The sequence below is a fragment of the Hirundo rustica genome, chromosome 2 (genome assembly GCF_015227805.2).
Source record: "Hirundo rustica isolate bHirRus1 chromosome 2, bHirRus1.pri.v3, whole genome shotgun sequence".
Taxonomy (NCBI): domain Eukaryota; kingdom Metazoa; phylum Chordata; class Aves; order Passeriformes; family Hirundinidae; genus Hirundo; species Hirundo rustica.
In genome coordinates this window covers 41,186,298-41,258,386 of record NC_053451.1, presented here as the reverse complement: position 1 = coordinate 41,258,386, position 72,089 = coordinate 41,186,298, and the positions used below count along the sequence as shown (strand labels likewise).

At 37.0% G+C, this 72,089-nt stretch overlaps 2 protein-coding genes across 2 annotated transcripts; one reads left to right on the top strand and one right to left on the bottom strand.

Moving 5' to 3' along the window:
* Positions 1-15,380: 15,380 nt before the first annotated feature.
* On the bottom strand, positions 15,381-53,614 carry CEP126 (centrosomal protein 126). The gene is made up of 11 exons (XM_040055226.1): positions 53,520-53,614; positions 52,560-52,685; positions 43,703-43,848; positions 42,187-42,292; positions 38,512-38,710; positions 26,151-28,257; positions 22,160-22,284; positions 21,784-21,871; positions 21,050-21,253; positions 18,563-18,626; positions 15,381-15,490 (listed from the first exon to the last, which is right to left on the bottom strand). Coding segments are annotated over exons 1-11 (3,261 nt in total). The 3' UTR covers positions 15,381-15,489.
* Positions 53,615-57,302: 3,688 nt separating this feature from the next.
* On the top strand, positions 57,303-69,577 carry ANGPTL5 (angiopoietin like 5). The gene is made up of 8 exons (XM_040056178.2): positions 57,303-57,417; positions 59,150-59,297; positions 60,288-60,391; positions 60,764-60,857; positions 61,617-61,717; positions 65,980-66,100; positions 67,117-67,302; positions 68,401-69,577. The coding sequence occupies exons 1-8, from the start codon at positions 57,316-57,318 to the stop codon at positions 68,718-68,720; spliced, it is 1,176 nt and encodes a 391-aa protein (XP_039912112.1). The 5' UTR covers positions 57,303-57,315; the 3' UTR covers positions 68,721-69,577.
* The last annotated feature ends 2,512 nt before the right edge of the window (positions 69,578-72,089 follow it).

Sequence of the window (72,089 nt, the reverse complement as noted above, 5' to 3'; positions counted from 1 at the left end):
TGTGTCCCCTCTAAACCCCTCGTGCACCCTGAGCATCCTCATTGGTGGAATGGGGTGAGGAGCAGAAAAGGCCTTGACTCCATAAGCCCTTCTCAGCTATAATGAAAACATCTCTATATTATCAACAGACTTTTCAGCATAAATCCAAAGCACAGCCCCATTCAAGCCACTATGAAAAAAAGCAACTTTACCTCAGCCAAAACCAGCACAATGACCTTTAAAGGTCATTTGCAACCCAAACTATTCTATGAATCTGTAAAAGAAATTTGATTACACTGAAGGCCATCATATATATGTAAGGTGGCCCCTGCATAGAAGTATTCAGATGTTAACAGGAAAACTTCAAAGTCTTTGGCATCAAGTTCCCTAAGGTAATTGAAAACATAGTCAGAATTAGCTTATTCCTGTTCATTATTTGGTTAGCAACCAACTTAAAAGGCTGGCAAGCTGCACCTCTTCCTCTCTGGGCAGAAATAAAGTGAATGCTCTTCCTAGGATCATGTTTATTTTTAGTGTCTTCCTTTATTCCAGACATTTATTTTAGCAAAATCAACATGTTGACTATGTCCTAGTGAAGCCTCGATAGTAAATGTGAACACTCTCTGCAACATTATCAGAACAGACAGATTTCTCAGACTGTCATCCTGTCATTGGACAAAAGCCCTCAGCTAGACAATACAACTGCTTGATTTGTGGGAAAGGCAATGTTAAGAGCCATAAATTGGCATTAAATGGAATCAGAATTGTTTGCTCTTTTTCATCTCATTGAACATACAGACTGTTTGGCTGTGTTTATACTGCTGAGTTGATTCAAGCCTTGAAGCTGAATAGCAGTGACTGGCTTGTGTCCACACTCCACAGGGTCAGCTCCCTCTAAACTGGCTTCTCTCAGTGGCAGCTGAAGGGCTCCAAAACAGAGTCAAGGAGAGCAGTAAGAATTAAGCAGTGTGACAAAGCAGTGTGAATGCCTGAGCTCATTATCTGGTCCCCTTTGGTTTGGTGGTATCGATATTCCCTGAAGAAAAAAAAAAAAAATCCAGTTGCTGTGAAAACTTACAAACAAGTGACTGGAGCAACAGTAATAATGCATCCATCCAACCAACTCCTTATCCTGCACAGGACCGTTCCCAGGAATCCCACCATATGCCTGAGAGCATTGTCCAAATGCTTCGTGAACTCTGTCAGGCTTGGTGCTGTGACCACTTCTCTGGAGAGCCTATAGGGGTATATGTCACAGCCCAGAAAGAAAGCTCCTCCTGGAGACTTTCAGGGATATTCATGTCTGGGGAGGCAAAGCAGAGACCTTCTCAAGATCGTGGCCACAGTAATCAGGAATCATGAAGAATTCTGTTGAAAGCTGGGCTTACAAGGATCACACGTTTGTTGGTGTAGCCTAGGCAGCTAAGCCTGCCTGCACCCAAGGGTTGGTTATCCCTCCTGCACGTATGTAACACACACACAGCTGGGAGACAAAGTTCATATGCACATACATGGACATACAGATCGATCTATGAAATAAAACTAGCACTACTCCTCTTTGTATAAAACCAGATTGTGCTATGACACTCAGTATAATAAAATGCTGCTAAGAAATCTTCCCAACAATAGAGACATTGATTTGACTGTGGTCCTTTTAAGATGTTGCCCTGGGCTGCTGTTGGGAAGCTGCTTTGCAGGCTGCCAGATATGTCTTTTTGTTGTGTAACACCAAGGGTGGCTTAGGACATGAGGCCATCTGAAATACTGGTTAGTCTGGGAGAAGCCAAACCCGACATGAGTCACACTCACACTGTATCTTCGTGCAGTGTGGGGGAGGGACACTGGCACACACTATCTCCTGCTCTCTGCCCAGTTCTTTCCAGCCCATAAACAACTAACCTTTCCCCAGAATTAAACTTGAGGGTGAACTAACACTCAAGTAGTGTGAACAATCAGGAGATAACAGGCACAAAAATCCAGCAGACACCAGCAAGATAGTATAGACATAATTTGTGTCTACTAAATTCAAAATAACATTTTTCCTTTGTGTTGAATTTTTCATCTAGAGTAACTCAAACTTTTGTAGTAGAGTTGGTTAGGTTAGATTGGTAAAAATTATTTATGTAATATTGATAATTCTGCCCTGAAAGCTTGAGTACAGAGACTTAGGAAGGTGTAATATTAAACTCCACTAACAGTAAATACTGAACATGCTACCACAATGTATTGATTTCCCTTGATATGCTCACAACGTGACATGATATTGAAAACATGGCCAATTGTCCCTTACTGATGGCCAGATTATCTTTGTGGAGGTTAAACCATGTCCCAGGCACACAGACATATGATCTGGTTGATTGATGGAAACTGTAATCCACATTCACTGGGCAGAATGTCTGAGCCTGTGTGTTTTATTAGACTCTTAAACTGCCACTATAGCTACCCTGGAAATGTGGAATTAGGAGAGAATGTGTTTAGGCACTGACCTATTGATGGTCTGTACACTTTAACTGGTGGCACAGTCCTGGAACTCTTCCCAATGCAACATTAATAAAGCCACCTGCTCTAGGTGAAAGGAGAGTTTAGCTGTGTGGTTGTGAGCTGTAGTGTGTCACTTGCTTTTGAGGCCAGAGAATAGGCTCTGATCCATTTTATTTACTCACAAATACAGCCAAACTGATCCATGCAGAGCCAGCTTAACTTCTGAACGCTCAGGGTGCCAGTTGCACTGGACACATCAGGAATTAGGATGCAGTTATCTCAAATTTTCTCATTTTTAGGTTTGGCAACACAGTTTCTCGTTTACTGAGTTACTTGGATGAAGGAGAATTGGCTGCAAGTGAACAAAGTTTTGTCCACAGGAAGATGTTCAGCACAAGATACGTCACAGGTGCATATAAATTGATGATCATCAAGTTTGCATGTTATATGTCCTTTTATAACCAACTTTGGTCATCTCAGCTTAAGAAGTAGTTTTTTAAAAAACAGCACAATATGCCAAAAGAGAAGTAAAGAGAAGTCAGTAATCTCTTCCGAGTCTTGCCTCTGATGGCATGCGTGTTACCTAACTTCTACACAGTGCTTATGGCTGAGCTCATCTGTAACCTCTCTTTCGAGTCATTAGAAACAAATATTTTTAAGGACTGATTCATCTGCCCTATTTCAGATCTATAAGAACAGGGGATCATACCTTAAAATTACCTGTTTCTCTCCAGTTGTTATAAAGGAAACACTTGGCAATATTCTCATACATAATTTCTTCACATTTACAGGAGATCTACATAGCTTCTAATTCCTCAGTCTACAATGGTGCTGTACAGTTATTTGTTACATTTTCTTCATCCTTTCTGAATAAATCCATACACAGTAGAAGTAGTCTATCAAGGCATAGCTTTTGCTCATGTGCAGTCCTCCCAATGGGTGGCCAGGCAGTGAAGGGTAGGAGTGCAGACCTCAGTGGGGTGTAGGTGACACGTGGTGGCCTGGGGAAGGGGGGCAGCTTGGGGGCCCTCCTCAGCACACAGCAAACACAGTGGCCATGGACCTGGTGGGACCTGGGATCTGCTACAGCTGCAGATTTACAGTGTGGTAAATCTCCGGCTTCTCAGCTGCCAAAGGAAACACGAGCGGCCACAGGAGTCGTGTTCTTTATAAGAAATGAATAAGCACAAAAGGGTCATCTGATACCCCACAGGCTAATGTGTGAGCACTGTCTTACTAAGGACAAAAGAGATCTGAGGAATTGGCAGAAATGTCAAATTTAGTACACTTAGTACTTTTTAAAATATATTAATAACTCTGTCTTCTCTAACCCTTCAGATTTTTGCTTCTCCAGAAGAAAAAAAACCCCAGTAACTTTTAGACTCATTCAGTTTAATATATCTTGCATTTTATAGTACCAGAAGGATTTTAAAATGCTGTATTAATTATGGGCCAGATGTTGTATGCAGGACCAAGCTAAATTGATAGGACTATTCAGCACTGCCACAAAGCTCTGTGTTTGTTGTCAGCTCTCAGGAGTAGGGTAATGTGGCTGACAGCTATGTATCACTAAACAAGAATTTTGACTGAGAAAATCTGCATGGTTTTGAGAGTTATATTGTCTTTTAAAGTGTTTTCTGCAAAATTTCCATAAAGGATTTATACTTTGGTATTCAGGAATGGAACTAAACATTGCCATTGCATAATTGGATTCACCTCAGTTTGCTGCAATGTGCTCTGTGCATTTATTGTTCTTTTTGAGTGTCATTCAAATGCTTTTGGGCTTAGTTAATAAACCATACCTGAAATTTTAAAGTCTTACCAAAAAATGTAGACACATAATTTCCATTAAAATGAGTGGGAACTTTGAACCCTGTCCCCCTTGGACTATTATCATGTTGTACAAACAATTTTTCATCTCAGTATATTGAATACTTTATTTTACCCTCTCTCCTTTCAAAATAAAAAAAAATAGAATTAAAAAAAGTACTTCAGGTAAGCATTTAATTGCAACATATTTGTTTTGAATTTGGATTTTTATCAACAGCACAAAATCCGAATTAAAGTATTTTGCAGAGAATTGTGCCATTTTCAGAATCATCTTGCTTCTACATTCAAAAGAAAAGTAGTGTCCTATATTTTCCATACTCCTAGTTCCATACAGAAAGTCACAAAACTCAAACTTTTCCTTGGCTTACCACATTGCAGAAGACCCCGTATAAATGTGCAATGATGTTTTTAGCAACATATAATAATAGATATATACAATTTAGTACATATACACTATATTATTTTGTATATGTATACACTATGTACAATTTAGTATATAGACACTATTATTATATACTTTGATATAATAATATAAGAATATTGAAAAGTAGCTTTTATAATGCTCCCCTCCATGTGGTACGCACCCACAGCATTTAAGAAACCTATGAGAAACACATTCTAAGCTGATGGCCTGCTGAATTAGTAGGGACATCTGACTCCTCCAATGGTGTCTGATCTATTTTACCTGACTGTTTTAGAATATAATCATACTTACACAGATTGGATATAGTGTCTCATCATAATCTCCTTCATCAAATCTTTAAATTGAGAGATTTTTTCTTGTATATAATTTCAGTTAGCAACCTTTGGTATGACCATTAGGAAACTTGAAATATGTTTTGCTAGAGCTGCCTGTTCGTGCAAATCCTAGTAGCCAACAAAGGCCACTTGAAAAGATAGATGAAAGAATTTTAGTATTTACTTCTCTTGGAAAAACTGAGCCCAGATGACAGGACCTCAGAAAATGGAGCCATTAGGTGTTCTGCAGGAAGATGGTACTGACTTTCTTCATGCTGTGCTGGTGTTGGGTTGAAAGTGTATTTTTCTTTTGTGTGAGGTCTCTGTTCCTCAATTAATGGCTGATTCAGAACAACTTAGAGCTGGTCTCAACATTTTTTTATATTGGATGAGGAATGGAAATGAGCCACTCTCAAAACAATTCCAGCACAGTTTTCTGTATGATATTTGGGCAAAGCTTGTCCTGATGATGATGTTCTCATCATTTGGGTGGCTATAATGCAAAACTATGGAGACTTACAAGCTGTCTGGAGAGGAAATTTTCACAAGGCTATTCAGCCATGGGCAGCCATAAGAAAAAAAGAAATGGCCTTAAGCTGAAGGAGTGCAACATTTAGATTAAATCTTTGCACCTTGCTGCAGGGTCTTCTGGCAATGGTAATGCCACAGTTGGCTGAGTTTGAAACTCCTTTCCCTTTCCTCTTCTCCTCTGCAACCTGCCAAAACTTGAATCCAGAAGCTTCTGGCCTGGCAACCATTTTCCTTAGGTATTGATATGGCAGTGGATTTAACAGCATAAACAGAGGAAAAAAAAAAAATAAAGTAGGCCTAAACTGAGAAAAAAGCAGGAATACTTTAGTATTTTAGGTGCAATCATAAATCCTGGAGATATGTGTAGCCAGCATTCATGGATCTGTGTAGCCACTGTCTGACATGCAGTGCCAGGAGCAGTTTCCTTGTTGGAAATGGTGCCTGTGTAGTGTTTGTTTTTATAGCACCATTTCCTCTCCTTTCCTGTCATGCACTCATGGCCAGAAGAGCACAAAACATCTACCAGATCCCTGAAAACAGGAGAAGGTGGGTAGGTACTGAGAGCATACAGGGGTTCTTTCTTTTGCAATATGTATTTTCTAACCAATTATTTCTTTAAATGTACCCTATGTAACAGCCCTTGAGGATAGCCTGGAAAACACTTGTTTTACTTCCAGTGCTGTCCATGATAAGGCTACTCAGAGCCCTGAGTTGTCTCAGGTCCCAGCCCTGGGTGTTCATTAACATGTTTTGGGACTGTGAAGTGCAGCTGAGCCATGGGGATGGAAATCTACAGAGAAGAGGAGGATGGACAGATCGGGTCTGTGACACCTGAAGTGGCTCAATGGTTTGACTCAGTAATCCTAAGGGGGTTTTGTTTGTTTGTTTGTGTGTTTGTTTAACCTAAATGACCCTGTGATTTTATCATGAGCCATCAGAGCTTGTGAACAAGGGACCTAATAGGGGTTCAATGGCACTGAGATCGGACGAGGTGGCTGTACGATTGCAAAAGCAGGAGACAGAGTCAGGACACAGATATGCATTTATAAGAGTAGAATGTAACCTCAATAGGGTTATAGAAGTCTTTTATATTCCTCTTGTCTCTCCTAATTAATTGAGATAATGAGGTAGCACAACTGCTATGACTATTGGTCTATCTATTGATCTATTTTAGAGTGGCTAGAAGCCAGGACTAATGATTTGGTTCTCCAAAGGGCATTAGCCTCTGGAAGTTTCAGAATGATGTGCATGTATCTTCAGAGGATACATAAGGTCAGGACACAGGCCCAGTACCTAATCCATACCCAAAGTTTGGTACTCACCCATGAACAGAAACGCTACTACCTTGGGTTAACAGACTACCTGGACATCAGCCATTGGTCCAAGGCATTTGAGACTCCAAATCTACTTGTCCCTGAGTGCTCTGAAAAATGAGGTACCCACAGACTACACGTAACAAACACAGCTAATGTGGAACACATATATCAGAGCAAGGCAGAGGCGTGGAGGAGCTGGCCCTGGTAGCCTGTTGTGCAGGGGTCTAATCTTTACATACCGAGTTTGCCATAATCGTTTGGCTGTACCAATAGGACCATTTCTTTCTAGTTTACCTTTTTTCAAAATCAAAGTATAGGGATCTAATAACATGGCTCTTTTCATATTGACTGTGTGAACATAAAAATATGATTTGAGAAGACACATTGTGGAACTTGTTTCCAAAGCTGAGGACAGAATCTTTCTCCTAGAGTTCTACTGCTTGACCTCAGCCTTGCTTTTCTTTCTCTGGAGGAGGTCCTCAGAGACATGGAAAGGACAGTTTTTAGAGGGGAGGCTGGGTGATCCTGCTATGACCACTGCACTGGGTGTGAATGGTGATGAGAACAAAAAGGTAAACACAGAAGGCAATTGAAAACTTGTTGTTGTTGTTGTGAAGATTTAACATAGGATTAATTGCTTTAAGCACTGCCTTGTCAGATTATTGCCCTTTGACAGGGCTTTAAGAACTGGGATAAAACAAATTGTCGGGATTGTCTCTCCAGCTCTTCATAATAAAGGAAGCATAAGTGCTAGAAATCAATTGCACTTGGATAGGAAACTTGTAAAGGAGAACTTTATTGATAGAAAATAAGATTTATGGGAAGTGTGGCTTTTGTGGGAGATAAAGAATAGTTATAACATTTGGAGAAAGAAAAAAGAAGGAAAAGTTCACCTTTTTCTATCACTTAACACCAAATATTCAGCCAAAGGAAAAAAGGTATGGATTAAGCAGAAGACTGCCAAAGTTAAAGATTATCATTCACATATTGCCTAGAAAATGTCATTCATTCCTATCCTAATTATTCCATATTTGGCCAGTCGGACATTCAGTGACAAGCCATTAGCAAGATAGACAAGCTGCTATTGCAGCACAGTCTGAACTCCTCTGGAAAAACTTGCAAAACATTGAAGGGCACAGAAAAAGTGAGCAATATGTTCCTATTTCCCCAGGCTTACCAGAGAGCAAAGGAAGCTAAGATAACCTGAATCCATTTCAAAATGTGTTGGAAAAATTAAAGTAAAAAATTCTCTGCAACTCTTCTGTAACACTGAGGTCAGGAGTTGGTGAGAGGATGTTGTATAATTTCTTTTAAACTCTACTGGGAGTTCAGGCAGAGGAGACCAAACAGAAGGTCTAGCTACAATTCCACCATGGGATTTAGGGATGACTTTTGCTGTTCTTTCAACATGCAAAGACTCAGCTGTTGTGCTTTTACTGGGTCCTATGGTCACAGTACAAACTGAACACACCAAAGGTGTGCTGTCAATCTGTACAACATCCACTGTCCTCTGTGCCTCTGTACTGCAAAGCATTTCTCTATGTGCAGTCTGGCCAATCCATGTTCTTTGCAACAGGAGATGCTATTTAGCATCAGTTTTCTGTGATGTGGAGCTACCTACCATCTAAAGGTTTGCCTGACATGTTTCTGCTGCCCTGTCTCCTCATCTACTCTCAGGTGCTTAATATGTGGAAACTGGCCATCAAATCTGGGGAGGCCTCTCATCTGACGTGCATCAGCTGTCTGGGAGAACACAGCTTACGAGAGTATTACTACAGCACTTCATATTTGGCAGGACCTTGAATAACAAGCTAATAGTGCTGTGTGCTTATTTATACCAGCAGCAGCACAGTAATCAGTGCAGGTGAAATTGGGAAGTCACATGCCGTGATAATGATAAGCTGACCATGTTTCACATGAGTTTGAGAAAGTGGTGATGACAGCTGTGTGGCACTTTAAAGCCAGATGCCTCCTGTATTCCAGATACAGTGCCCTTTAGTCTCCTAAGAGCCATGCTGGATTTTGCTGTGCTCTGCATGACTTCATGTGTCACTGTGACATTCTGAGACAGCCTCCTGCTGAGGTTCTCTGAGCGGAATTGGTCTGCAGGCTTCAGAGATGCATTGTGATCTCACATGGACAGGCCAGTCTATTTTTCTAGCACAGTAAGTGTGGAAAATAACCTCCATTTTCTTTCTACTGGTGATCAGGCTAAATTGCCTGGCAGGATTACTGAAATATTAATTACTTTGCTGTACATCTTCTGGATACACAATGACTCCTCGGCTGTCGACAAACAGCAGTTCTCAGCACAGAGGCTCTGCGGCAGCAGGAGGGAGAGTAGCTCTCAAGATGTTATTAGTGCTTCTGTTGGTTCTTCTGCACTGGAAGAACATTCTTTTGGTGATTATGGATGATCTGCAAATATTAAGCTATTTTAAAGTGACTCAACCATGAACAAACATAAATACGTGAAAAGGCATTTTAAGCTACGTCTCCAGAAATCTTTACATGTAATAAGCTTGAGTATGATGTTTCATCTTGTGATCATTCTGAGACTTATTAAGGCCAGAAACACAAGCCTTATCTAAGTGCGGATTTACTCCGTACTTCATACTCATTCACTCTGTATGTGACTAGTTATTTTCCTGAGAACTTTCTGACCTAAGTGTGTGACAGAAGCTTTCTTTTTTAAACAACCTTATGAATGTTTGCTGGCATGGCAAAGCAAAAGAACAAGATACAATAGCCTCTTGGTATAAATCTCTGTTAATGAGATCAGGACTAGAAACCTCATTGTTCAACTCACATTCTGTCTGAACACAATCTGCTTCTCAAATTATAAATCAGGGGCAAGACACTGTACCATTGTGTAACCCTACACTCCGGCTCTGGAATGTTTCCTAGTCATAAGAGGATTCTCATCATTTCATTTATGAGAGAACTATCAAACAGGCCTGGGCCATATTTGGTCTACAACCCCCCCTTGAAAGAAGACAAATACCCCCACTTGCAGCAGGGTATTTTTTCAGCAACAACACAGAAGCATGCATTATAGTGTGCCACATCCTGGAATCTAAAAACAAAAGAAAAAAGCACTGTCAGAACCAGTGCTCATTATTAAGGAAAACTAATTTGTTTATGCATACCCTATGTATCTGTATCCCTCTATAAAACAAACACACATATGTGTAATAAGATCATGGAGTTGGAAGGTTTAGCTCTGTCTGCAAAGGCACATTGTGTGCATGAAGCCTCTGCCATCCCAGGAGACCTTACAGCACATTCTGCTTCAGAAAGAATGATCCCCCTCTGACAATCTCAGATGGACAGAGGGAGGGACTTAGGCACAGGGTGTGGATGGTACAGTCATTTGAAGAGCTCAAAAGGACATTAATTGCTTTCACATTTTCATCCAGCTTTCTAACAATCCAAGAAAATGAGGAAAGACTTATTAATTTATTACTGGCTTAGGAGCTGTCTAGGAAATCCCAAGCTCATTCGTCAGCTGCATCAAATATAGGTTGTTAAACACTTAACCTAAATGCACAACCTGCCAGGCAAGTCACCTCTTGTCTTTGGTAAGACTCACTCTACAGGAAGGGAAAGAGGTTCACCTTTAGCACCCTGTGTTCTGTCTCCCTAGTTCTGCCTGTTTTTAAGAGCGATATCATGAAAGATCTGTGTAAGTATCTTTCTGCCCCCTATATCCCCACACAGCTCTGTTCTTCAAAGGGAGACCATGGGCATGGGCTGACTGGACAACACAGAAATCAGTGCTGCAATGTGAATAACAAGAGAATAACGCCAAAACTCTGACCAAACAACCTCTGAAGTCTGTTCCCCAGTGCCAAACCCTTTGCCTACAACTGAGAACAGAGTTCAGACCGCTTGAATAGATTGTGTAAGTTTTGCTTTTTATTAGATGGTCAAACTGAGAAATCAGAAAGGGAAATAATTTCCACGAGCAAGAAAGTACCAAATGTTTCAGTGGACCTGAAAAAACCCAAACATTTCACATAGCTTTTGATTAATCTTACTAAGTTAGTCTCAAAACCTTATCTTGAAGTGAAAAGTCAAACAGAAATATTTGAACTTTAGTGGTTTTTTTCCTTTGATGAAGACTCTGAATATGAATTATTTCAGCAGCATTTCCATTTTTAGAAATATATGTTTTCACTGTTTCAGTTTGCTTAATGGCACAACACTTCAATGATCATTCAATAACAGACAGTAGTCCATTCTACTGGCATTTTTCCCTAACTGCAGGATGGCACAACCTTCAAGAGGTTCAGCACTTCTTAGAGCCTCATTATGGTACAAGTAAGAAGATTAAAAAAAAAAAAAAAAAAAAAAAGCACTGCTGAAAATTAAATAAAAAGCATAGGAAAGTGGTCTTTCCTCTTCCGTTCCTTTCCCTTCCCTTCCCTTCCCTTCCCTTCCCTTCCCTTCCCTTCCCTTCCCTTCCCTTCCCTTCCCTTCCCTTCCCTATTTAAAAAATTTTCTTTCTTCTTTCCTTTTTTCTTTCCATCTTTTTATCTTTTTTGTTTGTCTGAAAGAGCATAAACTACTGGATACAGACTAAATAAAAATGTTAAACAATTGCTTCCTCCTCAAAAAAAGAACAAAATTAATATATACAATAATAGAAACTTTATATGTAGATTCATCGCCCACAGACATGTCACCCTGGATCACTGCCACCATTGTTGCTGGTTTGGGATTTATATTCAATACTGAAGGAATTGTGTGCCTATGATTTGAAGTACAATTCCAAAAATATTGTAGTCATCTCTAGTTATAGGGGGTCAAATTCAGTTTGGGTGAATTCTTTCTTATAAAAGCAATAGTATTACAGCAAGAATCATTATGAGCCAGATGATTATGAATATTACGACGAGGATGAAGAAGGGATATGACACCTGTCTACTTGATGAAGCAGATGTGTTCTAGTGTATTTGGTGAGAAGTAAGTCTGGTCATTCCCACACACCACCAGCCATGTTTCAGATGGCACTCTGCCTGTGGGTTTCTGGTTTCTTTTGTACTGTGCATTGTCATTCCCGTTGTGTCTGCAGAATTTGACAGTATCAATCAGGTTCTCCTCTCAGCTTTACCAAAGATGCTGCCACACAACTCAAGACTTGTATATATTGGCCTAACACAGGCAAATGCATATTTTGAAGTAGCCCTTTGGTCTCAAATGCTTTGGTGCACCCTCCTAGCATCCTGTGGTTGCATAGCACAGTAGTGTTCACTGCTGCAATTTTACATACATGCTGTCTGCCCTCAAACGCTGTCGTAAGGCTTTACTTGTGCCTGTTTTGGCTGCAAAACAGAGCATTCAGAATGCTTGAAACATCATTTGCAGGTGTCAGTTGTGGTTCTGCAAAGGCCTTCCGCCTTCACAGAGCTGTAGTTCTTTCAGCTTGTGAATCTGGTAGCTAAAGAAAATACTCTTTCCCCCCATGAAAGCAAATTGACCAGGAGTAGTGGCTGGAGGAGGAGGGTCTCTGACTTCTCACAATCCCCCTCTTCCCACCCATTACTGCTGCAGCTCTTACCACCACCAAGATCTTATCAGTGAGCATAGGCAAGGAGCCTGCTGTCTAATGACTCTGGCTGGAAAAAAGTTCCAGAAGAGAAAGGAGAACCAGAGTCTCGTTCAGAACTCCTGGGCTGCTGCGGCAGCTCCAGCTGCAGCCCAGACAATCTCTGTCTTGCAGCCTGACCCTGTCAGTGTGACAGCGTGTTAATTTGGTCTATACTGTGTTTCATTTTTATATTGGGGTTTGTAATGTTTTCTTCCCAGTTCCTCTTGGAAACTGTATCACGTGGTCTGTCCGTGCTCAGCAGTGCCCATCCCCCACACTGGAATGTAACCCAACTCTGTTCCACTCCCACTTTATCCCTGATTGGGAAGTGGCTTGCCCCTGCCTCTGGGCCCTTCCCGCTGGGAAAAAGCCCTGGGATGGGCGGGGCCTCAGGCTCTCCAGCATTGGCGGGGACAAGGAAGGAGCTAAGTATGAGCTCTGGCCGGCGGGGGCAGGACCCCAGAATAAAGCCGTGATATCCCCCCAGAGAGAGAGAAGGCTCTGTGCTTTTTGCCATCAGCGGTCGTCTGGGTCTCTCAAAAGAACCACCACATGTCAGCACTGAGGACTTGTCACAGTCCCCATGAGTCTGTAGCTGCACCTATCCCTCACATCCACTGCCATGCCTGTCACTTCTGCCTCCAAGGCCAATAGCAGGCCTAAGGTACATTGGCTTCTGCCTGCCTAAAGCCTAGCTGCAGGTGCTGGAGTGGATGTGGCTATTGGCTGTGGTGCCCTCCCAGATACTGAGGTAGACAATTTTCTTCCAGGCAGCACTGGAGGCTGCCACAGAGGTGATGGAGGAATGGTGAACCCTGGTAGGGGTGCTTTCACACCTTGTAAAGCCCTGATGGGGCATAAAGGTTGTGTTAACATGAGACTGTTTCTTCTAAGCCTGGCTTTCTCCTGACCACATCTATGCTTGGGAGGCTGCTTGTCAATGACACCCTCATGAGACTCTGCTCTGGCTTTTCACAACTGCTCAGAATCCAGCTGCTGCCCCTGGGCCCATTCTCTTAGTGCACATGCCTGATGCCCAAGGGTCACCCTGTTTTTTACCTAAACAAAAATTATACTTCTCTAAGGTCATAAGACCCAAAGTGACCTCAGAAACAAGGTTATTACCTTTGAGTTGAAGCCTAAATCAAGAAACTAATTTGAAATTATTTTCCTGGATATGTAAATGCAGGCACCTGCTTTTGAAAGAAGGTCTTCATGTAATTGAGGAAGTTGACTCATGGGTTTTACTTTTGGCTCCTAAACTGATTAACAAGAGTAGAAACCTGGTTAAGCTGCTGCTTTGGCTTGCTGACTAGCCACTACTATGGCCTCTGGTATTTGGATTATTTGTTTCCCCTCTCTTAATCTCTGTGGGGAAACCTTCCCCCACTATTTAAATTTGAAATCCTCACCACACTGGAATGTCACAGGGAACTGCTGACAAACAGAGATGTAAGGGCTCAGTATTTCAGGGCAAGCCAATTTTGAGTTCCAATTCAAAATGCTCCTTGTTAATTTGTTTTGTGCCTTTTGCTGGGAATTCTGCGTTTATTTGAGCACCAACAACCAAGTATGTACTAACACACATCAAAATCCTTTAGGCATGTGGACCGCAGCTATTGTTTCCCTTTTCTGGCAGAACTGTCAGAACAAATGGCAACATTGTTCATAAGAAACCAAGTTTCTACAATTTTGATGTTTAAATACAGTTTATCTTAACAGGCTCCTGACTGAAGCCAGCCCCTTTAAGCCAGAGTTTTCCTCCAAAGATGTTGTAATGCCTAGCTAGAGGAGAAAGGTTATTTATTATTCATTCTTCAAAATATTTCCTTGAAAAAAAAAAAATTCAATCTTTTCCTAAACTCCTTTGTAAAATTTAAGCTGATATGTAGTTCACCACAGTCTTGGCTGACACAATGCACCAGCAGGTAGCTCTAAATCCTGATAAACTGTCCATTGTTATGATGGGCACATTTTCCTCTTTTTTCTTACAGGCTGCTTCCTTCCTAAACAGTGCTAGCACTTTTTAAAGACAATAATATGATGATCTTGGTATGATGCGGAACAACAAATGATCATTTAAGAGCTTCTTTCGGGAAGATGCATTCCATTTATAGAATACCAGTGTCTAAATGGGCAGACATGTTCCTGTGGTTGCACTGTTACGGCACTGAGTCCACTCCTGAAATAAGGCTCTGCCAAGCTTCCACACACTTTGTTTCAAAGGCTCGCAGTAACACTGTGTGGGAATGAGGCACAGCTTTGGTGGAAGTAAGGGAGTGCTTAATCCCCCAGACAAACCCTACAATTGTTATTGTGTAGGTATGAACAGAAAATCGGGCATCTAATGTGGAGTTACAAATTGAGAGATTTTATAAGTTGTTTTTATTGCTTCTTGCAGCTAATTACAGCTTAAATTTGTTGACTGATTCTGCTCATTTTAAAGTAAAAGAGACATGGAGGCGGCACTGGGTACTTGGTTTAGTGTTAAAAACAGCAGTTGTCAGGTTGAACTCAATGATCTTCCAACTGAAATGATTCTGTGATTTTATGATTCTGTGAGTGCTTATCTACTTTTTGTTTAAACAGCAGAGGAAGGGAAAAAGAAGAAGTTAAAAAGTCACCATTTCTTAGCAATTAACTAACTTCACAGCTTCAGGTTTCATGCTGGTTAACAAAGCACCTTTAATCCAGAACTGTCATAACAATTGAGATGGGTTTTTTAAAATTTGTTTTACAATAAAGTGCAGAATAAAATAGATTTAGTTATCCTAAAAATGCTTATTAGCCAATTGACATTCATTATTTGAGTTTCTGCTTTCTTCTTAATTTTGTTGCTAATTTTGTAGTGTCAAACAGTATACACACTGCATATAAAGTACGTAAAACCACAAGATCTTGTAGCAGATAATGTCAGTGTTTCCTGTACAATTGCAGTGGGTTGCCAGCTGGAGGTACTCTGGTACTGCTGTGAGGCTATTGCAGGGCTCACCCAAGGGGAGGACATGCATTGCTGAATACTCTATAATAAAACAGAAAACAATGAGATATGCATGTATATAACCAGAAATGTGATTATGTATAACATTCAAGAAACATCATTTGATGGTATCATGTGGTCTGTTTTCTTTTGATAAACAGCTGCATACCTTCCTCTGGATTTAGAGGTTGGTATTACAGAGTACAATGTCTTTCACAGAAATTACTGAGTAAATATCCATATTTTATTTGGGTGCTCTGAAACAAGGAGAGCTGAAACAGGTTGCTTTCATGGTGAAGTAAAAATTTAAAACCCCATTATTTCTCCTAGCAGAATTGGTGAAATCTCATTCATCTGTACTTTTTCTGCAGCTGTGTACTTGTATGACAGTTCATTATTATTATCGAGAAGGATTCCAAACCAGTGGCTGAGATTTGAAAGTATATCTATAGCTGGACACCTGTTTCAATGTGTAAATATATACTTGTAGTGAAAGAAGGGTCTTAAATGTCCATCAGAGAACTTACAGTTTCAGAGACTGGACAGCCTGAGCAATATCCAGTGTTTATATCTTATTCATGAAATAAAAATCTTGTAGATGAATTAGTGGGAGAAAGCTTTGTCACAGACCAGTCTGCCAAGAAAGAATTCTGTCTACTGAAATCCAGAGAAATGCATGGGTAGGAGGACAGCTTTGTTTCCTTTTTTTTTTTTTTATGTAAGACAGACCATGAAGGACCAGAGAAAAAGCCCCCAAAAATGCATTATTAAAACACACTTAGATCCAATAAGGGCAACTGTGCAGAAAAAAAGCAAAATTTACAAGTTGTTTAGCTGTAAACAATTAAATGTATAAGATAGGAGGCAGAAGAAAGGAAGTTGACATTCCAAGTCACACCTATTGCTGAGATTCACAAGAAGAAAGGCATTGATGCATTGTGGTCTTTTCATAGACCCACTTCCAAACCAGGCAATCATTTTGAATTTAGGAGCTGGGATGCTTCCTGGGGTGTTTTGGTCTCAAATTCAGAAAGTTGCAAAAGCTTTATGAATAAAGAATATTTTCTTTAACATCTTTGGTAACAGCTTATCCAGTAAAGTATATGCAGTATGTGAAGCAGATGATCTTGAGAGTGATCACACAGCATGTACAGGACCACCAGGGTATCAGGCCCAGCCAGTGTGGGTTTAAGAAAGGCAGGTCCTCTTTGACTGACCTGATCTCCTTCTATGGCCAGGTGACCCAGTTAGAGGATTCAGGAAAGGCTGTGCGTATTCTTTATCTGGACTTCAGTAAAGTCTTTGGCAGTTTACCACAGCAGTCTCCTGGAAAACTGGCAGCTTATGGTGTGAATGGATGCACTCCTCAAGGAGTAAAAAACTGTCTAGTTGGCTGAGTCCAGAAGGTGTTGGTGCTTGGAGTTACATCCAGCTGGCACCCGGTCACAAGTGGGTTTCCCAAGGGCTCAGTGCTGGGACCAGCTCTTTATGACTGATCTGGATGAGGGGATGAATACACCCTCAGTCACTTTGTAGCTTACATGAACCAAGTTGGGTGGGAGCGTTGATCTGCTGGTAGTTCTGCAGGGCAATCTGGAAAGGCCGGATTGATGGGTCAAGGCCAATTGTATGAGGTTCAACAGGGACAGGTGCTGGCTCCTGCCCTTGGTTCACAGCAACCCCAGGCAGTGCTACAGGCTGGGGAAAAGTGGCTAGAAAACTGCGCGGTGGAAAAGACCCCAGGAAGTGCTGGTGAGCAGCAGCTGAACATGATCCAGCTGTGCCCAAGTGGCCAAGAAGGCCGATGGCATCCTGGCCTGGGTCAGCCGTGGTGTGGCCAGCAGGAGCAGGGCAGTGACCGTCCCCCTGCCCTGGGCACTGCTGAGGCCACACCTCAAATCCTGTGTTCAGGTCTGGGCCCCTCACTGCAAGAAAGACATTGAGGGGCTGCAGCGTGTCCAGAGAAGGGCAGCGGAGCTGGGGAAGGGTCTGGAGCACAAGTGCTGTGAGGAGCAGCTGAGGGAGCTGGGGGTTTGTAGCCTCGAGAAAAGGAGGCTCAGGGGAGACCTTTTTGATCTCTACAACTGCCTGAAAGGAGAGTGTAGCCAGGTGGGAGTTGGTCTCTGCTCCCAGGTACCAAGTGACAAGAGAAGAGAAACAGGCTCCAATTGCATCAGGGGAGGTTTAGATTGGATATTAGGATGATTTTCGTAATGGAAAAGGTTGTCAGTCCTTGAAACATGCTCCACAGGGTAGTGTTGGTGTCCAAATCCCTGGAGGTATTTAAAAGATGTGTAGACAGATGCAGCACTTAAAGATGTGGGCTAGGAATGGACTGGTCAATGCTGGGTCAATGGTTGGACTTGATAATCTGAGAGAACTTTTTCAACCAAAACAATTGTATGATTCTATGTTTTTAAGTATATGTTCATATCTATAATTTTTTCTTCAGTGTAAATTTATAGTACAGAAGACTGATGAAACAGAATTATAAATACTAACTTCTTTGTCATACACTGGAACTTTTAAAAAGTAAATCTTGTACTTCAGACATTCATATCCTATTCATTTCTTTACATTCCAGGTATCATAGTTTGTTTCCAACTGACAAGCTCTAGAATATATGAAACAAAATACAGATACCTATTGAAGAAAGGTAATACCTGTTACTTGTAGAAAATGGTATATCTTCAGATAAAAGTAGGAATTCATTGCATTAACAATTATTTTATGTAGTGCCATGCAAAATTATCCTTTTTCTCTCTATGTTGTTAAGAAACCACAAATTATTCATGATTTATATATACTTCAAATGGACCCTGATAAGTTACTGTTCCTTAAAAGTTTTTGGAACTTCCTGGACTTCACAAGTGTCTTCAGATCCCAAAATGAAAATTAAGCCAGAGGATGAGGCAGTCTGATATGAACTGTTAAAGCCTGTTTACAGTAATATAAAACTCATGTTTGTTGGGGCTTTTTTTACATAAACATAAAATAGGCCAAGCCAGCCGGACAGACTGATATCAGTATTTCCAATTATACTTTTACAATAAAATAAGCCATAAGGCTAGTTTGTGGAATTTAAAGCTGAAAACATTTAAATTAAATACTTACTAAGGGTTATTTATCTGCAAAACATGTGAAGCAAATGGGTTTCTGGTAATGGCTTTTTGAACATCTGAAAAAAAGCATGAAAGTATATAATGAATATTATATAAACAAAATACTTCAATAAAAATAAGATTCACAGTCATATATTCAACTCAAAACTTTCTGAAGATTGTGAAAATGTAATTTAATAGCACTGGTTTGATTTCCCCCACCAACAGCTGCTGAAGTATAGGCCATACCTCTATTTTTAAAATTTGCATCTAAGTAATATATGAATAAAAAATTTAGTATCAATAAAGACATCTAAAGCTAGAGAAAGGAATGCCATCTTCTCTGTGGCAACAAACATTCTGGATGTAGATTGACTAGTGATTGACTGCTATTCACTAAGAAGACCAATATAAAGCTACATCGTTTTTAATTTTGGTAATGTGAAAACAAAACCAAAAGAAAGGGTGCAGAAAGCTAACAGTTTAGAAAAACAATGTACTTCTATGACATGTAAATACCTACAAAACTTACTTACATGTAAGTCTATCTGTAAAATTTCCTAGCTTCCTATTACCAATTTTAAACCCCAAATATTTAGGCAAGCTAATCAAATTTCTGAGATACATACATACGTATATGTATTATGCTAACTTTCACAGTTAATTCATTTGCAATCTGCCAACTCCTATGATTCTTTCACTGTTTCTTCCATATTGCTATATAATTTTCTTAGTCTTCCTCTTCACACTTTGAAAACTTCAGGGTTTTTGCTCCCAGTTCTTTAGCTGAATTTACCTTTCCCTTCTTTGTCGTTTCTCTGTTACTTATACAGAAATTTAGTTTTATATGCTCATATTTCTCTTTTCATGTCTACCACCTTAACCTCAGCACATTATACTGAAACACTTCTCTGGCAAAAAATGTATTTTTTCATTCCCATTTGCTTGGAAGCAATAACCACTGGTTATGATAAACTGAAATTCAGAACTACTGTTTGACAGAGCAAGAATTGTAAGCTATAGCTGTAGAAAGTTTCTAAACAATTGCAAAGATATGTTGTTCTGCTGTTACAGTTTATAGGAAACTGAAGCCTTTTTCCTCAAAGTCAGACTATTCACCATGTAATGAAGAAATATACAGATAGTGAGCAGAAGTTTAACAAGCCCTGATTTAGTTTGATTCCGGTCAATAAGGGTGTAAACTTGGGTTACCTGACCATGAAATGGTGCAGTCAAGAAGGAATAGTAGTGGAATAGTAAAGTGAAATCAATGGACTTTAAGAAAGCATACTCTAATTAAATCAAATAGTTGACATGTAAAATTTTATATTAAAATAGTCCAAGAAAAATATAAAATTCAGGAGAGCTGACAATTCCATGTAGAGCGTAAATGGAAAGCAGTTATTCAAAGCAAACCAGTGAAGAGACTAAGTCATAAGGTCCCTACTAATTTCAAGTACAGGATGGAGCACAAAAAATACTGAAACTCCCAGACTAATATGAAGTTTTAATGGCAGACCTGTATGATCCCATCAGTCAAAGCAAATTCTAAAGTAGCAAGAGACTCAAGAAGTACGTTTGTTCTTCAAGTGTAATAGTTACCATAGGATGACTAATGAAAGTGTTAGGAAATTAATCACTGGGGAAAACAAAACAAAAACAAAAGCAAACCAAAACCAAAACAAAACAAAACAAAAAAAACCCAGAAAACAAACAAACAAACAAAAACCCCCAAACAAACCAAGAACAAGTACAGACTTTTCCCCCACATTCTTCAGCAAAAAGAAGCTGTGATTGGGGAGTTCATATAAAGAGCACTAGTACAAAGCAGGTAAGAAATCCACCTAGCTTAAAGGAAGAACAAGTAAGAGAACACTTAGCTAAGTCTAACATTTTTTTAAATGGTTGTACAAGTAATATTCACTTAAACATTTAGAATTATCTGCAGCAATGTCAGAACTCATTACTTCTAGCCTTTCAGAATTCATGGAGAAGAGGAACATTCTAAAATATTAGAAGTAAGAAAATGAAAAGCCATTCATTATAAAGGGCTACATTTTCAAAACTATACGAAGGGCTACATTTTCAAAACTATATAGAAGGCAATAATCGCAAAAAAATTAAGATGGTTAAGCTTTGGAACAGATTTCCAAGTGAGTCTGATGCACCTGATGCACCCTGAAGAAACACTTTGGACAAACATCTCTTACAAACAACATCTACAGTTAGGCTGAGACAGTTTCTGAAGGTATCCCGAAGGCACCCATCACATATAGAGTTGTTTTTTCCCAAGGCAAAGTCACCATTTTTTAAAAGTAATTTCATTGACTTAAAGAAGGGTTTCCTGATTTTGATACACTGTTTGCTATTCAGTAAATAACAACAACAATAGGAAATATTTCTATTACAAGATTCCTGGTTTTAATCCAAAAATCTATGGCAACAAAATAAAAAGTTATTTAATCAGTTGATGTAGTAGTCTATTTAGTATCCAACTTACTTTGTAGCTTTTGATTCAGACAATCCAGAGACTGGAAAATCTTCTGTTCTTCTACAGAAAGGCTGCCTGGACATGGAGCCCTTTTAAGCAGTGAGGACTGGCTGGCTGGTTCCACACGATCCATGGCTGCCAGGATTTTGCCCTCTGCAATTGGTGTACTTGCTAGTTTTTCTGCTGCTAGAAATTGAACAGTGCTTTCTGAAACTGAAGAGATTACAAGGGGAAACTTCAACTGAGAAGGGCTCATTTGAATAAACATTTAAATAAACTGCTTGTTTTCATGACCATATGTCTGTCAAACAGACAAAATTAATGTTAGAAGAAGAAAAATGTGCCAAAATTAAGAAACATAAAATGTTATAAAAATGAAATAATTAAGAACACTAATGCATCTTACAAATGGCACCAGTGCAAGTCCTAATGAGTTTGGAAATATGTAATGATGGCAAGCAATACCTGTCCACATCATACAGTTATATGTGACACATACAGCTAAAAACAAACAGGAATGGAATGAAAATTGAATATATGTTGTAATGCATTTATAAAACGATTAATACCATGCTTTATGATGCTATATCTTAAATTTACAGGAAAAAAACTGCTGTAGAGAATTATCATTTCTTACTTAGAAGCACTGATGCCAAAAGACACAAGTCATGTTACACAGTGGGTATATTCTGTCATTCTACTTTATGTATAACAAAGAACTGAAGTGTGTTGTGTTACTGTACCTTCCTCAGATTTAGCGATGTTTTTCATCTTTTGTACTGGATCAAATGCAGACTGAATGGGACTCAGCTGGACAGCACATAATGAATTCTATCAAAAATATTGTAAGAGTATTTTAAGTATAATTTAAGGTAACTATACTAACTTCTGAACATGATTTATTTATTATTTCTTATTGGCCTGTGTTTTCAAGTGAAAAAAACATTACTGTACACAAATATAGAGATATATTCTAGTTGGTTTTATTCTTTTCATTAGCAGTGACAGCAAGCTGACTAAACACATTTATTAAAAATCATATGACAATGACAATTCCTGAAACTCCTTCCATTTCGAAGATAAATAACATTTTAAATTTTTATAGTATTTTATATTAACCTGTGCATGATGAGCAGGCTTCCATATTTTAGAGTCGACACTTTGTCGTCTGCATTCTGAAAAAGCTCGGTGTTTATTTTCATACTTGTCAAAAACCTGATTTTGTCTTGTAAAAGGAACACCACCTTAAATGACATGCAGACAAAAGTAAACCAAAAATGTGTAAACAACATGACATAGTAGTAGCAAAACTAATAATGGTGAGTAAATATCTCTGTCCACATGTAGATATTTACACCTGATCTCCTTAAATTGTCTTGGATGCGGACATAAGCAGCTTAAGTGAAGACCCATGTTGACTCACAGATAATAAAGATGGTCTGTACAGAGATACAAGGTGGTCCTACCAGATAAAAAGGAGAATGAAAGGTGAACTGTGATAAGTATGATAAGTAATGTTTTAGAAAATAAATTGCATTTAGAAAATAATCCTAAAGTCTAACTGTCCAACACAATGAATCACTTTTGAGAAATTATTGTATCAATATGTTGTTTCAACTTTCATGAAGATTACATAGCAGTGAGCAGAAAACAAGTAGTATTTCACAAAGTTTATTTGAATCGCAAAATTACAGAATGGTAGAGGTGGAAAGGGACCTTCTGAGGCCCCCACTCAAGCAGGGTCACATGGAGCTCATTGCCCAGGAGCATGCTCAAATGGCTTTTAAGTGACTCCAAGGATGGAGACTCAAGAAAGTCTCTGGACAATTTATGCCAGTGCTCAGTCACTCTCACAATAATAATAATAAAAATAAAGTTTCCTGAAGTTCAGAGGGAAATTTCTGTGTTTCAGTTTGTACCCACTGCTCAGGTACTTTCGGTGGGTGCCACTGAAGACAGCTTGGCTCCATCCTCTTTGCAGCTTCCTTCAAGGTACTTATAGACATTGGTAAGATTCCCAAAGGCCTTCTCTTTTCCAGGCTGAATACTCCAAGCTCTCTCAGCCTTTCCTCATAGGAAAGGTGCTCCAGTCCTTTTAATCATCTTTGTGGCTCCTCCGTTACCCTCTCTAGCATGTCCATGTCTCTCTTGTACTGAGGAGCCCAGAACTGAACACAGTATTCCAGATGTGCCTCACATGTGTTGTGAGGTTTAAAAGTCATGGATTGAAACCTTATTTCTATAGTTTGGCATTTTTTAGTTAATCTTATTAATTCATACATCTTTGTGCTAATTTTTAAAAGGCAGTATTGCTGTGCAGCATTTTTTCTCAGCCAGAGAGAAATCTAATCTAGACACTGTACCTCAAATTTATCTCAGTTTTTTCTGGTGTAGCAATACATTTTCAAAATTGAAGCATCAAGCTTCCAAATTAAAATAATGTTCTTAATTAAACTTTCATGCATACAAACTGGAGATGCAAATTAATATTTTCATGTGCAACTCAGGAATCTACATACCAAGGAGATACTATATTCTTATTTGCAAACACAGTTACTAGATTTGTAAATTGAGTTACTTGATTTAAACTTGGGAAGACAAATTATCTATTTATGTACACAATATTTACATGTGTAGTTTAATTGTAGTTCTTAATTTGACCAAGTGTTGCTTTACTGATTCTAACACAATTTTATTTCTTTTCTGGTTATTACAGTGACATTAAAGCGGAATTCTTATCACTCATAGAAAAAGAAAAGAATTGATCCTAGAAACATATTTGAAACTTGTCATCTGGCTGCTGCCAACAATAGTAGCATGGGATACACTAGCTTTGAAATGTTGCCATTTAGTTATATGCAAATTATTGTAACACAATACATGATGCTGAATAGCACCTGAAAATGAAAGTAAATGTGATCATGTTACATTGAATATGAGAGAAAATTTAAAAAAAAAAAAAAGGAAAAGGAAAAATACGACCCGCCTTGGTATATTAGTAATTGCATAATGTTTTTTCTGAAAAAAAAAAAAAAAATAGAATTCAAAGTTGCTCTATATGTATGCATAAATAATTAATTTAATTAATTTGCAAGACTAGGTTAATGCCAGGGAGAAGATTCCCTTGAGATATATAAGACAAATAATCAATAGTATCTTTAAAGGAATAAGATACTGAGCAGTCTACTGCTGTTTAACTGTAAGCATGTTAATTAGCCTTATATTTGTCACAGGCTAAAGATTAAACACATTTTTAAAGCCTTTACTGACTGAACAAGAAAGGTGTTAAATATTCTAATATCCAGCTACAATAATATGCTATAATATGTGTCAGGTAGAAAACAACTTGAAGCCTGGAAGCCAAATTAAATTAAGATCCTCATGGACAATTGTATTCATCTTGTTCTCACCTTCTGTACATTTGGCAAAGCATTACAACAGATCACATTTTCTACAATGTCTTCACAGACATCGTGAAACTCTACAGATATTTTACTAGAGAGCAGTGCAGTATTCAGTCTCACTGCAAGCACTTTAGGACAACACTGGTGTCTGTGTGCATTCAGAGGCAATTGAACAAGTAACAGCAAGTCAGTAAAAGTTATCTAGAGTACTTAAAATAAAGAAGACTTTCAAAATACAAAATATAAGCAGATACTGGGAGAGGGCAACCCGCATAAATTTTAAAAGGCAGTTACTCTGCCCTTCTCTCAAAGAGCTGGAGGTATGTGATGCTGGGGATGTAGCACTTAAAGTTGCAGTGAAGGCACAGTTAGTAGTGCACAACTTGGACCCAGGACATTTCCTGATTCATTGATCTGACGTGCAGATAAGGACCTCAAGAGACAAAAATCTTTGCTGGAGGCAAGGCATGGTAATGCAAGTCTTCATTCATTTCCAATGTAAAATCAAATACGCTGTCACACAGATCTTAAACTCATATGTTTGACTTTGAACTGGAACAGACAAGCAGATAGTATTTTCTCTGCCCACCCCTGCTTTAGGCCAAGAATATTCACCTGCCTGCATCTGCTGTTACACAACAGAGTTTTTTTGAATCACTCCAAATTAAAACTATGCATTACTGTAGGTAAAACTAGAAATGTGGGGGGTTTAAATTTATGGCTATTCATTATTTTGATAGAAAGTATCTTTGAGTTGCATTCTCAATCCTTGGGGTGATTCCAGTATGCGAAGCAGTTTGGAGTAGTGCTTGTACCTGAAGCAGGGACTACAGCTTCAGGAGCTCCAGCTGCAGCCCTCAGTAGGAAGCAAACCAGCATACTACATAGAAATTACAAGTACATGAATGCCATTAGTACCCAAAGGACAGAATATAGCTAGGCTGCACAGAATACAGCTAGGCTGCACAGGACAAACCAAGCAAATCAAAAAGCATGAAATGTAAATTGAAACATAAACCCCAGGAGATTATTCTCCCAAAAATTTCTTATCCATATTTCCTGTATCTTACCAACCAATCTGTGCCTCATATTGTTCCGAATTGCATGCAGGATTATTCCTCAAATTTCTTAAAATTCTTTATAAATCAGACATAGCTTGCAGCAGAGCAATGTTTGCCTAGCAGAAGCTCTTTAATTTTAACTTATCTTTAATTTTTGCTCAGCTTTTAATAGTATTATTGGGACTAAGTCTCAGTAATTGTAGGCATTTACAGTGCCAGCATTTTAAAAACACAGTAGAACTAAACTTCTTTCATTCCCATGAGGCAGTGACTGTTGGACAACAAGCTATCACTCTCAGTTACCTGGTAAAACTCACTTGTATGAACTTAGTCACTTCCTCCTATATAATTATTTAGACCACCTGTCACATCTGCTCATTAGTCATGAATATAATCTCAGGGAAAATAATTCCTTTTCATCAAATATTGCAGAGAGCTATTAGAAATGAGGATTGACGTTTGAGAGGCCTCTGGGCACCACCAGAATAGAAATGAGAATGACAAATGGTGAAAGCTTGTTAAAACTGGCTGAGTTGTGTGAATGGATGAAAGGTTGGATGTTTTAACTGAAAACAAATCTGTGATGTATTTGAAGACTTTTGTCTGAACATCCCCCCACCCCAGACCCAGAAACATGACTCTTACCAGTAGCAGAGTCTCTTGGAGCTTGAGTAGAATGTGTTCTGTGCCAGAAGGTGCTTGTTTTTCCAGCTGCTGGGATATGATGGAGATGTAATCCATTTTCTGTGTTAACACGTCTTCTCTCAGAGCATGTTACTGAATAATCTTGACAGGTGCTTGCCTGAACATTGCTTACAGAACAAGTACTTTTTGCCCAAGGTTCATATTTGGCCGTGCTGCAGTCAGGTGTAGAGATGGCAGTGGCCAAGCCAGCACAACCAGCAGTATTCTCACTGTTTTCTGCACTATTCCTGTTTAAAACCTGACTTGCTGGCACAACATGCCTGTCATTGAAATCACTGTTGCTAGCACTGGTGGCCTGCAGGCTGGCAGGCGGCAGTGACTGACACCCAGGGCTGGCTGTGTTTTCAACACTTTTGTTTCCCGGCAGAGGTGTGGAAGGTGGGTGAGGTGCAAGATATTTCCATGGAGCTTTTGGAATTTTGCTGGCTTCAGTGGCTGACTGCAGTTGGATCATAGTGCCTCTTTTCATCTTGGGCATAAAATGTGACTGGGCTCCTACAGATGTTGCTCTTCTGGTTATTTTTGCCTTATTTTTGAGTTGACCACCTTCTTTAATTTTAGCATTATTGCTACATACTGAAGGTTTACTTGCTTCATCTTTTGATACCATCCAAGCTTTCTTAGCAGAGAAAGATCCTGTAGATGTAAATATATCCTGAGATGGGTAATTAACATTTGGTTTTGATATATGAGGATTTTCTTGATGATTTTTTATTAACATGGGGTTTGAAGGCTGAACAACAATACTTAAATTATTCTTAGGAGCATTATTTGCAGTTTGAACACATCGCAGTTGTGAAGAAGATATTTCACTGATGATTTTTTCATAGCATTTTTCATTATTTTTTATTATTATCTGGTCAATTTGATCACACCATTTTAGCTTCCTATTGCATTTTTCATTTTCTGCACTTTTCTTTTTTATTTTTGCCAGTTCTAAACTGTCTCTCATAGATGACATAAGCTGAGTTCCAAAACTGATCCCATGGTCCATAACCACAGCTTTGAAATGACTGGGTTCATATTTAGAATCCTTCTTTAAGATACTTCTGAATAATTTAGCTCTTTTTCTTTCAAGAATATTGTTTTTCAGGACTTTGTCTTGTGCAGGAGTGTCAGAATTGAACTCTGTATCAGGTAACAGTGACATGTTTTCAATTATATTTCCCTTTCCTCCTTTATTATTCTGTTGCTTAACTTTCAACATAACTGAGGCATTTGGTATGTCCTGAAATAAAGATGTTTCTGAAATAATATAATTCATACATTTAATATTTTCTTCTTTTGTTTCAGTCATTTTTCCTAAGGTATTTTTTAAAAAGCCTGTAGCGATGTTTTTGTCCTTTGGCAATACATCAGCCGTGCTGGGAATGCCAGTGGAACATCCCTGATTAGGAAATAAGATTACGGATGTTGCAATAGGTTGAATGGATGCTTGCATAGATTTAGTTCTCTCCTGTGGGGTCATTTTAAAACTCTGATCTTGCATCAGATCCTGAATTCTTTCTCCTGGAATAGAATCAGGGCTGTCCCAGGCTCTGCTAGGAGTGAAAACAGGATGACCAGTGGCAAATGTGCTAGCTCTTCCAGAAGACGGCTTGCTTCTGTCCTTTATATTTTGCAGAAAATTAAATGCATTACTTATAGAGCTCTTTTGCTTACCAGAGGCAGAGAATTCTGCAGGTTGTTTTCCAGATCTGTGAGAAGCAGGTGATTCCACTTCTGAGGTGTTTACATGTTCAGCAGGAGTTAGAACATTAAGTTTAGCTAAAAGATCATGAATAGGTATGTTGAGGTAGTGTAGCAGATCTACATTTCTCAGACAATTATTTAGATGTGCATTTTTAGAAGTACTTTGATCTGTGTAAAGTAAACCATTATTCCTAGTCTGGCATTTTTCTGGATCATACCGGGCACAGTCACACTGTGTGGTAAAAGATGATTCACTCTGTGTTGTGCAATTTTCATTTTGTTCTCCAGCGTCAAGACTGTCAAGGCTCATCAGGCTTTCTGAATCATCTGTTTCTTTGAATTCTTGATGAAAATTCTGAAATAAGCATAAAACTGAACTCTCAGATTTATCAGATATGTGGTTTTGCTGATAATAATTTTTCATTAATGAGTGCTTAGACCAAATCAATATTGAGCCTAGTGGTTTTATGACTTGGGGTCATATCTCCATGAGTGTTTCCATCAAGTCAAAATTTACCCGTGTTAAATTGCAAAAGAAAATGACATAGTTTGGGAAGAAATTCAGAGGAGAGAGCAGCATAGTTCAACAAATTTAATCTAAAATAATATATAAATTCTGCAATATTGAACTAGATTTTGCTGAACAACAGTATTGTTTCTGAATTTCCCTATGAGACTGGGTGGTTTTCCTCCTCTGTAGGGGTACTTGAGTTATAAATTGAAAGAGAATTCATGAATGTGAAGGTTTGGTAGGAGATCTACCCCAAACTGCAACTTTTTCATAATACTGGACTGAGTATGTTTCTTTTCACACGAAGCACCACAAGCTATGAGGAGTTAAGCCTTGTCATGGCATATACAGAAAAAACGCTTGGTTATCATAACCACAGTGATTAACAACTCCCCAGTGAAACTCCTTCTTCAAGTCTATCAGAGAGAAGAAAATATTTCCTGTTCTATCAGGACTGATTGAGTCCTAGGGCATAAGGGATTCTCATCCACTTCCCCAACCTTTTCATTAAATTTTATTGGAGTGATGAATAACAGCAACTAGCACCATCTGAAACACCAATGGGACAACTGTATGCATGTACTGTACAAAGGTTTTCTTCATTGTTACTCCTCTATCCAAGCACTGAGATGCTGACGTGGTTGAAAACAGACACTTTGTTAAGTACAAGACTTCAAAATACACATGAACATAAAGAAATACAAACACGTCGCCAATTTCCACAGTCCCATACACTCTTTCCTGGAAGTTCACTTTCACACAGCTTAGCAGCAAAGTAATTTTAAACCTCATGTTGGATAAAATTGATGTGAAAAATTAAGAGAAGCTGAATTAGATATGCGATCTTATGCATTAAAGATTTTTTTTCATTAGTGACTTCAAATAGAAAATATTTCAACTAGCAAGATCTGTTAACCTGTACGAGTGACTATAAATCCCCTAGCAATGACATAGAAATAACATCTTGAAAACTCACCAAACACAGATTTTTTTAGCAAATAATAATGCATTTTTGTAGTAAACATTTTTTATTCTAATAAGATTATTATTTCTAAATATTGCATATTTTATAGCTGTACAAATATAATAAATGGCAAAAAAAAAAGCTTAGTAAGTCCTGAAACACTTTTTATGACTGAATTAAATCTTGCACTAAATGTTTAGAGATTGGTGCAGTCTTCCATTGTAGTTATGATCTAAGATAAATTTACTAAATAAAAGATCAAAGAAGGAAGCATAGGGAAAGATCCCTTTAGGGAACATTTTCAAACTAAACCTATACAAACCAGTGTCCTTCTAATAGAAAAGAATAAGTAGCACTCTGTTAGTTATTTATTAACCTTTATTTTTGGCTAAAGTATATTTTTAACCTCTGCTTGAACTTCCCCAAATAAGGAAAAGGCATATCTGAGTTTTCTGTATCAGGCCAAATTTAAGAACTAACTTTGAGAACTAAATTTCCCCCTTTTCAGAAGGGGGAAAAAAAACCAATAAAAAGAAATTACAGCTGTCAGGCTTACTTCTTGTCTAATTTGGAAACTGCACCTGTACAGCAAAACATGTGTTTCTCAAATGACAGTTAAATATAAGAAAATTTTTGTAAAGATCAATTTTAAAAAACCTTCCCTTTATAGCAGGTTAGCTTAAGCTGATAAATCTGGAGGGTGCAAGAAAATTTCCAACTTTTAAAAATTATGATAAAAAAATTCTGCACAGTTGTGCTCCAGAGGTTGAAAATAGACTTGTTCCGACATTATATAAATAAGTATGCTCCTTATAAAGCAAAACCCCATGGAAAACAAAATCTCAGTTGAGGTAACATCCAGAAATGTTAGGAACTAAAGAACAAAGAAGGAGTTCTCATTTAAACACACACTCAGTACTACTTAGTTCATGCAAATTTAGTTAATTTACATTTATTTATTGCATCATACAATTTCATCCTTTCACACATTAAAGACGCTTAACATTCCCATTAAAACATTTACATATTTCCCATTTTAGACTACTATTTAATGCAAATGATTGTCCCATTTCCTTGTAAAAATATGTAATTAGAAGTAGTTCCGCAGAAATAAAAAAGCATTCAACACTTATCCTTTTTTAATGATCAATAAGTGCAGGGAAATAAACCTGGATATCCCAATGACTTAATTTTATTTAATCTGTGAGAATATTATAGGATGATTAGAAAACAAAATGTTCATAGAGTACTATATTGTTATTTACCGGATTTGCATTTTTCCTTTTATATAAGAACAATTTATTGTACTGCCTACAGCCTGCATTATCTTATGTTACAATGCATGAAATCTAACACCCACACATATCCACATCCCCATGAAAGAGATACTTCCAAGGAGTTAAAGAGGTCACTTTTATGTCTTAGGACTTAGAACAGCTGTGTCAAGCAATTTCATTTTAGTAAAGCACTGAAACAAAGAGAAAACATGAACCTAAGAGATCTTTCATAAGGTTGGTAAAAGAACAACACAGCAATGAGTAAAATTTTAAGCAAACATGACAGGTGAATTTTCTGCCAAAGGACTTTGTCAAAATGCTATTACACTGAAGAGCTGCTATGTGTATTTGGCATTTTTTTGCAAAAGAAGTGCTGACTGTTCATAATTCCAAGAGGTGAATGGGAACACTCTTCTGAATATAAAAGCCTGAGAAAATGTCACTTACTCTGAAAACTGAGGCCCCTCACACTTCTCGCACTACTTGCTATTTTTGATAATTTCCACTGGTTTCTTTACAGAAATTCTTTGCTTTTTATATGTGTATATTTATCATATTTCACCTGACATTGACTGTGAAGTAAAAGGCACCACTGGAATTGCTTAGATACAAAACTAACTTTCAAAGCCAGTGAGGTACCTAAACAACTAATTTCAAATTTAACAACCATGGAATTGAAAAGTCCATTCAAAAATAATAATCTCTTTTTTATATGAGTTTGAAAAACATCATGTACATATCACTACACAATACTAATTTCTCAGAAGATCTGGGCCAACACAAGAGAGCAAGTTACACTGTGAAAGGATTTTGGTGCTTACCTTACACAAGAGATCCATTCTATTGTACCAAACTCACCAAAGAAGCTATGAAGGTATAGGATGACCAGAGAAAAGCTTATTATCAACACCGCTGTCTTTCCCAGCCTGAGGCCTAGGTGCCTGACCTCCTCCCAGGCTAAGGATACAGAAACTACCTATCTATGAAGCGATGAGTTTTTGAAAGGACCTGATTTGCCTGTTTGGAAAATCATCACAGGATGCTAGAAACGCAGGTTCAAACTTCTCAGGACAAAAAGAACTTGTTTCTAATTTTATAGGCATGTGGGCAATTTCAGTAAGCCATACTATCATAATATTTTAAAAGAAAAGTGATCTGAACACTGAATACCAATGTTTCTTTCTGTTTTTCAGTCTTAATAAGCCCTGAGGTAAATGTACATATTGTGTAGGAAACAGATTTTCAGCTGAACTTGTCTCTCCATTGCTTCAACATCTCAGTACTCAGAGTGCTGTTTCTCAGGTACTCTGTCCCAGGTGTCTAAATCTTACACACTAATCTGGTCATTCAGTTCCAAGAGTGCAATTTATAATGCTAGGTATAAATACTATTAAAATTGTCAAATGATTAAATGGTGAAGCAGTGTGCACCATAATGCATTGTTCCCTTTTTTTGTTTCTAACCCATTAATAAATTCAGTTTGAGCAGGCATCATCTACTCCACAAATTTGTCATGTAACAATAGCATGGGATAGCATAATTAAAAACCATGATAAGGCAAATAGTCATAGAGAAATACTGGGCATGGATATGAACTATGAATTCTAGAAGGTCTTTAGTGTTTAACTAATAATCATTTTAATGATTACAGTTATCATATTTGAATGAACTGAACCCATAACATCAGTAAAAAAGAATAGATTAATATGATTTGATCAGAACACAGTTCCTGAATGAATCAGTGTATGAATACAATTTAAAAATCTCTCTTTCAGATGAGGAACTACCTTACTAGAGCTCTTTATTTTCTAAAATAGTCGTATACATTTTTATAGTCAATGGAAAAGGATTTTTTTTTCTTTTAGCAGTATACTTTTAAAGATGAAAGTTTTTAACCTGGCCCCACTGTTGGGCACTGCACAGCAGCAGCCAGGGCAGAAGGTGGATTTATGTAAGGAAATCCTAAAGGTCAGATACAGGAATACTTCTAGAATTATGGGACATCTCAAGTTGAAAGGGACCCACAAGGATCACTGAGTACAAAGCTTGACTCCATACAGGACAACCTGAAGGCTAAATGATATATCTAAGAGCATTTTCTAATACTTATATTTATTTCTTTCTAGAAATAAATTTACCTAATAAGGCAGTTTCATGTAATTTCCAACATTCATTGCATGCTTCTTTAACAGAATCACTTATCTTGAAAAAATATTCTGTGACTTACATTACCTGTTTTACAAATACAACTTTTTTCAGTCAGATATGTTTCAAGACATACATTCTTCCCAAGAACTTCACAGATTTGATATATAAGAACTTGTACAAGCTTTCAGCATCTACCTTCCCCTACACAGCCTACCAAATTTAAAGGTTAATATTTTTAAATCTTGCTACTGTTTCAAATAGTGTCATTCTTTGCTTATTACAAGAACTTTCAGTCTTCTGTAAGAGGTCACAGTTACTCTCTGCTTATACTCGTCCTCTGAATTTTGGGTGTTTGGTTTGATGCTTTATTTTGTACTTTATTTATGGTGAGCCATACTTCCTTATGGAGATATGCAAGTAAGGAGATATGCAAGTATATGCCCAAAGCTCAAGCTATTAAATACCACAGAAGTACTGCTGCAGGTTTATAATAATTAATATTAGAAATAATTAAATAATAAATATAAGAAATAGTTAAATAATTTATGAGGCTCCTGGGTACTCAGGCCACAATTAAAATACTAGGATAGAAAAAAAGGGCTGAATTCTGTGTTGCTTTAAAATTCACAAAAGTCTTATATTTTTTAAAAAAACCTAAAACACAGCTCTGCCATCTTCAAAGGGGCAAAATGACTTTGGAGATTGATACTTTAATTTTCATGAGAAATCAACAGATTTGCCAATATCCCCTTGAGACACCAGTATATACTATCACTGATAAAACCATGTTAGTATAATGCAGCATCCTAGTAGACCCATATGCACAAACTTTACATCTTCCAGTCCCTTCCTGCAAGCAAACATATTACTGTAACTGCAGTACACTAAAGATTTGATGCTATTTTTTACTCTGTTCTTTTCTTTCAGCTACATTTATGAAATTCTTACTCTGTTGCAGTAAAACAAATCCCTCCAAAACCAGTCATGAAGTATGGTAAAAATACTTTAGTGCATAGCTATACATAAATATTTCCTATATATACATATATATACACACACATGCATATATATATATATATATACACACACACACACACACATACATGGATACATGCCTATGAACGTAAACCCCTAAATGGAGTCACGCTAATATGTATGGCAGTTCTTATGTAAAAACTCTATGCTTGCAAAAAAGGAACAGGTATCTATTAAAGGACAGTATCAATTTCCTTGTTCCTCTGGATTGTGAACTAATGCTGTATGTATAACAAACATAACTTAGGCACAAGTAAAACCTTATCCATGCATTAGTCTAACTCCAAAACAACTTCTTTTGTACTGAAAAGCTGTTTCAGCTTCAATCCTACATCATTACTTGTTCAAGAAGGGCTTTGAACTGAGGAAAGACACTGCTGAATGAACTCCAGACGGTCAGGTATGAGGATTGTCATGTGACTATACAGCATAAGTTTAGAGTACGTTATTCTATGAAAAACCTCCCCCAAAACTTCAAAACCTACACTTGAGGAATACACAATCAAAACAAGTTGGAGTATTTGGGTAAAATAATTTAGTCTGGAGATACATTTCAATTTGTCTTTATAGCACATGTGAATTTTGGATTACTGAAATAATGTGGAAGATAGCCGTTAGTCACAATATTGGTTGAAAGCCAATGAAAACCGAACACCTCTCCTCTTGCCAAGAAGAAAGTAAGGAAATCACTCAGGCCTGTCATATAATTTAAATGATCAACATAAAAATGTTAACACTCACATTTACAAGTAAAAAAATGGCCAACATTTCTAGATTTAAGGTGACCGTAGAAACCTATTTCAAGTCGTTGAACAGTCTCTACAAAATCTAGTTTGAATTCTGCTTCAATGCAGAAGCTGTTGAATGGTCTCTACAAAATCAAGTTTGACTTCTGCTTCAATGCCATTTTGTCCTAAGCCTCCCTTTCAGTGTTTTCCCACTAACTACCCTTGAGCATTCTACAAGATCTTAATGCTTGGTAGAGACACAGCATTCCTTTTTTTTTCCATGCTGGTCTTGCCTATGGCTCTGAAGAATTAGACTGACACAATATCCCTCGCAGAAGGAACCTTTGTTTAACTCATTCCAGTCATACTACAGGTTTTCCATCATTACCTGAAATATCTCCATTTCAGACACTGTGAAACTCCAAAGCACAGTAACACAAACAGCTAACAATCTTACAAGTGAACCCTTGCAAGGCAGGTGATGTCCATACCATTCAGTGGAACATCTCTTAGAAAATGTTCTTCATTGTTTCCTGGAGACGTACGTGATTTCACATGTAACATGTATAAATACAGTACATTAAAATACAATTTTTTTCTGTATTAGACATAATATAAGAGTAACCTGCTGAGCTTAAGGTTTGAGTTGCAATTTTTGAGAAATTATACTGGTGTTCTATTCCTATTTCAATAAATATTGTTTTCTTCCAAGGGGAATGGTATCCATAGAAAGAGCGGTACTGAGTACTTCAATGGCTGCACAATATGATCAGAAAAAACAGCAAACCAAGGTAAAAATCCTGCTTCAAATCAGTCAGAAAGTTATTTAAATTCAGATTTCACAGATACTACTTGAGTAACCTAATTATAGTCATATAAAGGAGGGAAGCGTGTGAATCTCCGTGTGATAAGCTATACCTATTTTGTCTTGAATTAGCTCTTACTTCCAAGTATTTTGTTTAAAAAATGAAATGATAGACATAAAACATTGTGCTACCAGTTTACTTTAGCCATAATGTATTTTTTTGGTAGAGCCTAGAAAGACTGTTCTGACCAAAATAATGTAGCATGACCATGAAATTGAAGAGGTGACAAAAAAAGAAGACAAAATATACCTGAACAATACTCTTCCTTGTCACATTTGAGCCATTTAGTGGAAATTTTAAAGATTATTCACTTCAAGGCAGGTACCAGAAATGGAAAATTTCAACATAAAGAGTTAACAGGTCAAAAAAACCTTAAGCACCTTGGGCTAATGTAATTTGGTGAAAATCTGCACGCAGCTTTAGCTAAAGACCATGCTACCAGCTCCACCTTAAAGATTTTATTTATGGATGCAATAAACCCAGAAAAGGATGGAGAGACAAAACCATTTTTTGTTAATGAAGTTAGCATTATTAAATTCTTCAAAATGGAACATACTCATGAACATAAAACAGTAACTTGATGTAGTGGCTTAGATGCAACTATTGCATAAAATAAAATCTAGTGCACTCAATACTTCACACAAAATAATTTTGGAAAACGGTAGAAGCCACTAAAACCCTTGGGTTACCGATGAATCTGTATAAATATTTAGAGATGTAAAGCAGGAAACACAACAAATCTACTGACAAAGGTCCACATAGAACTTTATTACCCTGTAGGAAAGTAAAGAATTTTAGGAATCTTTATAATCCTGTTGGGCCTGTAAAAACAGAAACAAAGAGAGGTCAAAAGATCTCAATGGATGGCTAGGTTGCAAAGCATGTGCACAGTGAAATACTTTAATTTTAGAAATTACTTTGGACAACAGGTAGTATCAAGACCACTGAAGTCTATTGATTTCAGTAAAAGTATTTTGAATCATTTTAAATAATAAATTTTATTAGTAAGAGTATTATAAATACTATTTCATAAAACAGGAAGTCACAATGCACATGCACACCAGCACAATCCAAGTATTAAACTTCCAAAACTCAGGCTTTAGAACAGGGTCAATAGCTTTCTTCACTACTAATCAGAGTCCAAAGCATGTAATTTCAAGAAAGCAAATTCAAATGTCTGAAGTATAAATATTTACATTTTGAAACTATTCATCAGAGGAAAGAAGTTGAGCAACCCCTAGTGGTAGCAGAAAAATACCTTCTGGAAAAAACGCAAGAATTTTACAGGTATTTTCAAAAATACATTAATTTGTAACACAAATTCCTATATTGTATGCAGCATCCAGATTTGATGATAATATTTAGAAAAAACTAAAGGCAAAAAATTATGCATGATTCAAGGCCATTTTTCCCTAGAATTCAATTAGGAAGTGATAATTCTGTTTGATAAAACACTCCAATAGTGTCCAAGAAGCCTTAAAATACTTTCAGAAGAATCTTTTTATACATTTTTCTCAAAGAGAGCAACTTTTTGTTCTAATTTTAAGATGTTCTAATGCAGCTAGTGGCAAATACCGCACCATCATTTAGGGAGGGATTTGTAAACTCTCTACCAGTGAAATGCAAATGTGATATTATTAGAAAAAACAAACAAACAAACAAAAAAACCCAACACCACACACACAGACACACACACACACACACAAAAACCAAAAAACCCCACCCCCCCAAAAAACAAAAAAAAAACCAAAAAAACCCCCAAAAAACAAAAAAAACCAAACCACCACCCAACCCCCCCAAACAACAACAACAAAAAAACCCCAAACCCTTAGACTTTTTATCTTTGTAAAGTGGTTATCTAGAATTCAGTTTTATCAGTTTTCATCTATAAATTGTTGCTTTCTCTTCCTTCTTTTAAGCTTAGAAATAAGAAAGAACACTGCCAGTACAACCTATACTTTCTCTCCATTCAACTTTTTTGAACCTCACTCCAGCTGAGTGAGATTTTCTGTGTCAGCCATCAGATGCTCAAGATTTTCATGCATAGCCATCAGAACAAAGTAGATACAAAGGCAGAGATGAGTGCTCCTAGAAACATCAACATCAAACCATATCTGAACTCTCTAAAGCCTTTCAAAAGTGTATGTATCCATACACTTGTCTTAAAAGGAAAAGCCCTTGCTCTATCGCCACCAATAATTCCACGCCTCCAGCCACAACCAAAATAGAGGGATGGGCTTCATGGAGTCCAGTCCATTTCAGATATCACTACTCTGCTATAGAAAGAAAAGAATGAGCCACAAAGTATGCTCTCTTTTTTCCACAGAATGTATTGTTGAAGACAGTATTTCCAAAATCAAAGACAGCACTGAGATATAAAATCACACGTAATTGTGCACAAGTAAAAATCACTTTAGAGCTCAGTTCTTGATTTTCACTGTTTCTAATGTAACTTTTTGAGCTGGTTTTTGGTCTAAAAATTAGTTTAGCTAGAAAAACCTCATTGCTGGAACACCTGCAGCTATTCCAAAGATGACAAAAAAGAGTCTCAGGAGACTTGAAGTCAATGTCTAACATATCACCACACGCTGGGAAAAAAGGAGCCAAACAAAAAAAAAAAAACCCAACATTTGACATACCATTTTAATACTGCTATAGCATTTTGTGCTGAGCTGTCACAATAAGCCCAGCTGAAACTTGGGTGTTCACTGAAAACCATCAGTTTAAGTTCAGAGGTAGCACAAGACTCCTGTGATTGACTAATGGCTATCAATGTCAAAAACAAAAAGTCTGACATACAAATCTTACATTAACAGGAAAAAAGACAACATAGCAGGTATCTTGGATGAATCTGTGGAAGCATTCTTAAAATATTTTTAACGATCTCTAACTTCTTACTGGAAAATATGTATAATTTTACTAAAAATAATCTATTGATAAGGCATAGTACAGTGTGCCCTCCTGGATTGTCTAATTGATAAAGACAGCTGAACAGAACTTTCATTTTTATCACATTCAAGAAATTTTGTCACACTTAAAAGCATCTTGCAATGAATCACATGAAAATGAAAATATCATACCTCCAAGTTGTTGAGATGCTGTTTTTCAAGGAGATGTTGCATTTCTTTCAGATTTTTCTGGAAGAGAAGCTGGTGACTATCCATGCCTGTTCTACTGCTCTGTGGTATTGCTTCATCACAGCCAAACATTGCTGAATTCTGCTTCTGATGGAAAGAATCACTTCTGCATGCTGATGAGGATGAAGCGTCATCTGTGTTTCTTGATACAAACAAGCAAATTATTGCTTTGCTTATTTCTATGCATTTACATTTTTAAAATATGTTTCTTATCAAAACTATCCACCATCTATAAATGATGAAAGCCCAACAAATGCTGTTAGTACTATCTGAAAGTGTCCAATACTTTCCATTTTAAAACTTCTCTTCTGTTACTTATAAATAGAATTTTCTGATTGGGTTGTTGGGTGACGGCCTCAGGCTGCATTAATATGGAAAATGTCAGCCAATAGTTTGGTAATTTACAGAAACAGAACACAGAGGAATTTTTTTTTAAAGAAAAAAAAAAACAACCCACAAACAGGAAAATGGGCTTTATTTTTCCATAAAGTTGGCTTATGCAGAGTGTAACTATATTGATGCTGTCAAGTATTCCCTTACTTCAAAGAGCAAGAAGGCTTTCTAGTATCCAGAGAGCCCAAATCTACCAATAATGTGTAATGTCAATATTGTGGTATGTTAAAGAATTGGTATTTGTGCCTGACATAAAAAATCTTTAGAGTAGCTAGTGCAGTTGGGCTCTGTGACCAGCTCTTAGCAGAAGATATATGTTTTACATATGTACAAAAATTCAATAATCTCTTTCCTTCATTTCTATCCATTTCTTCATCTTAAGGTCTTTCTTCTCTTCCTGCACCTAAAATTATCCCTTTTATTTTTAGTGGTTCTGTTTCAAGTGTGTAAATAATCTAATAAGTTGTTTGGGGGGTTTTTTGTTTGTTTGTTTTTGTTTTTGTGTGTGTGGTTTTTTTGTTTTTTTTTTTTTTTTTTTTAATCATAACTTATAATTTTAGCGCAATGGAAAATGGAAACTTTTGAACCATGAAAGTTTTTAATGAGATTTATTTTTCAGGAGATTTTATACTACAAGACTACAAGAAATGTTGGCTTAATTGCAGTGACCTAAGGAGAGCCTAAAATGGAATTTATTATTTTTGATGAGATGGCTGCCAGCAAAAAGGGAGAACAAATTCACATATTTATTTATTAAAATCAGAAAACTGCATGCTGTTTTCTTTTGAATAGCAGATATCCTCCCTAACTGAAAACTTCTCTGTTATTGTGAACCAGATTGACTGACACCTGGCCCCCCAAAATCTGGTTTGTTGTTTTTTTGGACACACATGACTTTCTTTATATTTATTTGAGTTCTTAGACCATTTATATTTTTTAAAAATTCTATATGCTTGGACATTTATATTTATAGAATTTTCAACATTCCAACTTTTCCATAGACCATTTTTGATTTGTCATGTTAAAGTTTACATCCCAAGAGTGAACTTCAAACACAACGATTTTAAGCACCAACAGGGAACTATATCTTGTAAACAGAGCACCATGCCATTTACACACCTAATGTACAAACATCCCAGTGTCTGTTGGCTAAGGAGTTCTCCAAAATCTTTGCTTTAGAATTCAGTAATTAAACTCTACTAGAAGCAAAATGGCTCTGCTGCAGCATGGAATACACTTATTAGGTGTTTCAGGAATTTTGCTTTCTCCAAGAGAAGTTAGTATGTCTCCATTGCTTAATTTATTTTTTTTTAACACCTTTAAAACAGAAACATTATGAATTCTAGAATCTTTTAAAATTCACAGATATTCATTTGGGTCTGAAGCTATATTTATCTTGCATACTTAATACAGCATTCATTTCTTCGTTTAAGAGAGGACTGTCAATGAATTCTATGCATTCTCTTTCTGAGGAATGGTAAATTCTAAAGATGACACAAGACTTTTGGCTTCAACATTTATAAAATTGTAAGAAGCAACAGAAATATAGAAAGGTATCTACTACTTCATGTGAGTTACCCATCCCTAAATTTCCAGTTAAAGAGATTATAAGAAATGTCTAAAGCTTTTCGGATCAGAACTGGTGAGTTTTGAAGAACTTTCACTGTTCAGAACTTTCTTAAAATGCTCTTCTGTTTTATCTGTACTAGCTGTCTTGTGACATCCCGATAGGTACAGGGGACTAAGCTTTTAAACTTCTCTCATGCTGGGGTCACTTATTTTCATTTTTTTTCCTTGAGCCATTTCTAATTTCAAACTTACAGGAATATAATTAACTTTGAGATTCTTAGCTCTCTCAAATTTGGTTACTAGGGGAAAACAAACTGTAAAAGAATATGAACATATAAATTTAATTTCCTTAGGAAATCAGGTAAAGAAAATGAAAACCAGAAAAAGAACACACATGCTAAAGGATAGTGAATTTTTAAAATTATACAAATAAAAATGGAGTGACAACACTGTAAGAAATGGTAAGTGGTTGGTAGAAGTCCTGAGATACCAATGTGTAGCACAAGAAGCAGTTTGAAAAATGATGAAAAATAAAGAAAGAAATTATAAAGGCACTGAAATGCTGTCCTTAATCCAGCCTATGAGCGCAATGAGACAATGAGGAAACCTGAGACAGGGTTCAGAAACATCTACATTTTTTGCTAGAAATTAAACTCAGATTTAACAGGTAGATTTCTTGTTTGTTTATGTTTTTGTTGCTGCAATCTTCCTATGAATATTGACTAGAAAATAGCATGAGTGTTAAACTCCATAAATTTTAAAATATTTTCTCAACTGACCAGTTTATTACCTGAAAATGTGTTAATCAGCAGAGATATGTAAACAAGTTGAGTATTAATGTCACAATGAAGAACACACTGAAGCCCAAAAGTAGGGAGGTCCTTTTCAGGCAGAATTTATCTCTGTTCTAAATATCTGCACAATTTATATCATGCATAAAATAACTGAAATGCAGAAAGGAATAGCAAAAGAAGAAACAACAAAAATAACCCCCTGAGCTGAAATGGTAAACAAATGAGAGGCTAGGAAAGGGATAATCAGGAACTAGTAGGAAATAAATCAGATAAATAAACTGTGAATGAAGGAACATTCTGTTATAAGTCAAGGTGTCTTAGAAACAGTGCTTGGGTAGAATGAAAAGTATGCAAATAAAATTTTAGGTGATATAAAATGAAATTACAGGTCAAATTGTTACCAGGACACTCTAAATTCACATAGAGAATGACAAATATAAAGGAATGACAGCTGGAAAGAAGATCCTTAGGTAAACATATAAACTAGAGCACCCTTGAATGTCAAAAGGAAAAAAATATGGATAAGAAATCACCTAGACAGAATGATTCTGAGAACACCAAATGGTTTGATAACCATGGTAATCTGAGTTGGGCTATAACTGGCTGGAGACTGGGTTAGTCTTGACTATTCCCAGAATTCCACTGAGGGGAAAAGGTTTGTGTCATCTCCACTGCTGTCTGACCAACTGGACACAAATAACTCAGGGAAATTGCATAATGTTTCACTGGAAAAGTTAACAGAAGTGCATTCTTCGCCACGAGAGAAATGCCCTACAATTTCTTAAACATAATTGTCTGCTGTTTATTGAATACAGTAAGAAATTTACTTCCTTTGATCATCAGAGTAAACAGGAATGCTTACCTGAAATTGCCTTTGTTTGTGTTTGGCAAGCACAGTCCTGGTGTTAAAACTGATCCTTTAATTTGTTCAAGAGCTTCTTCTAACTGAAAAGCTGCTTTTGTCTGGACTGGAGTGATCAGAGCTAAAAAAACACAATGGGGAAAAAGTTTTTTAAAATTGGAACATTTTACCATAAATGGTTTTGTTAAGTTGCTGAAATTTAGAAGCCTAAATCCAGACAATCACACAGTAAACTACTACAGTTAAACACAGTAGTTTAGCATTATTAGACATGCAAGAGCACCTTGAGTTCCTCTGAAATAAAACCCCAGTCTATTTAAGTGTTTACAATCACACATGTATTCAACAGTTTTGCTATTTGCTTTTAAACTACACTGTTAAAAAAATATAAGGTTAAAAAAATCTGACTCTGTTTTTACATCATGATTATTCCACTCACGCACTACACCAAAGTTATGGCTTGCAGATATTTTACAGAGGCCAAATTGTAACTTAATAATTGAACCAGTGGGGAAAGGAGTCCAGACAGGCACAATGTATTGCCACTTTCAAGTGACTGGAAGTAGGGTAGAGAGTAACAGAGGCAGAATTTCTATAAAGGAAAACCAAGAGAAAAAAATCTGATTCCTTCTATTGCTTCACAGTCTGGGCTGTCAGTAGTTATGGAGAAGCCTTAAACCAGTACTGTTCTATTTTGTTATTTTAATCTGACATTTGATCTTGAAGTCAGAGACATTACCTCACAGCTGGCACAACTGCAGTTGGGAGAATAAATCTGTTAAAGAATACCTAAGTAATAGACCATATCTTAAGCATTTGAACACTGGAAAGTTGACGGGAAATCAGACTTGGCCAATGCTGTTACAAACTCCTGCCAATCTGCACTGATTCCAAGAAAGCAGGAACTGAGCTGAAGTGATCATTGCTTCCCAGCAAGAGAACAGCTTAGAAAGTGGACTAATTCAGAAAAAAAAAAAAAGAAAGAAAACTTATGTACCATATTAAAATATGCTAGGATTACATTTACTTAATGATAAACAAAATGCACATTTTTGAATATTTTATATTCAAAGGTTCAAAAGGGGATAATTACTCTATCCTAATAACTGTCAGTGGCCTTGTAACTCCTCTCACCCAGCTGTGAAACACAGTACTGCAACCAATAAGCACACTGCAGTCAAAAAAGTGGGGAAAACCCACGAAGCCCCAAAAACTGAAGGAGGTTATATACTTACTGTGACTGGAATATCATTAAATATCTCACAATACAATTTTTAGAAAAAAAAAAATCTGTTTTTATTTCCCCTACCCAACTGTCTTATGCATCAGATCTGAGCTTCTTGTCAGTTGGTTTGCTTTCGTGAATTCAATTACTGTGAGTGAAGTTAATTGTTCTGTTTACCAATAAAAAAGACTAATGGCATCCAGAGGGCCCTTCCAACCTTAACTATCCTCTGACTGAGTGAATATAAAAACAGTTGTATTGTGAATAATGGTTAATTTTTAATTGACAAACCTGTTTGCTTGTGCTGAGAAAATGGCTGATTAGCACATCGGAACTTAGCAGTTGCCTCCTGAAATTTGATTTTCCTCTGCTGCAGAACTTGTTCTCTAAATCTTTGTTCTTTTGCTTCTTCTTCCTTCTGTCGTTCTTCGAAGGCTCTGTATTTAAGAAACAAAAGTAGATAATTCCTATGTTTATGAATTATGTTTACTGAAATATTATTAACTCACTTGCTTACCAACCTACCATTTTAGTACAAAAGCCATCTTGTGAATAAATTAAATGCTATTAACTTCAGGACAGCTGGATTTTTAGAGTTTGTCAGAACATAAATGGGACAGTGGGTGGTGAAGAAGAGTCACAATATATTTTTATTTTTTAGCCTCAGCCAGGGATTTGATTACTTTTGATATGTGGATTAACATGCAGATTTGAGCAGTTCTTTTCACCAATATGACTTTTACAACAGCCTTTACAGTACCACATAAGCGTATCACAGTGAGAAGATCAGTAGGAAGGTTAACTGCAAATGTTCTCTGTGTGTTTTTCACAAGCTGTTGGGGAAATAATAACAGTTTAAAAGTTGTTACTTAGAAATAACACAAAGGAACTACAGCTTTTATCAATAAATATGCAAAAGTAAATGTCAAGTTGTAGTTGCTAAGAAGCTTCCTGAAAGGCAATCAGTTTAGCAGCACAAAATGAGATAAAGCAGTATCATGAAACACTAATAGACAGAATCTGTTATTATTAAAAAATATGTTAAATGTGTCCTCTCACTGGCTGGAAAGCAAAGCAGGCTCTAGTAAAAAAAAAAACCATCATCACAAAAGTTTCCTTCACTAGGCATGAGCTTCATGAAGCTATGTGGAATCTTTTCTCCTGCTGACAGAATCATCAACTTTTACTGACAAACCAGCTCCCTGAAGGAAATATACCCAGAATATTTATTGGCACAGTGCCTATGTAGGCAAGTCCTATGTAATGGTTTTAAACTAAAAGAGGGTAGATTCAGACTACATATAAGTAAAAAAAAAATTTACAGTGAGGGTGGTGAAACACTGGAGCAGGTCACCCAGAGAGGTTGTAGATGCCCCATCCCTGGAAACATTCTATTCTAAAAACAGTAATACCACAAAAATAATGGTCTTCATGTGACATTTCCAAAGTCTACCATGCAAAGATCACTACAGCTGGCAGCTTCCCATCTGCGCATTAGAAATGTGATTTAACAGGTCACTAGGACACTACGTAGGGTCCCCCTCTTGCCAGCATTAGCAGAAAGAAATGTTTAGCCATATGTTCTTTGTTTCTCTCATCACAATAAGATACCTTCCCATAACTCTAATCACTAGCAGTTGTTTCATGGTTATTCTTGCTTAATGGAGCAAAGCTGCTACTTCACAGAGCTACTTCTTAATTCAAGCTACTTTAATTATTCTTCTCTTTGCTTTTGAGGAAAAAAGTTCCAACTGAAATATTCAACTTGACCCACTCTAGTATCCCTTCAAAATGATGACTGATCTCCTGTGAAAACAAACACAAAAATAATTTGAAATAGGTACTTTTTATTTTAGAAAGCTTAAAGGCTGTAATTGCACAATAGCAAAAAAATAGAAAAACTGCCAACTAATTCCCAAGTAGACACTTATACAGGAATATCCACTTTAATCCACTTGGAAGCCAAAGCGTAGCAGAAAGAGAGAGAGATAAAGAACTTTCACTATTTTGAAAACTCATATATACATAGCTGTCAAAACATGTTAGAACTAAGAAACAGAACTAGAGTTCATTGTCTACTTTCAGTATTCCTGAATTTCACTCACCTTAAAATCTAATACAGAAATCTGCAATTTTATCTTGAGTAAGTGAAAAGCACAAGAGAGGAAACAGACTTTATCCTCGTAAGTAGTTTAAACGCATTCTTCTTGATGCCCTTTAATATCTCTAGAAGCTGTTCAAGAAGGCCTTTAGTTGAACAGTATTTGTTAAATTCAGACATGTGGGATATTCTATAACTTTACACTTGGAGTATTTCCAGTGTATAACTCCAAACAGGAAAAAAAGTCAATTCTGATCGAGGGGGTTTTTTGTGGGTGGTTTTTTGTTGTTGTTTTTGTTTTTAAAATTTATTTATTTATATTTTTATTTTTTAAATTATTTTGAATATGACTTAGCTGCATTCCTCCACATTCCTAATAATGAGTATTAAAAAGAGGACAGTTGTTCCATATAGCTGGAAATGAGCAAGTCCAAATGCTGATGCAAGAGGTCTTTTTCAGCACAGCTCATCATGATCACTATTTGGTTTGGATTAAGACAAGAAGAAGAAAAAAGGATCTTATTTTAATGTAAGGAAATGCATCAAAATTATTCAGTGAAGCTTTATTAACTTCTTGACCTCACAGAATGCAAATTGTAACGCCTAGGTGCATTATGTAAAATAAATAATTTTAAAAATGCACATTTAAATCTTACAGAAAAACAGTTAAAGCAAATGTTTGTTCATGCACTCTTCTTAAGCCACCAGCTTAGGCTCATATCACAGATGTAACATTGGCTAAAGAGTGTGGCTTTAAGATGGATAGTTAGTAGAAGTATTTCCTGACTGGTGTTTTTTTAACCCAATTTTTCTGTCTACTATAAACAACCCAGTGGTGCAGCAATTTTTGAAATGGCTGCCAAAATATTTATGGAGAATTTGGAAACTTAAACTACTTAGCTGTCTCACATATACAGACATTATGTGGAAGGCATTTTTATGTTAAAAACAGTATGACTAGATGGTGGAACTATTTCCCGGTTAATTTCATTAAATTGTCTTCACAGTGAAGTGATAGATGCTACAATCCCAGGTGGACTAAATGCTTACTACTGCCTTGGATGAAAATTATAATTAAAAAAGGAATATATACAGTGCGTATGGAATGCTATGAAATGAACAATTTGATACTGAGTTGATATTACTCTTCCATTGCCATATCATGTTGCAAACCAGTGCACAGTAATTTTAAAATTGAGATAGAGAGATATTTATATGGTCAATAACTACAGTAGGAACAAGAAAAGGCAAGAATGCTATGTCACTCTCAAAATTCCCTTCATGGGCAAAGAGGAAGCAATCTTATGTCCTTAAAAAGATCTGCGGACATTGCCCAAAAATCAGCTTTTTTATCTGAGCCACTTACCATCAAGACCAGGAACACATATTAAATCTATTCCTTTATCTTCTTTGATTATAGTATGACGAATACAAAAAGACAACCTGAAATTGCTGTGAGCACTTCAAAAGAACCAACCCTCACAAAACTGTATGGGCTCACAGAGGGCTGTCCTGCAATATGCCCCAAAGGTCCACAGGAGGGCTGCCTGCACTAGGTACCAGTTGTCACATTCCAAGTCTTGTTCATAGGCAAAACCCAAGCACACCTCATGTGTGTCAAGCATTTTTTTGTTGTTGTTAGCATAATTAAATCTTAAGAGTCTAATTATTACTGATCTAGAATTGTTACTGAAAAATAACAACACTGTTAGAATATTACTATAGAGAAAAAGGCTAAATAATAGTGATAAACTAGTTTGAATTGATATTCACACATTGAGTTTCTATCCCTTCTCCTGATGCTCATTTTTGCATTGCTCTTTTGCATCCTGAGGCTTGTAGTTTCATTCTGGTTGTGCTGGAGTGTTAGGGTGAACTGGCAGCTTCTGGAGTCCCTTCAGCAGGACCAACAGGATCTCCATGTAAATGCTTTCTTCTCCCTCACCTTAGGAACCACTTGGAGTCATTTTTATATTTGCTAATACACTTTTACACCTCTGCTCTATCATCATCAATCTGTAACTCCACAGTACCTTCAAATATTCAATACATGGTGCCTTCTATATATGTTCAACGCTATTCTTTTCTTCTCTTTGTTACCTCTAAAGCCAGGTTTGTCAGATCTAGTTCTGCATTTCCCTAGCTGACTATCGGTCAGTATAGCCATGGGCTCCCCAGTGCCAAGCATGTGTACCACCTCTTACCATCCCCTGCCTGTCCTCCTCCACACCACATCCTGCACCTCCAGGTTTCAAAGCCTCTGCTACTGAACCAGGCCTTCATTTCTCTATACTACTTCATTATTTTAGAGTCATAAATGATATTCATTCTCTGCGTAGAATAACTTCTTACTGCTATCTATATGAAACTATGGTCATATAATAAAAAGATAAACAAAGGCAAAATAAATTAGCCACAGACACCTGGTATTTTAGAGAAATTGCTGTTACAGCTAAACCAAGCAAAACAAAGCTGCTGTCAGGTCAAGGAAAGTTCAGAGAGCAAGCTTGGCAAGCATCTGTTCCACGGCCTTGCAAATTCAGCACAATCCTGTGGCCCATTATCAGAAATGGCAAGACTGCATTTCAAGTCCACATGGTTACAGTGAACACCTACTTTTCACAGTTCCATTCTGATGTCGAAAGAAATAAAAAATTCTTAACACTCTGCCATCTCTGTTTACCAAGTGCTGACATTGTTCTCGTATTTCTGTCCATAGACTGCTTTTCATTCTCTTATTTATTAAATAATCAATGTTAATCAGCCAGTAGGTGGAGCACAAAGCTTGTGCATACGTTGAAAATAAAGTATTACGGAAAGAACAATAGATTGGGAATAGATTGGAAACTGCTACAGATTTCCTTCCCCAGTTTCAACAGATGGATTAGCTATTTCAAGGTAATTCAAAATGTTGAATCAATGTAAGGTTTATTTTAAAATGCACATAGGCAATTGCATTTCCAGAATGAACCAGCTATCCGCAGACTAACATCACAGTAAAATGGGACACACATTTTGCACTGAGCAGAAACAGCATGAAGTCTATAGTCCACAGCAAAACTGAGAGTTGCTATTTAGAAAACAGTGTGTTATAGAAACATAAAATATGATATCCTATTCATTTGCATCAAGTATGTGCTTAGTCAGTAGCTTTTATTTCCAGAATACTGTTATTTAAACAAAATATCTGCCAGCTACTGCCCCAGAAAATATTTGATTCTTAACCTGATCTTGAAATTGCAACTTCATGTATCAGTGAGACAATAAAGAAATTACTTTCTTGATATTCAGGCAACTTTTATAAACTGTAGGCTAGGGGGTTTTGCTGTGTTGAAGTACCATTGTTAACACAAAACTAAGGTGCTTGGTCAGTACAAGAAATGCAAAGAAACAGATGACATCAGGGAGTTTGAAAAAGATCTGTGATTTAAGTTACTGAGACTTTTACTTCCGAAGTACCTTTGCTCTTTCTGAGCAAGTGATGTTTTTGTCTTTTACTACTAAGCCAATTAACTGAGTACAGCTTGTAGAAGATGAGTATTTTTAATGCTGAAGGTGCTGCATTTTAGAAATATTGACAACTAATCAACAGTAGACTATCAGGGAAAACTTCATTACAAGTACATATAGAAAATGTTGAAAACAGAAGACCTCAGTCTGCAAGAACCTTGCATATGAATATGCAGGTCTTGTTAGCTTAAAAAAGGGCTTTGGTAAAACCTCGTTTAAAGGAGGTCTGTTGGTGGTTCCTAAAAAAAAAAACCAAAAAAAACAAAAAAACAAACACAAAGAAAAACCCACAGAAATGTTTTCCTCCACAAAGCAATATGAAGAGAATGAACCTAAATAACACAAGATTAAGGAGAGAACAGAAACTCTCCTAATATCTTCACTAGAGCTGCTTTCTAAAGGAAATCCACTGCTTTCACCTTTTTAGTAGAAAATTTACAAACTTAAGGTTGACCCTAAATTTGGTTAAGCTTGATGAACTTCATAAAATTCTACGAAGAAATGACAGTCCTGTAGATGAGAGGGGAGCAGTAGATGTTGTCTATTTAGACTTTACTAAGGCTGCTGATACTGTCTCCCCTATGATCCTCATAAACAAGATGCTGCTGTACAGACCGATTTGGCAGAGAGTGAGATGGAATGTAAATGGTCTGAATGGGTCAGGCCCAGAGGGTGGTGCTTAGTGACACAAAGTCTTAATGGAGGCCAGTACATAGTAGTGAACCCTAGAAGTCAGCACCGGGCCAAATCCTCTTTAACATCTTCACAGAACATAGAAACATAGAACTATTTGGGTTAGAAAAGACCTCTAGGGTCATCAGCTCCAACAACAAACCCAGCTCAGCCAAATCCACCACTAAACCACGTCTTGAAGCATACCATATGCAACCACTCCAATGGGCAGCCTTTTCCAATGCCTGACAACCCTCTTCATGAAGATTTTCCTAGTACCCAATCTAAACCTCCCGTGGTGCAATTTGAAGCCATTTCCTCTGATGCTGTAGCACTTGTTACTTGAGAGAAGGGACCAATCTTGCAGCAAAGAAGGTCAATGGTATCCTGAACTGCACTAGGCAAAGCTTAGCTAGCATGTAGAGGGAAGGGATCCTTCCCCCCTGCTCAGCACCAGGAAGGCCACAGCTGAAGGACTGTGTCCAGCACTAGGCTCCTCAGTACAAGAGAGACATAGACTGGACACAGTCCAATGAAGGACCACAGAGATGATGAAGGGACTGGAGAATCTAGGAGGAAAGGCTGAAAGATCTGGGACTGTTCAGCATAGAGAAGAGAGGGCTCAAAGGAATCTTATTAATGTCTACAAATACCTGGAAGGAAGGTGCAAAAAGGAGAGAACCAGGCTGTTTTCAGTGATGCCTGCTGACAGGACCAAACAGAAACACAGAATTTTCCTTTGGAATATCAGGAAACACTTTTTTTTTTTTTTTAAAGGATGACAGCACTGTCACAGATTTCCCTGGGAGGCTGTGGAGCCTCCATTCTTGGAGATGCTTGAAAGCTATCCCTGGGCAACCAGCTCTAGGCGGCCCTTCCTGAGTGGAGGTGTTCAACCAGAAGGCTTCAAGAGGTCCCTTCCAACCTCAACCATTCCATGTGAAGGTTAGAGGTAGAAAATTGACTGTCACACTTCACAGTGCGCTCGTTCTTACTCTCCATATAAAAAATGCAAAAGATACAGAAAAACATTCTTTTGAAATCATACACTAGCAGTGCCAAGAATAACTCCTGATACACGCTTGTAAGCCCTGGCAGGGAGAATTTTGTATGCTGCCAGGTGAGAATGTGGAACTTAAGAACATCATGCTACCCTTGAGAAGCCATCATCATATCTAACACCTTTGCATGTGTAAGAAAGTTAACGGAACTTGGCTCATAGACTTGAGACATGACCTGAGGGTTGATCAATCAATTCCTATCTGCATAACTGATACGAAAAAATATTTAGATTCAAGGAACTCTATTTCCAAATTACTTTCCTGCACATATGCAGTGACCCTTAATTTTTAATTATATATGTCACAGCACATAACATTGTATGCATTTACTACCTTTCTAACATTAAACAACTCCTTTTCAATTATTAGGAGAAAACTTGTTACCACAGACTTCCATTTGAACAGCTTATTGTGCTAATAATTATGCCATTCTCAATTATCACAGATTGAAACTACTTAATGAATACCATACCTAAATTTTCAAGTAGCTCACCTAAGTAACTTGGATTTATACCATGTTTCTTAAGACTGCAATGAAATACATATGGAAATGTATTTATGTATCCATGAATATTACTTTAACTACACCAGTCTGTCAAAAATATGCAGGCTGTCTGGTATTTGCTTTTACATTAGAGTATAATATTTCAAGACCAGTAATACAATAAACAGTGTTCATCTGAGATGTGTAGCATTACAGTGGTTCTGTTCCAGAAAATGAAATTAGGTATTTGATTTTTCAACTGAGACTCAGTTTATTATCTGCAAAGGTTGTGGGTTGCTCTCCATCTTTAATTACCCACGGGTGATTATATCTCCTCTTCCATTTTTCCTTATATTTCAAAATGCAAGTTGATAGCACATACTGTCAAGCTGAAATGGCGATATAAACAATATACACCACCTCTCTTATGAGTTATGAACATATGCCAATAAGTAAACATTGTACAACAGAAGTTACCTGATAGGGGAGCTGTGGAGCATGAGCACTGAGTTGAAAAGAGGCAGAGGAAGCTGGTCTGAGGCTGGGGGCTTGCAAGGAGGAGCCCATCTGCCTCTCCACTACACACAGCTGAGCCCCCTGTATGCGTGAGCACCACCTCAGTGCTAGGGAAAAGACCTCTATGCCCATTAAATTACATACAGCACTTCACTGAGACATTTCAGTGCGTAATTTACTTAATCCATTTGTCATGGAATATTTCATGGCTTTGCATTCTCATGTACACAGAAGACGGACCATACAAAGCTCTGATTAAAAAGTCAGTACAAAATAACTTTATTATACGTATAGTCCTGTACAAGAAAAATGTTGCTTTGTGTTTATTGGGAAGTGGGAGCACAAAGCTTCACCACAAAGGGGAGGCTGTGTAGCCGTTAACCATGCAGACAGAAAAGCACACACTTCAGAAGGCAACAACTACTTTCTGCTGTCCCACACTGTACAGCTGAGTGCATTTTTCATACATCCACTGAAGCTAATAAAACCCAAAACACTTAGAAATGCAGATCAGAGCCACAAGATGAAAGTGCTACTTGCCTTTAGTTTATATGAGATGTGACTACAGTGAGTTTCCAAAAATTAGCAAGTTGTTGCTCTTTTTATATTTTATTTGTCCTATAACAAGGAACTGGATTGGTGAAACTCTTCAGCTGAGATTCCTCTAGGCCAAAGCATGGAGATATTTATCAAAGTGAACATGAAAATAGTAGAGATATATTGATCTGTCTCAAAATTCTGGCTCTTTTTGCTTTGATTTTCTCTATTTTACAATCCTCCATTAAATGAACCCTAGTTACTTGCCTTCTTCTCCTGTTTGTCTCCATCAAATATTTCATTGCCTTGCTCCGATGCATTTTCTGATCCTCTTTCAATGCCCGACGTTCTTCTTGTAAATCTTGCTCAAAATTAAATATTAAATCTCTACCCCTAAGACTGTGTTAAGGACAATTGAAATTGGATGGAACAGTTCATTAAAAAATGTAATAGCCTGTATGATTTACCTTATATAGAATAGGTCTCATAATTGTATATTCCAGTCATAACTAAATTTACGTTTTTCCAGAAAAAAAAATGTAACTGCATTTTACTTTTTAAAGGAATTTTAGAAGAGGCTTTGCATTCATCTTTCATGACACCACCAGCTGAAAAATCCCACATTTACAATGTTCATTTGAAGACATTTTGTGCAGTGATCTAAACCTGTAACATTAGGATGCAGGTATGAGAGGAAAACTGTTACATAGTAAACACCCCCACATACACCCTAAAGGATCAGTCGTTTACACTGAAATTGATTAACATCACTAAATAAAAGCTCTCCACAGAGCCAGATCAATCCTGCATCATGCCAGTAAGTATTTAAGTGGCACCGTGCAGGTGGATCTTAAGAGTTTGTGTCAGTAATTCTTACTACTGAAATTCAAAAAACAAGAACCCACAACTTAGGATGGAAAACACTATTCCTAGCGGCATAATATCCTAGAAGAGGGAGAACAAGAAAACGCTTGTTTTCGTTGCTTGAGAAGTCAACTTTCCCACGGCGGTATAAAACCCGCGCCGTACAGGTTTTAATTTGCAGACACCCCTGAGGCGGTCCCTGACCGCGGGGCAGGACGGAGGCTGGGACATCTCCTCCCCGGCCCCGCCGCCGCCCCGCACGGGCCCCACGCAGCCCCGCGATCCCGGCCCCCCTTCGCAGGGCTCGGCCGGCCCCGAGAAACGCCCGGCCCCGGCGCTCGGGGGCCGCCTCGGGAAGGATACGGAGGGACGCTCCGCCGCCCTCCCGCGCGGTCCTGCGCCGCCCCGGCGAGGAGCTGCCCCCGCTCCGCCCCGCCGGCCTTCCCGCCGGGCTCCATCCAGCGCCCGGGTCAGCGCCGGGCCCGCACCGCCGCCAGCGCCGGGCTCCGCCGCGCCGCTCTGCGCGTCCCGCCCGGCCGCCTAGCAACCGCCGCGGCCGCTTCCTTCGCGACGGGGCGGGGCCGCGGCGCCGAGCGAGCCGCGCCCGGGGAGAGGGTTCGGCCGGCGCGGCCTTCCCCGGCTTCGAGGCGGGCGCGGGGGACGGGGCGGGCCGGGACCCGCCTGGCCCGGGAGGTCCTCGTCGGTGCCCGTGCCAGCGTGGGAGCCACGCGTGGGAATCGCTCCGCACTCTCCCCGCGGGCTCGTCCCGTCCGGACAGCCGTGCCACGAGCGGCGCTTGGCTCTCGCTGGGCTTTGCATCCTCCGCAGCGCTACAAACCGCGGGATGACCTTTAAAAGCCCCAAACACACCCCGGGGCCGAGCGAACGCGTTCTCGTGGGCGAACACCGCCCCGGCCCCGCGTGCGGGTTTGCAGAGCTCTGCGGGTGCCTTTAGGCCCGTTGAAAACTTGGAGTTAACACCATAAACTTTTTTTTTTTTTTTTTTTTTTTTTTTTTTTTTTTTTTTTTTTTTTTTTTACCACGGGTTGGAGAAATCACAATAGCAACGACTACCACCAAAAGATACACACAGAAAAATACTATAAAGTAAATAAATATAGTTACACAAAGAAAGAAAAAAAAAAAGGCAAAGAACAAAAAAACCCCACCATCAACCCAGTTTGTTCCTAAGACTGCAAAACTTTTTTTCTTTTCTTTTCTTTTCTTTTCTTTTCTTTTCTTTTCTTTTCTTTTCTTTTCTTTTCTTTTCTTTTCTTTTCTTTTCTTTTCTTTTCTTTTCTTTTCTTTTCTTTTCTTTTCTTTTCTTCTTCTTTTTCTTTTTCGCAAAGCAGGGTGTGTTGGGATATTGCCCTGCTGACCTGTCAGCAATAGACTAAATGCTTTGGTGACTTCCTGGTGAGACATTTCTTGGCTGGTGTATTTGTTCGAGTTTAAACTAACTCGTGTTTTTTTGGTGGTGTTTTTTTTTTTTTTTTTTTTTTTTTTTTTTTTTTTTTTTTTTTTTTTTTTTGTCTAGTGTGCAGCTGTTCTATGTCTTTGACTAGGAAGGTAAAAATCGTACCCTGTATTTATAAAGTACTTTCCTCCACAGACCCCTCTCCCATATTTGTAGCACAGTTTGGGAAGTGGGTGTTGCTGTCACCGTTTTACAGTCAAGACCAGTGGTGATCAGGTTGCCAAATGTGTTAAATATTTATAGTATCCCAGTTACTGCGGTTGAGAAGATGACCCTAAAATGGAAGTCTTTCACCTGTAGTTCAGAAAACTGACCCCAAATTCACCACTTCTTTGCCAGTCTGCTCTGTTGTGTTGCAGAAGGGGGGAAAGTGGTTGTCAATTTACCACTGTTCTTTTCAACCCACACACACATTTAAAATCCCAGTTTTGCCTGATAAAATGTGCTGTTTCATTTAGGATGCAGTAGGGGGCTTTATCAGGATGGAGGACTGAGGCACCCAAGCAGAACTGAGGCAGAGCTGGGAAATTGCAGAATTTGGGCCCATGTCACACCTAGAAAGATTGATGGTCGTGGTCAACTCATGCCACTGACAGAATTTGAGCTTCCAGAGATTTACTGAAAATTTTGATCTAACACAGCACAACTTGCCACTTCATCTTAAGATACCTTCTGCGATTCAGAACTAAGTATAGTGTTTATATATATTTCTGTCTTTTCTCTTGTTTACTTTGTATTAAGTTTTCATGGTCTTCCTTTACGGTTCTTGGACAATTTCTCCCCATGAGTACGCTCACATCTTTCAGACTGTGGGACAAGAAGGTGACAAGCTGAGGGCAATGTAATTCAGAAGTGTGTGATTGTTCTGGGGCAGAAAGAAACCTGGCCTTAAGTAGTTACAGAATGGAAGGTCCTGCTGTGGTAGCTGGTTTGAAAGAAGTTTCATAAATTCTACTTTGGGCTGGACACTGATATTCCATTGAAGGATAAAGATCAGCTCTTAAAAGTTCATGGGATGGATTCTGAATTTATTACAAGTCTTATTTGAAGGCTGAAGCATAGCTGTACTGCTGCAGAAACCTATTTTTCTTTCCTTCTTGTTCCAGTGGAGGATTAATTTGCTGAAGTCCCATAGTTTTTCTTTAAGTTGTGTAGGCAGCTGCATGGGAGAAGTTAATGTTCGGACTATTTTAACCATTCCTGCCTGAAATTTGTCAGTCTGCCTATTTATGTACATAGAAAGAAGAAGAAAAACTGCTCCTTTGCACTTAATATGATATATAGAGAGCCATGGAAATTTTTTCACCTTCTTCCTGAGACTGAACTAGTGATCACAACCTGCATCTTCTTGAGAGAGCATCAACAGACGCACCAATTAAACCTTAGTAAGTCTCGTATTGGGAAACTATTGTGTACCATGTGGTACTTTAGAAAAAATTAAAAATTTGATTTTGAGAGATACAAAAGAGCCAAAAGTTGTTCAGAATTTCACAGGCAGCTATATATACTTCCCTCAGTTACAGGTTCTGAATACCATTTAGCTGTTAATTTTAAAAGAAAACATTGGATTAAAAAGGTGTAGTAATCCCCACTCCCAACAAATGTTGGTTGCTTCCAACAAACCTTAGTAGCAAAAGCTGTTTCTAGTGTATTTCAGCTTAAAATAGAAGTGGAGAGGAACCACATTATCAAGACAAATTTGGAACATTGTCTTGTTGTACCAGTGTAAGGTGCAGTTGAACAGTGTTCTGAAGATCCTTCAGACAGTGTATTTCCCAGTGGTACATTGGAAGCTGAGGTTTCATTCATTCAGCCAGATCACAAAAAATTTAAATTCTCTAATGTTACTAAATTCTCTAGATATATTGAACCTTTCTGGACCTTTTTTTTTTTTGGTTAGGCTATCAGATCAAATTTTAAGATGCAAAAGTAGTGGAATTGAGTGTCTGTAAGTGCCTCATAGTTTTAACTCAAGCTTCTGTAGACTACATTTAATTTTCTTCTTTATCATGCCATTCTCTTGTACTTTGACTTTTTTCAGGGATAAAAATCACTGTTTTGCATGGTTGTCTCAGTATCTGAGTTACAATGGGTGGGCTACTAGTGAGACCAAAACACTGCTATTATTCTCCTGGCAAAAGATTTTTTATGTAATACAAAGTACTGACTTAAAAAAAATGTATTTTCACTTTTCTATTTTGAATCTACTTTGATTACATATTCCAAAATTACCTTCACAGCCTGTTCTAGTGCACTACCACCACAACAATACAGACTCCTTAATTTCAATGATAAAAAAAACTTGGCAAAAATTTGAAAACATCAAGTAAAACTACTTTTTTCTTTCAAGTAGCCCAGAACACTCATGCAAAATACACACAAATTCTCAAAAATAGCATAAAAGAAAATCTCTCAGAGTTTATCACAATGAAAATATGTATGTTTGATGTGTCATGTAGAGGTGAAAAGCAGTAATTTTCCTCAGGATGCAAGTACTAATATATAAAATCTACTCTGCAGTTGAAATGTGGTTTATTAAATCCAGGCAGTAAAGGAGTGATGTGTTGGCTGCCCTTTGTGCTGTGGACATTCCCAAATAGTTAGATCAGGCCTTCATAGTGTACAATTCTTTCCACAGAAATTTGAAACCCATCAAAACATTTGCATTTCTTCGAGTAAAAGATGAACAAGCACTTTAGCCTAACTTCATTTATTTGTCTTTATATTTTTTTGTTTGGTTTAGGAGAGACTGCCATAAATAATGGTGAGCCTTGTTCACCTAAGGTAAGATTTTCTATTACTTTGTTTAGATAAGACAATGGATGTAACTGAATGATTTCTCAGAAAAATGACAGATGTTTTAAAAATATGGATTGCCTTATTCAAGGTAGATGTGAAAATACAGAAGAATCAGGTATTTTCAGAGGGAGAAAATAAACGACACTGTAATTATAGGAATTCAGTATATTAGAACATTTTTGTGTTAATGTCCTGTATCACAGCTCAGTTGTTATGTTTTTAATCTCATCTGCATGACTTTAAATGCAGAGTAAGTATTGGTTTTGGCAGAGTCAGTTTTTGCTTGAATGGCTGAGATCAGACTTAATTGCTTGTTTCGTGTTGGCTTTTGTTAAAGATAAATACTGATTAAAAATATTTACTTAACAGTATTTAATTGAACATCTGGTGAGTAGCTGTGATAGCCCTGGAACAAGCAATACTTTCAAGTGTTCTATTTATAGTTTCTAGAGATCTGTTTATAACTCTTACATAGTTTTTCTTCCTTTATTTTTTTCTTATTTTCAAAATTAAAGAAACATATTCTTTTACTTCTTTACCATTCTCCAGGCACAAAATGCAATTATACTAGTAATTCAGAAACCTTGTTTAGTAAAATTCCTTTGTTAACTTTTTTTTTTTTTTTTAACTTTCACTTTTTAAGAGCAAAAATCAGGGGAAAAATCCTGTTCAGTGCCTGCTGCTGTAGTACCAATTCCAGAAAGAGAAAACTGGAGCAGGAAAGAACAACTATGTTGAAGATGTATTCAAGTCTAAATAAGTTTTGTTTTTCATTAAAATCTTGACATTTCTAAGGATCCTGTTTACATTTGAAAACACAATATATGAACATAATACAAATGATTTGCTGAGATTATGAAATCATCAAACAAAGACTCATACAAAAATGTGTTGCTTAGGCTTTTGGCAATGACACATATTTCGGGAATTGCTTTTAATAATTTATCTAAGTGATGATTCAGAGGCATTCCCTTATTTTATGTCATATGGCACCGTGGAAGAAAAAATATGAAATACAAAAATATAATTTTAGAGTAACACTAACAAGTGAAACTACTTTTACTAATGCTGTTATTGTTACTACCTCAGATAATTGTGTGCCCATGAATATTGTCCCTTTACTCTTTCCCCTATATAAACATTTAATTTTTTTTTTTTTTAATGTTGGTCTGCAAATCTTCTCACAACTGCTTGTGTGCATAAGTTAAAAACTTATGCAAGTATTTCCCTGATCAGCATGTAAATGATGAATTTAGGTATTTTCAAGAGTAAAAGTATTTTGCTAATATCCGGTAAATCCAAAAGCCTACTTCTGTCCACTAAAAATAAGTTCCTTAGCATTTGAGATGTGTGGTGATTCCTAAAATGTAGGATCTGCAAATTCTTGCCTAGCACTTACAGTGCTCACAAATAGAATACCTCACCAGAAATGGTGGTGGTATTTTTTTAATTTACAGAGGTTATTCTTTACCTCTGACACTACTTTTTTTCTTGTGAGGTATGGCTAAGCAGAGAACATCTAATCTGTTTTGGTCTCAGCTCTGTCAGTTATCACTTGATACAGCTTTTAAAAAACTGGTTTTGAAGGAAGACCTGTGAAGCAAAACAGGTTTTGAAGGAAGTCCTGTGAAGCAATCTACTTCATTTTGACAGACTGAGGTATTCTATGTGTGCTTTATGTTCAATTTATTTCCCCCTCCGTTGTTTGGTACAACAGGACACAAGGAATGTTGGAGCTGTGGAGGAACCACTCCAAGCGGAAGAGAAAAATAAATCTGCAGATATTTCAAAACAAAAAGAACAATGCCTTGTACCATGTGATGCTCAAGCTAAAATTTTACAAGGGGACAAACATTACATGTGCAGTATGTATTCATAAGGAATACTTTTAGCAATGAGCTATGCAGCGCCATGCTATGCAATCCTCTCCTCTCTTCTGCTACGCTATGCTGTGCAAATTTATTTTTTAATCTTCTTGAGCACACGTGACAGCCTTGTGACCCTGCTGTGTATTGTCCAGAAACTCTGGAGTACCCTGTTTTTGGGATGCAGCTGGTGTGACAAAGTATAATCATTGGTGAAGACAGGCAAATCCATGCAGCCGCACAACCCACCTAGACCTGTTACCCTCTGAATGTCAGTATCTCTCTCAATTAGAGAGGAAGAGGATGATGTCTATTCCTCATTTAAACGTCATAGCTGGATGTGGGTGTGTAAGTGGGAGATAGTTAATTAGTTATTTAGTCAGTTACATGGGAGTAAACCTGTTCTTCACCTTACTTTTTATAGAGGCTTACACAGGATATTCTCTACTCACTACCTTGACAAACTACACAGCAAATTATACAACCAGCTTCCAAAAATAATTGTGTATATTCTTGGTTTTCACATATGATTTTAAAATATATATTATCACTTATATGCCATTATGATGATGATAAGGATTTTTAGCATCAAGGCAAAAAACCAGTAGTACAATGAATGAGCAAATGTGAGGTGACAAGAAACCTTGTATATATGTCTTTTATAATATGCATTTATATTTCTGTGGTATCCATTATCTGGTTGTCCAGTTTACCTAAGGATGAGATTAATTTCTTCTTCAAAACTTGAGAAGAGCAATCACTTCTTAAGATGTCTTTACTGCAATCAGAAAGTCTGAAGTTTTTAACATCTTTGGCTTTAATCTGTGGTCTCTGTATTACTTTCATTTCACTTGTAGGTGCTGTAAGGTAAAACACCTTCAGTATTCACTTAGATGTCATAAATAAGTAATGACAACTAGATGTTGTCATTTAGTTGAGAATATTTCTAGAGTTATGAGAACAAAGTGGATGAACATATTTCTTTTGAAGGAAATTTGCAGAACTCTGTTGCTGAATACGCCAGAAGTACAAAAAAACTGGTAAGAGACATGATGGATGATCAACAGTCTTCACTGGATTACCTTTCTAATCAGGTACTGGTTTTTTATTATAAAGATTTGTATTTGTTATTTCTCCCAGAGGTGTTGTCTTTCTGAAGAAAAATAAGGTTCATTAAACCATTAAATTGTCATTAAACCAGTAAGATTAGTGTCTTATCACCAGTCCTTGTACCTCTGGTAGGATGTGAGTTCCATTTCTACGAGGATTGGTAAGCACCCCGTTTCACAACTTAGTGTCATACACTGCAGTAGGGAAAGTGGAGGATCATTCCTTCACATTGGTACAAATTACTGCACATCACAAAAATTAACTTCAGATTACGTTTACTAGGAGTCAGAAAATGTACAGAGAATGTAAAATTTCTCATTGCAACCTAATTAAAGATATTTTATTTGAATTTGCAGGTAAATGAACTCATGAACAAACTTGTTCTTTTGAACACAGTAATTTTGAGAAAACATCTGGATCCACTTCCTTATAAAGCAGTTCAATCTCATGGTGAGTATTTTTCAGATGTAGTCTTGTATCTTTGTATCTTGAAAAGGAGCTAATTAAAGCAAAGGTAAGCAATTGTAACATTGACATTTACCCTGTATTAGTAACATATAAACTCTGAAAACTTAAGAAACTGTTTAAAAGTGTTATCATAAATACTGCTTTAAATAATTTGCAACTGACAACTCTGGGCATCCTATTTAGCATGCTGATTTTTATGTAAAATACCAAGTATGATTATCAGCTGGTAAATGATCTGAGGATGCTGAATGCCACATTCTTTTGCAATGAAATAAAATGTGCTCTGCATCTGCAATATCCTTATTCAAATGGAATGTTTTTCAGGTATACTTTTTAGTGGAAAGGCTTTTACAGGTATTAATACAAACATCTGTAGGAAAACTACTTCATTTCTCAGATGTCTTTTTCACAGTACAGGTGTTATAAATAAAATGAATAATTAATCTGTAAATTGACCCAGATACATAATATTTAATTTCACATAGGTATGCCTCATATATATTAAGATTGGAAAGAACTTTTTCTATATAATTTCATTTGTACTTAGAAGCTGAAAGGTGTTTAGAGAATTTTAATTTACAAGATAAATTCATGACAAAGCATGATTTTAAAGTTTACATGAGAAGAAAATTGTATTTTAAATAACTCATGTCACCCAGAAAAGTAATATTCCTGTATTAATCTGTATTTTTTAAAAAAATATTTTGCTAATGAACTTCCTTGAATACCTTTTGTCTCTAGGTTTGGACTGCACTCATATTAAAGATACTGTTGGTTCAGTTTCAAAAACTCCAAGTGGTCTATACATTATCCATCCAGAAGGATCAAATTATCCTTTTGAGGTAATACATTTATTATTATAGTCACAATTTGCTTGAGAATGTGCATTTAGAATATTTTTAATAGATCTAAAGAGTTTTCCATGACAATTTCTCAACAGATGAATGAAAAATGTACTAAATTATTTGCATGTGTCTGCTATTACTATAATTTTGACAAGTTTCTTATTTTCTACAGAGAAATTTAATCTCTGGCTTAAGAGCCCATTGTCAGTTTTTATATGCAGTGAAAAATACCAAAGAGGAAAACCCAAGGCGTTTTCCAGCACCTCATTTGGATATGGAGAAGAGCTGCTCTTTTCTCTTCTAGAAATGGAAAACTGAAAGAACAATTGACTGACCCATTTGGCTTTTAAGATGGGACTTTTAGATTTTGAGTGATACTGCTGTGTAACATTGTCTTCTCTTGTGATGGGGCCCCGCTGATGTAGAGTCATCCAAGTGTAGGTGCAGATGTGCCTTGGTTTGAGGAGTAGGTGCTTAGCTCTTGTCTGAGTATCATTATAATCCAGTCTTGAGGCACAGAGGCATCTAAAATTGTAGATTTCCTATCCAGTTTGCAGGATTTATATTCCTAAGACAAGAATATATATTGCTAAAACGAACTGCAGCAATCATGCTTCCTACCCCTGCCTGCGCTTTATGTTATTGCTCAATTAATAGTGCTCATCTAGAAGAAGGGAAATTTGGGTTAATTACCTCAGACTCAGAATATTGAGATCCTTGCAAAAACAAGAAATATTTTGCTTTATGTGTTTATTTCCCTTTCAGGTTGTTTTATTTAGAATAGTCCTTATGCTCAGTGGAAAGGCAGATATAGCACTTTCAAACCTTCAGCTTTGCTGTACAGTTTGATGTTATTATTTTTTGAAGAAAAAAAACCCAAAGAAATTTTAGCTAACTAATAACTAGCAAAGTTTAATATCTAACTTTATAATGTTCCTTTATATGTAACAAAGGAAGGATGAATCCCTTTATCACTAGCCAAGAAGAGCCCTTCAAAATGCTACAAAAAGGAGCTTAAACTGGTTAGGAAAAGGTTTCAGAATTATGCTGGCTTCTCAAAAGAAAAATGTACTTGATTCTGCAACCTCTGATATAAAAACCTGTCATTCTCTCCATGCAATGCAATGAGCTCAGTAAAAAAATCTGTAATTCATCAAGAAGTCCTTTCCCTGTAAAAGAAAGGCAAAGACAAGTTGCATTGATCACAGAACAACCATATTTGTAGTATGAACAAAATGCTATCATAGCAAAAAATGCATATGTTTTAGAATTTATTCCTCACTAAAGGTGATTCCAGAAATACAAAAGAAAAATCATAGCAATTTGATTAAAAGAACAAGGTAACAATAAATAATGCGAAGAATGTTTGCAGTTGTGAGTGTCCCATTTCTTGTCTGGTAAATGCTGAACAGATCTTAAAAGACAGTGCCAAGAAGCTCTCAGAGAAAAATATCTAGAATATGTGTTCCATAAAGAATGTTATTTTAAGGAAAACTATTTAATGTGAATTCTTTCATGTGTTGAAGCCTAAAAGGAGTACTAGAGAAATGATAGATAGACAAATACATCATGACATTAAAATATAAACAAGAAATTATAAATCATCTTTTAGAGGCTAATAGCCAAGAGTTCTAAATGTTCTGCAGGCCAGCAAAATAGGAAAAATTACAGAGGCAGAAAACCATAGTAAGAAACTAAAAATCAGGAAACAAACCCCAAATGAAACAATTTATTTCAATGAGGACATTTGCAGCAATAAGATGCCTTTTCATGCAATGGAACCTAAAGAAAAATGGGTTTAGAATAATATACATAAAGATATAATTTAAATGAATACTATTTAGACAATGTGTTCCCATTCTTATTTTTCTTGTTTGATACCTCATGTTTCCAAATGTAAGTATAGATTTTCATGCTTAACTTGGGCTAATTGAACTCCAAATTCCAGAAGCCATAAGAATATCTAGCTTTAGTGGTAGTAGCAGGTTACTGTCACCTCAGAAAATTACTCTCAAATAGCCTTTTCCTGAGCATTTATTCATGAGGTGATTAAAACCAATTTCACTTTTGGAAAAATGAACCATGACCCATTTCTGATGCATTTTTCAATCAGTAAATTTAGATCAATGATATTTTTCAGTTGGCTCAGATGAACTAAACAGTTGTTTAGAATCTACCTCATACACATACTGCAGGTGGAAAGGGAAGAAATAAAGGGTAGAATTGTCTTCCTTCTCATTTAATTTAGGTTGTACCTGGCAAAATTGTGCCCTTCATACCTTTAATGTTGTGAGACATAGAGCAAACTGTAAGGCAGATTAAGTATTATAAGGCTTTACAATTGCAGCACTTCCATAAGGGATTAAGAAAATGACACTGCTATAATATGCTACAAATATGCTGTATTTCGCTGTATCTATCTAATATTTTTATTTAGCTGGTATATGTATTGGTGCTGTATCTAACTGGATGATGACTTCTCATGTAGAACCATACGTGCTCCTTCTGTGAGTTATCAACACTCCCACTGATTTATATTGGACCAAAGACTGATGTTGTGACCAAGTGGGGTCCTCATATTTCTGACTCATAGTCAGAGGAGTAGCCAAGCATGCAATCATCTTCTCAAGACAGTGGATGAGGCAATGGGATTATTTTGATGAGGTTTAGGTATTTTCATCTAAATATTCAATTTGGAATCTTCTATATTTCTTTTTATTCCAGTTTCATCCTCCTTGGGTGACTGAAATAAGCATGTGATTCTCCAGGAAATAAAGGTCACAATTTTTTCTCCTGCACATGAACCTTATTATGATTCATTTAGTATTTGTTTTGCGAGAATTGCTCAAAGTATCTTACTTGAAGATCCGAGATCCCTCAGGTTGTATTAGATCAAATTGCAGCTCTGTCCTGTTGCTTTCTTGCTATCATTGAGAAGACATTGTTAAATCGCGGAGGCTCTGACTACAATGTTAATGTTTTCCTGCGAAGGGGCCAGTCTGGTTTCCTGAAAAATATCTGGCTACTACAGACAATGGAGGTGCAACATATAATGCTCAGTCTGCCACAATTTTTTTTTGAGGGTTAAACTGACTTACACCTAGTTTCCACATTTATCAGCTGGCTAAGACTGCAAAGCTCTCTTTTCTGAAACACGTTTCATTTTGTACATTTCCTGTAATGTCAAAAAAATTTCTTACTTTACTTCATCACTTGTGCATCTGCATAATGTTATCACAACCAACATTATGTTCTGAACTTACTTTTGTTACCACAAGAAACTTACCGGCTTGCTACATATAAGCATTTTCCAGGTTAGTTCTCCTGATATTAGTCACTTTTGGAGACAAAAATGAGCCAAAAGTGTGCAGTGTATAAATGTACAAAATTATCTTTCTACATTAAATTTCCAGACTTTATAATCCCAATTAGAACTGATCAAGATTTGGCACTGTGGATATACTTAGGAAAGTCAATTACATAACTTAAGTTAGATGGGCTGAGGAGAAAATGTGCCACTTAATGTGATATTCCAAAGCAGAGCAGATGGCAGCTGGACCACTTCCATTTGACATACTGCTGGGCACAAATTTTAGCAAAGATTCATAAAGACTAATAAATTTGAGAGTTGATCTTATGTATTCAGTGGTACCACTCAGTTGCAGGCAGTTATATGTTCACATTGGGACTTCCCGGGATTGGGGCCACTTCTTATGTAGAGGTTTTTGCTGCTGCAAATTATTGTTATATGCTGGGTTATTGCTATCACTGTTTTCCATTTCCTCACCCTTATTAAAGGCTCTAAATTTCCCAGGCACCACAAACACAGTATTCTCTGGAAGAAGGCATGATGGTGAAGGAGAATATATAAGAAGTTGTGTCTGTTTTGCTTTGCTGAAATAAAAGTTTATTCAGTGTTGCTACCTGTATCAATGATATTTTGCTTGATTGATACATGACATTGCAAATTGCTTCCCTTTCATGCTATAAATGTTACAGTGGCATTCATCAAAGCTTATTTATTATATCTGTTATGAGCAGTTTCTACTGGTTGAAGAAATACCAAATCAAACAGCTCAACCGGAACATATAAGAAAATACTGCAGCTTCATTTCTTAATTTTCTTAGAACTTTTTAAAAAGATATTTGAAAAGTATGTTGCTTAGCAAAACTCTTAATAATCCACCTTTATTTAATTAAAATATCTTTTTCATAAAACCTGCTTCAAAAATGCCTAATTATGTCTATGTCTATTTTAGGTTTTGTGTGACATGGATTTTCGAGGAGGTGGATGGACTGTGATTCAGAAAAGATCTGATGGAATTGTTCAGTTTCAGAGAACATGGTCAGAATATCTGGATGGATTTGGTGACCTTAATGGTATTAATTTTAAATACTCTAAAATGCTTTGGAACCCACATTTCTCCTGTTTTTTTGTGAGCTACATTCTACTAAATTACGTGGTAGTTTTAGTAGCATGAAGTTCTTGTTTGTTAAAAGTCTTATTTTTACTTAAGGATTTTTTTTCATGAAATCTGTTGTACGATCTTCCCCATAATGACTATCACCCCACTAGTCTTTAGCTATTGCAATCTCACAAGAGTGTTTAAAATATATTTTCTGCTTGAAGCAATTTATAGATTGTATTTCCTCTCTTTTCAGACTGAAAAAAAAGAAAAAGGTGCTGTTGTTGGTTTGAATCACTTTTGCAAAATATTTCCTTAGAGCAGAGAAAAATCATTATTTCACCATAGGGCATGCAAAGTTATAAACAATGGAAATATTTCAGTAGCTTATACCAACACAACTGTGATATTAATTTTTTATTGTGACCTTTAATCCCACAAGTCTAAACACATTTGCTTTTTCAGAAGTTTATCTGGGATTGCAATGGAAGCATGCAGCTTTTCTCTAGAAAGAAGTGAAGCTCATATGAGACTACAAGTGTGATTTATGGAGGCAGCAAATCTCAAGAACAGGGTTTAAATTTCAAGAATAGGGTTTGCAATTTTTTTGCATTTCATAGAATGCTAACATTTATCATTTCTCAGTATTGCCCTTAGGAGTGCTACTGAGTTTCTGCTTATGCAAGGGGATCATTAGCACATCCAGATTTTGTGGTCTTCTAAGATGTATTGCAGATGAATATTTGAAATCTATCATCTGGACAATTTTCTAAAAAATATCGTATGGAAAAAAATGATGCACACATGGGAGTTCTTAAGGATTTCCTAAGGAAGTAGGAACATTACTCAGTCCCTTCATTAGTCTTTCAAAGGAATATAAGCCTATCTTCCACTTTTATTACATTTGGTTCAGGAAGGAAAGTAAAGAAACAGGAACAATCACTTTTTCTTTTACAGTTTCCATTTCCATATGATATATTTCTCTTTAAGGAGAATTTTGGCTTGGGCTGAGGAAGATTTTTGACATAGTAAATCAAAAAGCCACTCATTTCAGTCTTTATGTGGATTTGGAATCAGAAAATGATAAGCGTGCCTATGCATCGTATGATGGATTTTGGATAGAGGATGAAACATGTTCTTTTAAGATCCATTTGGGGCATTATTCAGGAAATGCTGGTAAGAACTTCCTTCTTCGTAGTATTTAAAGGTAGTTGTTCTACCTTAATATGAAAATTGTTCTTTCTTAATATGAAAAAAAAATGCATTCAAAAGAATAATAAGTAACTTAAAAATTTTATTTCTAATGTGTTTTTCTCTGGTATATGATGAACACTTATGCAGATAAATTTTTAATTATATGGTGATCAGTTATGCCTGTAATTAAAAAAAAAAAAATAAATGGGATAAGGATATATATAAAATAAATAAGGGATTTTGTGGGTGTTAGTGTTTATTTACCTAATTTACAAGTAGATTTATTTACCTAATGGTACAATTTTTTGGATGGCCATTATCTCATCACAGATGTTATTGGCAGTCTTCCTGAGGATGCTTTGGATAATTCAGAAGTACCCAGATAGTCATGTACAAAGGATAGAGAAAGAAAGTGACTGGAACAAAGCTGGCTTACAGTTGCTGCGTGATACATAGACACAAATTAATTCCAGACCTCGCTTAACAGCATAAATGTACTAAGTGTGCAAAGATTTGCATTGAGCATGGCATAATGTCTTACTGATTTTTTCTATGTTATGAAAAGAATGGACTTTATTATCGATGAAATAGTTAATCTCTAAAATTGTTGGTGATTTACTCTGTGAAAAATACTATTTATTCAGTAAGTTCTTTAGTAAAACAACAGAGAGAGCAATAACTGACCTTTGTGTTTTAGCAATTCCGTCTTGTTTCATGACTCACTCTGGGGCTTTGGGCATGTTACTGGAAAATCTGAAGTTACAATCCTTTTTGTTTACTTTTATAATTTCTTCCTCTGTCTTTGAGAACAGAACCCTTTACCTTTATAGCCAGCATACATCTCTAAAAGCAACAAAAATACAAACACGTTTCATTGAATTTCAACGTCATCCATATTTCTCAGTATTTTGTTCTTCTTTTTTTCCTGCATCATTAGCACTTTTACAGCTCATTAGCTGATGCTCTTGAACTGCTTTTGAAGAATTCTACTTTTCTAATAAGTTCAGAGGAAAAGCGTGCATAAAGTAAGAAACATTTCTCTGTAAATAACTTTTCGTTTGTTTTATCTGTTGCACTTAGGTGATGCATTTAGAGGATATAGAAGAGAAGATAACCAAAATTCCATGCCTTTCAGCACTTTTGATGTTGATAATGATGGATGCAGGCCAATGTGCACTATTAAAGGACAGCCAGTAAAGAGCTGCAGTAACTTCAGTGATAACACCGGGTGGTGGTTCAACAAGTGTGGCCTTGCAAATCTCAATGGTGTTCATCGCTACACAGGAAGATTCCTTGCAAGTGGGATTCACTGGGATACATGGATGATGAACAAAAAAACAGTCAAAATTAAATCAGTTTCAATGAAAATTCGGAGAACCAATTATCCGTATTTCCATTAATGTATGAAAATAGAAATATCTCTCTCCTTGCAATTATGTGGAGTGATGTATCACTACAATCATAACTACCATTCATCTTCACTTGAACATTTCAGTCTTAAAACTTGATTAGATATTTCTATAATACAGTTACTCATTTTTATTATGAAATGTCAGCATTTATAGTGTTCCAGCTTGAGAAAGAAGGTCCTAAGAAAAACTGAGTTTTCAGAAAAAGTATTGAGTGTTTGTCAGCTTTTATTCAATTGCCTCTTGGAAAATCTCAGAACAAACAGAAAAATTATAAAAAGAAGTGTAATGCTGACTTTTGAATGTGGTCTTTCTATGCTCTCCACATATCTAAATTGGCAAGAAAGTTCAGCAAATTTTATTTAAAAAAACCCCATGTACCTCCCATTTTCATTGTAATAGTTTGGAAAAATACTTCATCTTAATTTCCAGAATCAGCTTTTCTTTCTATATTTCTTTCAGGCAAGATAACAATTTTTTCAATGTATAATAAGTTTTTGTGTATCATCAGGGCCCAATTTTTATACAAGTAAGGTTGATAGTGACATTCAAGAGCTATGACCAGTTTTATATTTAATTTTCACAGTCAATGTATTTCATAATCCAGTTTTGACTCTACCATTTTCTATTTCACAGTTGACTACAAATGAACATTTTTTTTACAAAGAAAACATATAGCTTTTCATATAACCTTTGCAGTTTTAATTTTTGGGTATATGGGCCTGATCTTATGGTTTTTATTCTTAGTGGCTTTCATTTTGTGAATGATCATGCGGTAATGATGAATAAAACCAACTTAAGTTGTGTAAACACATTTAAAACTAAGGATTGTGAATTCTCTGAATTTCTGTCAGTAAAAATAGAATAATGTCAATAAAAATGTGAATATTGTCAGTACAGTGTTTCTGGAACCTGGCATCAAATCTGTAGTAACTAGGCATGGTATTTCTCATCTTTGCTTCAGTTTCAGCAGACCAGCTCTGTAGGAGCATGTGCAATGAAAAGAGTTAAAAACTCCATGAATTTCCTCTTCACTGTTTTTTATTTTATCTGAGCATTAATACAGTGAGCAGAAACCATCATCAATCTGGAACCACCATGGTTTAGGACTTCTTCCAAAAGATTTATGTAGCCATAGGAGAAAACAAAGATTTTCATAGGGTATGTTACAAGGTTAAGGGAGAGAAAAGATTTCTCTTTTCTTTTGTGTTTGACTGGCTTTTAACAGTTGGAGGTAAAAAGTTGCTAAAAGCAGAAGGTTTCCTCTCTGCTAGAGGGAAACTGAGGACTATCTTTATGGGAGGCCTCCAGGAAAAGCATGGTAGGAAATTTGTGGAGGCATTGCGAAAAAGGGGATAGGTCCTGCTCTTGTGGAAGACTGAATTCTCTGATCACAGTGGGGGTTTGTTTTTGTCAGACACTGGAGTCTTTGAAATTAGAGGTAGAGAGATTGTTTGCGCACCGTCTTCAGCCTGCCCTCACACCAGCCTGATTACAGCCTGGGGGCAGCTGCTTTGAGCAGCAGCCTGGACCCAGCAGACTTATACAGGTAGATGCTTAAATGAAGGAGCTTCTGCACTAAGATTAACAAGAACTGGAGCTTAAAGGGGGTATTAATTCTGGCTGCAAGTCTGGATGTTGTCACTGTGTTAGGGCTCTTATGTCAGAAAGAGTCCTCAGCCTGTGGCACAAGAATCCTACTGGAGAATGCCAGTGGGTAAATGTCATGGAAATGTAATGTCTTTAATGAGAGCCTCAAACTTTGATGGTATGGCCTCTGCTCTGACAACCAGGTCTGAGCCTGTGAGCAGGAGTTTAAGTAGGTACTTTGGATTTATATAGCTATATTCTACTGACACCCTGAGGCTGCTTTTGGCTTAATTAGAATTCCTGCTTAAAAATGAAGATGGCAAATGAAGATTGCAGACTTGTCCTGGCAGATATTACCACATTTAATTATGAGGTTTAATCTCCCCATTGTCAGCATTGGCTAGATTAGCTGGCAGTAACAGATCTTAAAGGAGATGGACCTGAAAAGATAATTAGAGATTAAAGAATCATTCTTGCAAATAGACATTGTTTTAAAATGTAGAATGTGCCTAGAAAATCAAAGTGCAAGAGATTGGTTGGCAGCTTCCTGGTGCATATCTGAAATACAATGACAAGACCACATTTTGCATGTGATAGATGGCTATTGTCTTCAAAGATTCATTCCATTTCCTCTCTAGTAACAACAACAACAACAACAACAAAAAACGCTCAAAAACCTGGGAAAACAAATTTTTAGTTAAACACAGAGACTTTTCAAAGACATTAAACTGTTTCCAGGGGCCTATGTTTCATATTTTCAGCTGATGGTTCCCAAGTGTCCTAAGATAGCGTAAGATTTGTGTGGCCATATATTTAGGACTGGTAATCAGTTGGTTATTTCCTAAACAGTCTTGTCTCAACTATAATATAAGGGAACATGTAGGGTGTAGCATATTCAGAGAAACCAATTGAGTGTTTCAAATAAAGAGTACCTTGGTTTATCTGCACTCAATATCTACTCCAGGAATGATACTTCAAACTATGAGAAGTTGCCATTAAAAGACACGTAATCTCTGATGATACAAAACTGCACTTCTTTGTTTACTCTTTCCAATAGTCTGTTTTCAGTATGTAAATCTCAGTTTGATGAACTCAAATTGTTCAGTTATTTGACCTTTCTGGTCACAAGAAACTTTTCTGGTGACTTTAATTTTGTTTTGCACATCTCCCTCTGAAGTATGCCCTGTATTGTCCCATTGCCAAACCAGAAGCCAGCAGAGACAATCCCTTGGCATGGGAGAACTGCTTTGTGGGATTTCTGTTGGTGTGGCTATATAAGGAATGTAAGTTATTTACAAAAAGGGTACTGGAAACATGCACACTCTATTTCCAGGCTGGGTATTGATCTGCCAGGTGTTCTGATCTATACAGACAGGATGCACTTCATTTAGCAGTTCATTGTAAGATTAGTCAAACTGAGGAAAGAAAGGCATCTATGTCTTTCAATGGACACAGATTTTGCTGACATGTCCTATATTCATGGACCAGCAGTCGTTAATTTACAACCTGTTCTAATGAATATTTATTAAACAGAACAGTGCAAATGACACTGTACTACTCAGAATTGTACAAAGATATAATACAAGTATGGAAGGGAATGGTCTTTTAATTACAGAATGCTTTTTTTTGCTCCATCACTTCAATTTTTAGCTTTGTGTGTGTCCGTGTGTGTAGAAATCACACATGAGCAGACAAACTCAGGTATGTATTTCCAGTGCAATTCTCAGTGAGACAGAAGGCTGCTAACACCCGTATCAAAGGGGCTCGCAT

What these genes read in the sequence shown, in the direction of transcription:
- CEP126 (XM_040055226.1), bottom strand. Translation starts at nt 53,614, where the DNA reads ATGGAGCCCGGCGGGAAGGCCGGCGGGGCGGAGCGGGGGCAGCTCCTC. An exon ending in TTCTCAGCACAAGCAAACAG is followed by an intron (nt 42,293 to 43,702) that starts GTTTGTCAATTA and finishes TGATCACTCCAG; the next exon opens with TCCAGACAAAAGCAGCTTTT. An exon ending in ACAAACAAAGGCAATTTCAG is followed by an intron (nt 38,711 to 42,186) that starts GTAAGCATTCCT and finishes GTTTGTATCAAG; the next exon opens with AAACACAGATGACGCTTCAT.
- ANGPTL5 (XM_040056178.2), top strand. Translation starts at nt 57,316, where the DNA reads ATGAACAAGCACTTTAGCCTAACTTCATTTATTTGTCTTTATATTTTT. An exon ending in GGACAAACATTACATGTGCA is followed by an intron (nt 59,298 to 60,287) that starts GTATGTATTCAT and finishes TTTCTTTTGAAG; the next exon opens with GAAATTTGCAGAACTCTGTT. An exon ending in TGGATTACCTTTCTAATCAG is followed by an intron (nt 60,392 to 60,763) that starts GTACTGGTTTTT and finishes TTGAATTTGCAG; the next exon opens with GTAAATGAACTCATGAACAA.